Below are 72,089 nucleotides of genomic sequence, written 5' to 3'. Positions count from 1 at the left end.
CGGGTATATATTAATATATTATTCAATAGATCTTTTATAAGCTTCATATATATAAATCACAACTTTTTTGTTCTAAAATTTTATAAATCTCAATGTAATTTCAAATCTATGCTTGTAGTTGAAGGAATATTAAACTGAATTAATACTCGATTTACCCGAAGATCGTTTCTTGGATTATTATTAATTTATCATACAACAATTAATCCCTAACATGCCCCTATGAATTTAAGTGCTGCACGTTGGAGTTCAGAAATACGTGAAGAATTCAGAAGAATTCGTCAAACTCGCAGCTGAACAGACCAGTCAGCTTCAAGCCTTCGTTTGAAGCCTCAAACGTCCTCAAATCGTATTTCGCCTAGAAATAAGACTTCTTCGTCTTCGAGAGAGCTTTCCGTGGCCGCCTGTTTCGCTTGAATCGGAGTTCTGTGGAGGAAGTTATGGCTGTTCTCCCGAAACTGCCAGAACTTGATTTCCTGCGAAAATCTGACTCCAGCTCAGATCTTCTGAACTGTATCCCGCTCAGCTTTCACCGTTGGATGGACAACGAGCTGTGAAAGTCCCAAGAGAGAATTCTGCCTATCACGCTGCGCCTATCTCTGCTCTCTCAAAACCCTAATTAATTAGTGTGTATTTCCTGAGAGCAGACAGCTGTATTTAAATAAATTAAATACGTGTGAGGCGCCACTTTTTCTATGCTAGGCGTGTTTCTCCCTTGCTAGGGCAAGGAGACTTTGGGCCAGTCCAGGGACCCGATACAAGGAATTCTCCATGGTCAGCCTAGACCATAATTAATTTATAAATATTAGTTCATTCCACTAGAGAACCAATACTGACTTACCCCTTTATTGTCGGTGATGAGTCGGGGCTTGTATTTAGACTTATTAAATCCCCGTATTTAAAATATCCGACATCCACTAATTAATTACAGCTCTGATAGCTTAAATTAATTAATCTGTTTGTAATCCTTAAGTAGTACCACTCAAAATTTATTATTGCGCCTGAACTTAATCAACCTGCAGGGTTTGACGCAATAAACCTTATTGAGTTCCTTAAGGGGATGTCATTATCCTATACCGGATACGGGTACTAATACAGATAACCAAATATCATATATTGACCGCTATCACCCAAGATACAGAGTACTCAAGTTACTATATAACTCTCACCCATAGTAAATCAAAGTGATATACGAATCAACATATATATTTGAAACCTTATTAGTATTAAGATCTTATAAGTCACCGAGATCTTTGATTCTTCACTTAAGTCAGATAGAAGAATACATCTCACTGTGGTCCTATCAATACGTTATGACGTACCAGTATAGACAAGTAGTCAAGACAAACTACTTCCATCTATACCGCAGCCTAAACCAATGACTCGTCCTGAAGTCATCTCGGCTGCGATCATTTTTATATCTCTTAAGGTTATTCCAATTATATGATCTTCTGTGATCTACAACACACCATATAATCTACTTATAAAGAGATAAGAGACATACATGTGCAATCATGAACACAATCAGATAGGAGATTGGATAGTGGTAACAGGAAACATTGTATACAAGCATAAAACGTTCTTGATTTCAGTATACAAATCCAACAATAGTCATTAACAATAGGAATGCGTATACAACCCGAGCTAAGTGAGATGCACGCATACGACCAGAGAAGATAGGAACTCCTAAATAAGTGACCGGCAATGATCCCATTGCAAAACCAAGATCACGAATCACATTATGCTTCATGACACTCGAGACGCCACTCCCAAAGAAAACATGAGACTTAGCAGGATTACAAATCTGTCCCGAAAGATCACCATAGAGATCCAAAATCTCTTTAATTTTGCGAGCATTCTTCACCGACGCCTTACAAAAAATCAAGATGTCATCAGCATAAAGCAGATGAGAAGGAAAACGAGCCTCTCTACTGAAGTCCATGGGAGTGAGATGACGAGAGGTAACACAATTGAGAAATAAGTGACTCAAAACATCCTCAGCAATGCCAAAAAGAATCGGAGATAGAGGGTCACCCTGTCGAACCCCTCTGGAGCAAGCAAAATAACCACTCAACTGCCCATTATAAAGAATGGAAATGTGAGCAGAGCTGAAAATAATAGAAATCCACTCTATGAATCTGTCGTGAAACCCATTAACACGAAGCACATGCAGAATAAATTCCGAACGCATAGTATCAAAGGCCTTGCGAATATCAATTTTGCACACCATATTCGAACGTTTGCCCGTGCGATTCATGCAACTAAAGCCCTCAGATCCCAGCATGATACAATCATGAATCGAACGACCTCCAATAAAACCAAATTGGTTTTGAGACACCCCAACTGCCGCCACTCCACCCAATCTGGTGGCTAAAATTTTTGAAATAATTTTGAAGAAAAAGTTCGACAAAATGATAGGTCTCAAGTCAGTCACCGTCTCCACCACATCTTTTTTAGGGAGCAAAATTAAGGTGCTAGCATTGCATCCAGCAGGCAGATAAGAATGGAGAAAAAAAGCACGAACCGCAGTGAGAATATCCAAACGAATCACACTCCAACAGCTCTGATAGAACTTCCCAGAAAAAACCCATCCGAACTCGGCGAACTGTTCGCATCCATACTGAAAACCGCGGCCATGATCTCCTCATCATCCGGAATACGAGTAAGATTCACATTTTGATCCTCAGATCAATAATCCCTTCAAGCAAATCACAATTCCACTCTGCTGGGACCTTTTTCCTTAAAAAGAGAAGAAAAGAAATCAATAATATGCTATTGAATATTCCCCCGATCATAAGAGACAGCGCATCACCAATCTTCAAATGCTCAATCCTGTGATTCTGTTTTCGAAAACGAATAACACGATGGAAAAAGGTAGAGTTACGATCACCGTCCGTAAGCCAGTGCGCACGACTCTTTTGCTGCAAAAGGCTATTCTTCCTTGCCAAGAAAGAATTCAAACGAGCCTGGTGAGCCACCTCCTCATAAAAAAGAGCGTCAGTGTAACCCAGATCAGAGATCCTGTTCTGAACATCAAGCAAGGAACTCTGCTCATTCTGAATCTGCATATCCACCTGCCCAAACACATCTTTATTCCAAATCCGAAGATCACTTCTAAGCCGACGAAGCTTAAACATGACTTTATAAATAGGACATCGAACATTCATTGCCGCGTCCCAAGAAGAAGCAACCCGCTCTTGAAAATTAGGATGAGAAATCCACATATTTAAAAACATGAAACGCCTCACATTAACCATCTCGGCACTGCATTGGAAGACCAAAGGAGAATGATCAGAGGTGAGTCTTGGAAGCGCATGAGTGTTAATAGAGACCCACAAATTCGCGAAACCAGTGGAAAAGAAAGCCATGTCCAATCGAGATTCCACATGCTGAGGAAGGAATCTCCGACCAGACCACGTAAACCGAATACCAGAAGAAGGTGATTCAATCATATCCGAAGCCTCAATAAAATCACAAAACTCACGGCAAGCACTTCTCAGAGGCGACACCGAACTACGACGCTCATCCGCGCCCTTCACGGCATTGAAATTCCCGATAAAAACAGTGTTTCTAGCAACAAAAGATAGAAGATCAATCCACAAGGCACGCCTAGAAACGTGATCATTAGCACCATGCACAATAGCAACTCTAAAACTGTAAGTTTGCCAAACACAATCAGCAATAATAACTTGATCCGAAGATAGCAAAATAACCGTCTGAACGGAAGGATTAGCAAGCAACCAAATATTCGACCTCCGAGGCTGCCGATAATTCTGATGGCGGGGAATCATATTAATCGACCTCCAATAGCTCTGGCGAACTTTATGAAGGCTTTTCTTGGGCTCAATAATGCCCACAACTAAAGGCAAGAAGGAGGGACAATGCTCCTTAAGAAGAGATTTAGATTCGTCCGACAAACCGCGAACGTTCCAAACTAAAAAATTCATGAGAATTACATGTTGATTCTGGACTGAGAAGACCCCTAGTTCCGCTTCCTTATCCCAACATTGATTAGCCACGTTGTCCATAGCCTGCAAGCTATCCGACTCCTGATAATCAACAATGTAATCACGTGGCTGATGCCCTGCATCAACTGCCTTCCGAAGTCGATTCTTAATACTCTCTTGCTGAAGAAGAAGAAGAGCCTTGTTGTGGTTGCGTGCATTCTGGTCATTTTTAGAAGGCCGCCCCCTGCCACGTTTAGGTATATTCGAGCCCGAGACATCCTGCTTAAACCTTTACGCCTTCATATCATTTTCCATTGCTAAAATTTTCCGCTTATTTTCCTTTTGTGCAGCCAAAGAAAAAGCATCAGTATCCAACGTTTCTCCCCTAGTAGCATGTTGAGGCAAACGCTCATGATCTCTCCCTTGTAACTCCTCAGAGTTAGAAACTTGATCCGGACCTTCTGCCAGCTTATCCGTAGCGTCCCCTAACTGTTTGCTGCATTGCTCCACAGAAACAGGCAGCTTTGCTGGACCTTCTGCCAGCTTATTCGTAGCGTCCCCCAACTGTTTGCTGCATTGCTCCACCGAAATAGACAGCTTTGTGGGACCTTCTTCCAGCTTATCAGCAGCGTCCCCCAACTGTTTGCTGCATTGCTCCATAGAAACAAGCAGCTTAGCTGCAACGTCCACCCCATGTTCGTTTACATGTTTCAACAGAGATCTCTTCTCATGATTTAGTTCAGCCTCATCCGAAGCTATATTCACCACAATATCCTCACTTATATCATTCCCCTTGGAAGAATCCCGCCTATTATTCTCCATATCATCATGGGTCGAACAATCATCAAGGATAGCAAATCTGTTGCCATCCGGCAACACCGAATGTTTATGTTTTTTCCCCGAGCTCCGATTACACCAGGCCTCCAAAAGATCAGGCCCTGATATCTCCTTATGCTGACCATCACTCGCATGTTGACCATCAGCCCCAGCCTCTGACTCCGAATCTGAAGCCACCACTCCCTCCATAGCAGCAAGATGTTTGTCCCTGGTAGCTTTTATCCCGATAGCCTGCCATGCCGGTTCTTTTGATTTTGCCACTTCAGGCTCCATTTTTTTCCTGCTTTCCCTCGCCGACACTTGTCCGGCGAGTGACCAATTATCTTACATTTAGTGCAAAATAGAGGAATATATTCATAACTGAATTCAATGTTAAAAGAATACTCACCTCCATCGATCGTCATGGATTTAGGAAGGGTTTGAGAAAGGTCAATCTCCACTAATATACGAGCAAAGTGAGCCACTTCATCGTCAATAGAAGCACCATCAATCTTCAAAGGCTGTCCCAGCCAACGACCAATACCCGATAGAACCTTCGGATGCCAGAACTCCACCGGTAAGTAGTAGATTCTCACCCAAACTTGTGCTAAGGAGGACGATTCTTTATAAGGATTAAAGTATCGAACCCAATCGCGAAGACGTATCGAACCAGCAGGAAGATCCCATTTCACATGGTGTTTAGCAGTAGCCTTATCTTCCTTGTTGAGGAACTTTAAAGTATAGTACCCTCTTCCCATCGGCATGAGATACCACGGGGATTTAATCGCCCATAGCGATTGTAACTCAGCTTTAAGTTCTCTGGTAGTCCTAGGCTTTTCGCCCTTATTCATCATGAAGCGACCAATAAGCGCATGCTGGAATTTCGTAGCTTGAAAAAGCTGGATATCTCTTGGAACTTTCAGCACACCGTTCCCTTCTTGAGCAAACGGTCGAAGAGCGTGAAATTTATGAGCCGGCAGATCCGGCTTCTTTGCCTTTTGCGGAGCCGCAACTTGGGCATAAGAGACCACCGGGTCAGCCCCTTTCGCAGCAGTAGGAGAAGTACCGGGGAGCAACTTCTGATTCATAGGCGCAGACGCACCAACCAAACTAGGGTTAGCATTAGGGTTTTTCGAAAAAGTACCAACAGCATCGGGGTTTACGGGGTTTACGGGTTTGTTGAAATTGTTTGACACCGAGGGTAAGTTTATGCCACCCCTATCGAGCAGAGGCTGAGGAGTTTCACCGGAAGGCAATTAACAGTAGCAAACTAGGGTTAGGGCACGCTTGAGAGAGAGAGACGACATCTGCCTTTTTTTTTTTTTTAATTTTATATCTCATCTTCTATCATCGTTACCAACTAGAAACATAAAACTTCGCTTTATTAGTGTTCCTATTTTGCTCGTATATAGTAAAAGGAAATAATATACTACAGTTTAATGAAAAAATAATTTAAAGACTTACCAGTTTCGAAAAAAATCTCTGACTTCACGAAGAGGAAAAAAATTAAAAAGAAGAAACATGTACCGGTTTCTGGCTTTGAGTTCTGCGTGTGTGTGTGATTTAGGGTTTGAAAATAGATCTCATATTTATACTAGTCTTTATAGAGTTTGATAAATATAAAATATATTTTATATATCTATCTCCTAATAAAATAAGATGATAAAAAGAGTTCTAATTCTAATAATAATAATAATAATAATAATAATAATAATAATAATAATAATAATAATAATCTTATATAAAATTAATGGCGCATATATATATGTATCATGGAAAAATTTAAAAATAATAAGCTATAATAAAAAAATACTAATAATTAAACCTATATAATAAATCTAAATATTCGGGGTGTTACACTACCCTTGCATTTTGTTGAGGTGTAGAGACACATGAATGATGTATTAAAGTCCCAAACTTAGAATATAACTCCCCAAGATGAAATTCTGGCCCATTATCACACCTAAAAACATTAATACATTTCCCAAATTGAATTTTGGCAATATGGAAAAACTGAGTAAGGATTTCTCTAACATGTGACTTGAACTTCATTAAGAAAGTCCAAACAAATCTAGAGTGATCATCAACTATAGTGAAGAAATAACTATAACCTTGTGTAGTGGGATGTTGATATGGTCCCCACATATCACAATGAATAAAATCAAATATATCAGTGGAAACATGTTGTGAATCAGGAAATGACAATCTCTTTTGCTTGGCCAACAGGCAAATTTCACAGATAGAGTGTTTACAGTTTGAAAGAGAAAGATCTCTAGACAACAACAGCAACTTATTGAAAGATAGATGACCTAATCTATTATGCTATAGGTCAGCAGAGACACTAGAGATCAGAGGTGTTGTTGAGTTGATGGAGAGAGCAGGAGCCACTTCTAAGACATAAAGATTTCCAACTTCATTACCCTTCCCAATCACAGTCTCCTGAAAAATTTTCTGGATGACAAAAGAATTTTGTGTAAAAAGCACAGAACAATTTGATGAAGTAGTCAATGAGCTGACTGAGATCAAATTATATGAAAAAGAGGGAACACAAAGAACAGATTCAAGCTGAAGGGAAGCTGATAAATGGTACCAATACACGTAACTTCTGTACAGCTACCATTGGGAAGATTCACATGAGTGTTTGTGGCCTTAGAAGAATGAGTGAAAAATTGTGGATTATTACATACATGGTGAGTAGCACCAGTATCTAATAACCACATAGATGAAGAAAAAGTAGAGCAAATGAGAGGAGTGTAGGTAATAGTACCACTGAATGGAGGAGACACACTAGCAGGAGCAGGAGCATCTCCAAACACTTGACCACCCGTGTTGGAATTAGAACAGATATGAGAATTTGTGGTAGGAGATAGGACTAACATCTGACTCTATAAGAAGGAAATCATGCGAGCCATATCTGCAGAAGACAGAGAGGAAATAGATCCCTGAGTCTGAGCAGCAATCACAGCATTACCGGATTCAAACTGATTAGCAGCAGTCCTTGATGAATTATCTGCAGAAAAACTTTGAGGCTTTCCTCTTCCCCTACCAAAACCTGGTGGATATCCAATAATTTCGAAACATTTGTCAATTGTATGACTGGTTTTACCACAATGAGTGCAGAGAAATTTTCCTCTGCCACCTCTACCTCGAGCCATTCCTGTGGCATTGATAAGAGATCCTTGAATTTCAGTATTAGTCGAAGAAGAGTGTGGAAGAGTAGACTCAATGGAACGTTGCCTCTCTTCCTGTAACACAAGAGAGAAGATCTTTGACAGTGATCGACGAGGAGTAGTTGATATGATTTGCGATCGGATCTGAGAAAAAGTAGAGTTCAATCCTATTAAGAACTGCATTGAACATTCCTGCATCTGAAATTCGTTCCACCTACGCGAACTATGACATCGGCAGTGATCACAGGTACACCAGCGAGACAGTTGAAAATCCTTGTATTCATCCCATAGAATACGAAGTTTAGTGAAATAGGTGCTCACATCCTCTGTGCCTTGCTTTAGATTGAGCAACTGTTGTTTCAATTGGCATATACGAGCCAGATTTCCTTGGGAAAAACGCTCCCGAAGATCATTCCAAATATGATGAGCATCATCAATGTACATAATACTTGAGCTAATTTCAGGAATTACCGAATTGCGAAGCCAGGAAACGACCATGCTATTACACCTCATCCATTGTGTGAATAGCATATCAGAGTGGTGAGGCCGCTCGAGAGATCCATCGACAAAAGCTAGCTTATTCTTCGCTATGAGCGCCGTCGTCATAGATCGGTGCCAATTCGAGTAGTTGGAACCATTGAGCTGCTGTGTGACGAGCTGCACACCAGGACTGTCGCTGTGTGGCAGAAAATAAGGACTGCATACATCCTCATAAACAGATTGATGTTGTTGTTGCTTGAGTAGAGGCGTTGGAGGCGCCATTGAAGATTATTGAGTTGATCAGCAGAAAGACGTTGCTCTGGATACCATATTCGAGAGAAAGAGATGAAAAAACATGAGAAGAGAATTTTATTATTTGACTGAATGTTCTAGTACAAACTGAGCATAGATCACTATTTATAGCTAACACTCATCACACGCTATACACACTCATGAAGAGGGCGTGACCAACAAGAAAAGCTAAAGGAAAGAGAAAATACAGCTCAGCAAGATAACAAACTAATATTAGGAGCTAACTCCCGCAGCAGCATGCATGCAAAGCATGCATGTCATCTCTTATTGTAATCTCAATAATCTTTGTAGTTATAAGAATTGAATAGTAGTAAACTAAAAAACTACTCAATCATACACCCGTAAAAGTAAATTATCAACACCAAGATTTTGTGATCATGATTTCCCAAACCCAACAGCTTTCTTCCTTATTTCTCTTGCTTCAATCTTCTCGGGGCTCGTCAATCCGGTTCTTTTCTCGTATTCCTTTTCTAATGCCTGCAAACCCACACCACAAATCACCCCATTTTTAATAACTTGCCATAAATGTTTTCCATGCTACCACAGTATCTCTATCACATTTCCTACATGTGTGGAATATAATCCTTTCAAACTTATAGGAATTTTTTTGGGCGTCTGTCTATTTAGCAAATAACAACCCCCTGAAAATCTAATCTAATATTTGAAGCATAACTTGCCTGTAACTGTGGACGAATAGTGTCAAGAACTTCATCGCTCATCCTTTCGAAGAAAAGGACTCCCTGCAATTTAACGAGGTCAATTCCAACGCTGGACTAGTGATTAGGAATCCAGGATAGGCTAGGCTTGGTTTCTACATGAAGAGTATCACAGTTCCGAGTATATGAACCTGCAAATGATCGTATTCGTGCTGAAACACTCGGGCAACAAGTCCGGTTAAGTTCATTTCAAACCTTGCACCCTTAACATCCTGTGCATCAACCTTCAACGAGTCTGGTCTCTGTAAAGCAACGAGTATAGGATGATTAATAAGACCATCACAAGGAATCAAAGCCATGAATTAGCATCGGATGAAGTCCAATGCTAAACTATCTCGTACTGGATAACAGCAGCAAAAACAGTTTGATGATAATGGCAGATTAAGGAGAATGCCAATACATATTACTATAAGTTCAGAAGTAGTGCAACAGACAGGTTACCTTGACATCAGCATAAATATTAGGGAATGATAGACAACCCTCTTCAAAAGGTACTATCTTTCTTGAGTATCTCTTGATTTGTGGATTTACGAGAACAATCTCTTCTCCTGTACCACGCTCACCAGCTGGATTAAACACCATGAGCTGAACATTAATCCCAACTTGAGGCGCTGAGAGCCCCATGCCATCAGTTCTGTGGAAAAGCAAGCCAACAACTATTGTTCACATTCCTGTAATTACCAACAATCTCCAATTAAGGGGGTGTTTGGCTGAGCTTATAAGCAATTTAGGAGCTTATAAGCGATTTAGGAGCTTATAAGCTCTTGAAAAATGTTTGGCAAAATAAGTTCATAAACAACTTATAAGTTGCAAAAATAAGCTCCCAAAACATAAGTTTCTCAACCCAACTTATTTTTTCATAATCTTATAAGCAATAATCCATTTTACAAAAGTAATCGTACCACGGTTTGCTATATACATCATATACCCATCCAAATCTATTTTCTCTTTTAATTCTCTCTCTCCAACTAAGATTTGCTCTCTTTAACTCACAATCTCTAACTTATAAACTCAATTACCAAACACTTTGACAACTTATAAGCTCCCGAGACATTACATCTTATAAGCCCTTGAAACGTCTTATAAGCTATTGGAGCTTATAAGCTCTCTAAAATAAGCTTAGCCAAACACACTATAAGACTAACATGGCAACTCCGCTATACAACAAGGACAAGATTCTTACCATTTCTTCATTTAGTTTTCAGAATCTTGAAATCAATAAACCATCCCATCAAATTTTAATTTCTTTTGCGAAGATTTTATGGATTTTATTTATTTATTTATTAAGAAGTCATCACAAAATTGTTATCAGGATTTGCAAACATTCCCTATAATTCTGGCTAAAGAAACTAAAATTACATGATTTAAAAAAAAAAAAATTAAGACTTCAATTATGATTAATATCACATTTAAATATCAAATTCAACATCAAAATACTTAAGAAACTCAACACTATCACCAAGGAGCTCGAGGTTTATTTGTTCAATATTTTGATGATCTTGGAGGATCAGAAACCACAAATCAATGTGCATAAGCTCAGTCATAATTTCCCCCCCAAATTTTAGAATCTGAAAGTTATATCTGTGCATTGTTAGTTTCCCCGAACTGATCCAGTAATCAATTTCAGAGTTTCAATTATCATCTCGTGATCCAGTAATCAATTTCAGAGTTTCAATTATCATCTCGTGATTGCTCTGTTATGAGCAAGCAGTAATCATAAATAAAATTCGATTGAAGCAAAAATGAAAATTTTAATTTAAAAAAAAAACTTACATGTACATTATGTCGAACATCTCGTCAACAAGCCTCTTCAAGTTCTCATCAAACGAGGTAACTCTCTTGTTCTTCGCTCTCAAAATCGGGTCCGGATACTTAATTATTTCAAGAGGTCCCTTAAATAGCAAATCAGAGGCTGTTCCAAAATAAGAAAAATTATACGAATTTCAATCCAATAATTCCTCAGGTAAATTAGCAGTAATGAAGTGCATAATCCACATAATTATAAATATCCTCAGGATCGTGTTCTTGTTACTTACGGGAAGCTACTGGTTCAACTTTAGCTACGGAAGAAGAGCTCCGCCGTGCCTGCGCAAGTACGGGTCGGACCGCAAGCTTGTGGCCGCGAGAAGATGGGGTGAAGGAACCAGCACGGCGGAGTAAGGGGAGGAGTGTGTGAGTGAGGGCGGTGGAGTGGAGGCATGTCGAAGCAGCCATTACGGCAGTTATTTGGGATTAGAAAAACTGAATTTTTCAGCCAAATCTTTATTTGGGATTAGAAAAACTGATTAAGGAAAGCTGCTCTTGGCTCCTCAAAAAAAGACGCAGAGAGAAGATGAAGGAAAAAAAAATAGAGATTAGAGAAAACATAGAAGCGGCGGTAAGCTGATTGAGAAATGAAATCAGGGCTCCGTTAGTTATACTGGAATATCTTTTTATTATTCTCATTTATATTATTTTTAGTTATTTTTATTCACCTACTATTTACTTATGCAAGAAAGGAACGAAAAGAAAGATAACGTGTATATTTGTTTGTTATCCTGGTAAAATGGAGTTTTATTTTTAATATGAGAGGTGCTTTAGCACTTCAGCAGTAGTTTGAGCTTTTGCATAAGACACAAATAATTTGAAAGTTATTATCCAATGATTTATCTTCACTTACTTACAATAAAACTAAATAAATAAATTTGATTAGTACAAATAAGAAAAATTATCTAATTAAAAAAAATGAATTAAATAAGGTGCATGATAACACCATAAGATTTTTAAAATTTTAAGACTTAATTTTTTATTAACCGAAAGGGAGAGATCATAATTTAAAAAAGAAACAAATAATTTATAAATTAAATCAATTATTCAAGTAGGGATGTCAATCGTGTCAGCCCTAACGGGTTGTCGAGTTAAGCGGGTGTGGGTTAATCGGGCTGAAAAATTTTCGGGTTGAAAATTTTCAACTCTAACTCTAAACGTTCGGATTTCGAGCTAGCCCATCGGGCTAATCGGGTCAAAAACTTAAAAATAAAATTATATTTTATATATTTTTTTGTTCTTAGTGATCTTATATTTATAATAAATAAATATAAACAAAAATTAAAAGTATGAATTATATGACAATGATAAAATGCAAAATTTAAAAGATTGAAAAACTACGACATGACCATAAATTGAAACAAAGAAAAGGACTACAAAAAAAAAACAAACAAAAAAGCAAAAAAAAAAAACAAAAAAGACAAGCAAGATAAAGGCAACCATTTTCAAATCGAGGCAATTCACATTTTGTTAGAGCACCTCGAATGGTGGTGTCTTAGAGGGGTGTCTTAGGAGTGGGCCCCACTTAAGACACACCCCTCTCCAATGCATTGTGTCTTAGGTGGGTGCTTAAATCCTCATTTCCACAAAATTCATATTTCTACACTTTTATTTTAAAATTTCTAATTTCATTAAAAATAAAATTAAACATTATAATAATTTAAAGACATAATTTAAATACAATAAAAAAAATAAAAATTACAATAATTTTCTAGGACTCAATTGGACCAAAACGAGACCAAATGTGTTCTTTCAAGTCCAAAGTGAGGCGAGCATGCATCTCCGCGTCTCGCAGATGCTTGTTGAGCAACAGATACACAAAAATCCGGCGGAGCACCGGCACGAGGTTGAGATGCGGCGCTACTCGACGCTTCGTCGCGTCTTCTTCCCACTGGGTTGCTTACTCGCCTTCGTCTTCGATGATCATGTTGTGCAAAATGATGCACGTGAACATGATGTCGCTCATCGCCTCCTTGCTCCAAAGATGCGATGGGCCTTTGACGATTACCCAACGAGCTTGAAGGACGCCGAAGGCTCGTTCAATATCCTTGCGAGCCGCTTCCTGCATCACTTTGAACCTCTTCCCCTTCGGATCCGTCGGATGTGTAGGACTCTTCACGAATACAGGCCAATTGGGATAGATGTCGTCAGTCAAGTAGTACCCACTTGTGTAGTAGGCGTTGTTGACTTGATATATGACCGGCACCCCCATTCCTTGCAGCCGATTGTTGAACAACGTCGAGTTGTTGAGCACGTTGATGTCGTTGTTCGAACTAGGAGTCCTAAAAAAAGCATGCCAGATCTATAGATCTTGCGAGGCGACGGCTTCGAGGATGATGGTCGGTTCCCCCTGATCGCCGCGAGTGTATGCGCCTTGCCATACCGTTGGACAATTCTTCCACGCCCAATGCATGTAATCAAGGCTTCCTAGCATTCCCGGGGAGCTGTGTTTCGCTTCGTGCATTGCTAGAAGCCGTTGGCAGTCAGCGGAAGTCGGCCTCCTCAAGTACTCCGCGCCGAAGAGTTGAATAATGGCTCGACTGAATCTGCGCAAGCACTCCAACGCGGTGGACTCTGCAATCCGGAGATACTCGTCGTATTGGTCCGCTGCCCCACCGTTAGCCAGCATACGAACAGCGACAGTGCATTTTTGCAATGGCGTGAAGCCGGGCCTCCCAAGTGCATCCGTGCGTTGTTGGAAGTATGGATCGGATGCGACGGCATTAACGATACGCAAAAACAACGCACGACGCATCCGAAAACGGCGGCGGAAGATGTTGTCGGGGTAGACCGAATTTTCATCAAAGTAATCCGCGTGCAAACGTACAGCGCCGGCTTCACGGTCCCGACGAATGAAAGCCTTCTTCCGCTCGCTTCGTCGCCGACGACGAGGTTGCTCTTCTGGATCACCAATATCTTGAACAATTTGGTTAAATTGTTGCACAAGATTGGAAAATTCTTCAGCACGTCGCTCGTCCTCGTGGCTTGATGAGGAGGAAGACATTTTTTGTAGAGAATTTTTTGATGTGGAGATGATTTTTAGATAATGAAATGAATGGAGAAGAGTTGTGATATATATACATAAAAGGGGGAAAAAAAGCTGAATTCGGCCGTTGGGAAGCAACGGTCAATTTAAAAAATATATATATATATATATATATATATATATATATATATATAAATAACAAACGGTCATTTTTTTAAAAAAACTATCGAATTTCTATATATTTTTTTTTAAATAGGCGCGTCCGCCGGATGCGCCATACCCTTCTTCCGCTCGCCCCGGGTCTCCGCCTCGCCACACCTTCGCACCTGGCCGAGTCGCCAGTGCGCCGCCCGCCTCCTCGCCACGCCTCAATCCAGCGCTCGCAACGAGCGCTGGAGGTGCTCTTAAAATAATGAAACTGACACACAATCAATTAATTTGTATTTTCAATAATCACCTGAAACTAATAAATAAAAAATGGATGCAACTTGCAATAGTAAAAGAATCCACATTTAACTCACACAAATCTCACATCCACATATTTCCAGAAACACGCATACACTATGCAAATTCTTTGAATTTTAACATTAAGGGTGCGTTCTCTTTGCTTATAAATTTATCATGGGAAAATGAAAGATAAACAAAATTTCACCCTTTAAATTATTCATTTCTTATCCCACATTTACTAGTTGACTCTTACTCATTCCTCAGTTACACTATAAAGGAGGAATAATATTATCCCTCCAAAAATGGTGTGATAATATTATCCCTCCTTTGTAGTGTAAATGAGGAATGAGTAAGGGTCAAATAGGAAATGTAGGAAAAGAAATGAAGGATTTAAATGGTGAAATTTTGTTTATCCTTTTTTTTCCTATGATAAATTTACAACCAAAGAGAATGCAACCTAAATCAAATTTGCTCTGAATTCAGTGATCTACAAGGAATAATACCATCTTCCAATTCTTTTCCTCTCATAAACATTTAATATACGAAATTCGGGGGAAGATCAAATTTGGTTTTGCACAATCTCATGAGTATTTTTTTCTTGCTTTTATGCTAAAACAGGCTAAAAAACAATTCACCAGAAAAATGAAATAGGAACAACCGCGAAACATATAAGGGTGTGTTCTTTTTTATGGATAAATTTATCATGCGAAAATGGGGAATAACAAAAAATTATACATTTAGATAATTCCTTTCTTTTCCCTCATTTTTTTTTTACAAAAGAGAAGTTCACTATTTTTCATTCATTATTTTCACTTCAAAGATTATCTCTCCTTAATGTAAAAAGAATGAAAAAAAAATGGTGAACTTGAGGGGAAAAATGAAGGTATTTAAAGACATAAATTTTTAACATCCCTCATTTTACCATGATAAATTTATCTATCAAATATAACACACTTTTAATGTACATAGAGAAACTTTTTATTTGTAGAGAAACATATTTTTTTTCTTCTCAGAAACATTAATGTATGAAAATAATATTAGCAATTTGCATCATACAATTACAATGAATAGATTTATAATTCACCTAATACACAAAAAAATAAAATAATAATAAGTTATAACATACGAAAACTACAATAGGAACAGTAGGCGGCGGCTATCGGCAAAGGCGGGGGTGAGGCAGAAGGCGAGAGGTGGAGGCCACTAGAGAAATCGGTGAAGGCTGAGGTGGCAACTCAAACTATCTATTCCACGTGGCGGCTAATGCAGTGCAGAGCCTGAGCAGCCCAAGCGTCACGGTGGTGGCGCGAGTGGAGGCGGGGCAACCAACGGTGGTGGCGAATGGGACGACGGTGGCACAATGAAACGTCTTATAAGCTATTGGAGCTTATAAGCTCTCTAAAATAACCTTAGCCAAACACACTATAAGACTAACATGGCAACTCCGCTGTACAACAAGGACAAGATTCTTACAATTTCTTCATTTAGCTTTTAGAATCTTGAAATCAATAAACCATCCCATCAAATTTTAATTTCTTATGCGAAGATTTTATGGATTTTATTTATTTATTAAGAAGTCATCACAAAATTGTTATAAGGATTTGCAAGCATTCCCTAAAATTCTGGCCAAAGAAACTAAAATTACATTATTTAAAAAAAAATAAGACTTCAATTATGATAAATATCACATTTAAATATCAGATTCAACATCAAAATACTTAAGAAACTCAACACTATCACCAAGGAGCTCGAGGTTTATTTGTTCAATATTTTGATGATCATGGAGGATCAGAAACCACAAATCAATGTGCATAAGCTCAGTCATAATTCCCCCCCCCCCAATTTTAGAATCTGAAAGTTATATATGTGCATTGTTAGTTTCTCCGAACTGATCCAGTAATTAATTTCAGAGTTTCAATTATCATCTCGTGATTGCTCTGTTATGAGCAACCAGTAACCATAAATAAAATTCGATTGAAGCAAAAATGAAAATTTTAATTTAAAAAAAAAACTTACATGTACATTATGTCGAACATCTCATCAACAAGCCTCTTCAAGTTCTCATCAAACGAGGCAACTCTCTTGTTCTTCGCTCTCAAAATCGGGTCCGGTTACTTAATTATTTCAAGAGGTCCCTTAAATAGCAAATCAGAGGCTGTTCCAAAATAAGAAAAAAATATACGAGTTTCAATCCAATAATTTCTCAGGTAAATTAGCAGTAATGAGTGCATAATCCATAGAAAATATCCTCGGGATCGTGTTCTTGTTACTTACGGGAAGCTACTGGTTCAACTTTAGCTGCGGAAGAAGAGCTCCGCCGTGCCTGCGCAAGTACTGGTCGGACCGCTAGCTTGTGGCCGCGAGAAGATGGGGTGAAGGAACCAACACGGTGGAGGAAGGGGAGGAGTGTGTGAGTGAGGGCGGTGGAGTGGAGGCATGTCAGAGCAGCCATTACGACAGTTATTTGGGATTAGAAAAACTGAATTTTGCAGCAAAGGCTAAAATTTAAATTTGAAAGTTTATACTCCCTTCCGTTTACACGAAAAAAAAAAATCATTTATCCATAAAAAATAAATTTACTCCACATTTTGACCGCACTCTTTATTGGGTTTTAATAAAAAAAATGGGGCAAAATGAAAAATACCCATTTTCGAAGACAAAAACAAAAATATACCCACCCTTTTTAAAACATATAAAATCTGCCCATTTGAGACAATTTTGTCCTTATGCACATTCTGGTGCATTGCTCGCTGCCAAGTGTTGAGTATGTCGAGCGTGTCGAGCATTATGCAATTTTACCCTTATTTTGTGATTCTCTATAGTTCATTATGAATACAACTTTATTGGAAATAGTCGGTGAAGACTTTATCAGGCCCAATATGCTTCCGTAACAATTCAAAATTATTCTAAACATAAATCAACATTATACCTTTCGTCGAATGGTCTTCTTCAGGAGTCAGTTCTCGTTGCGTTTTACGGACCGTCTGCCGCCCCCAGGTTCCGTCCAACCACACACTCGCAAGAGATGGTTGCAACCTTCCTCCTTCACTAAGTTCCGACGTTGAATACTTTGTTGATAAATGAAAGAAAAATTTTACTAAACCGGAAAGTTGAGCGAAAACAAAGTGTTTAAAGAGGAATTATAAAATACTTAATTTATTTCATAATATCTCCCTAAGGGAGGAGACAAACTTGTTTAGCTACTCATTCGTAGCTAATACTTGTGTACATAAATTAAAAGAAACTAAAACTACAATGAAAAAAAAACTTTAAAAAACAGAAATTTAAAAATTATAAAGATAATTTCTAGAGAGAGTGTGTTTTGTGAAGGTGTTGTGAATTTTCGGATGATCCTCTTCTCTCTAGAGCTTGCCCTTTTATAGAGATCTGATGCCCTCTATAATTCTTGGTGGTTGGCCTCTGTTGAAAGTAAGCTAAGAGATGATGAAGAAGAGATTTAGAGTTAGAAGCAGAGAGAATTTTAGAGTTAGAAATTGTGTTTTCATTAATTAGCAAAGCTGATAAAGAAAGGTATATATACACGAGTGAGAAGCTTCCTAAAGCTTCTGTAACCATCTAACAAACTAATCAAACTGCTTCTAACTAATCTTGTTGACTCATAGTTGCTGACTCAGCAAACGTTTACAAATATATATTCAAACATGCACCAAAAAAGATTTTATCAGTTCTTCAACCAGGATTATGCAGAGGCATGAGATGAAGCTTATCTCGCAGAAGATAGAACCGTGGTTCAGCAAGAGGCTTGGTGAACAAGTCCGCAACTTGATCAAGGGCTGGGACGTGACCGATTTCAACAAACTTATCTTGCACTTTTTCCCGAACATAATGGATGTCAACCTCGATGTGTTTGGTGCGGGCATGAAAAACCGGATTTGAGGATAGGGCAATCGCACTGGAGTTGTCGCACCACAAATGATGAGGAGAAGAAAGAGGAATATTGAGCTCATGACATAACGCATCCATCCAGGCTAACTCTGTTGTAGCAGTTGCTAAGGAACGATACTCAGATTCCGTGCTGCTGCGCGAGACTACAGACTGCTTTTTAGAGCTCCAATTAATAAGATTGTTTCCATAGTAAATGCAGTACCCTCCAGTTGAACGTCTATCATCGACACAACTGGCATAATCAGCGTCTGCAAAACCAACAAGTTGTGTGGAGGAAGAAGGTTGAAAGTGAAGAGCCAGAGTAGTGGTGCCTTTAAGGTATCGGAGCACACGTTTACATGCTGTCCAGTGTAAAGTAGTGGGATTGTGCAAGAACTAGCTCAGTTTGTTGACGGCAAACGCGATATCAGACCGTGTGTGAGTGAGGTACTGGAGAGCGCCGATAGTGCTTCGGTAGAGAGATGGATCAGAGAAAGGCAAGCCATCATATTTGGAGAGCTTGGTGGCTGGAGTCATGGGTGTTGAGCATGGATGACAAGACTCCATTTTTGTTTTCTTCAATAGCTCATTCAAGTACTTTGTTTGACATAGAGAATAGGTAGATTCAGCCTTTGTTACTTCGATGCCCAGAAAGTAATGAACTTCACCGAGTGAGGTAAGAGCAAATTGTTGATGAAGAATAGCAATGATGTCTAAAACTTCAGCGTTGCTATCTCTTGTGATTAATATATCATCAACATATATCAAAATAAGAATGCGAGCACCATTATTATTTTTGTAAAACAATGAGAAGTCACACACAGAGCGGTGAAATCCAAGAGAGTATAAGCAGCTGCGTAACTTGTCATACCACGCCCTTGGGGCCTGCCTTAGCCCATAGAGGGACTTCTGCAATTTACAGACATACTCAGGATGAGCTGAATCTGCAAAACCAAGAGGTTGCGACATATATATGTTATCCTCTAGATCGCCATTCAAAAATACGTTGTTAACATCGATTTGGTGTATCGACCATCCACGCGAAGCAGCTAAGGCAAAGATAAGGCGAATGATGGAAGACTTTATTATTGGACTGAAAACTTCAAGAAAATCCACACCGGCTAATTGTTCAAAGCCACGGGCTACTAAACGAGCTTTGAGCTTGTCCAAGTCACCATTTGATAGAGTTTTAACTCGGAAGACCCATTTATTGCTGATAATTTTGTTTAAAGGCGAAGGAGGCACACGAATCCATGTACCTTTAATATTTAATGCCTCAAGCTCTTTGGCCATCGCATCACACCATTCTGGACGGGCCAGAGCATCATCAATAGAAGTGGGAAGAGAAGGAAGCTTGTTGCCAGAGACCGAGGCAGCAGATGTAACATGCTGCATAATATACACCTCATTGTTTTGAATGGCAAAGCATCCTGGTATATCAGTAGAACCTGCAGAAGAAGACTGTTGCACATGATAACTCTTGGGCTTGAATATCCCTTGTTTGGATCTGGTAATCATGGTGTGGGAGCTAGAGGGTGGTGGTGGTGGAGGTGGTGGTGATGGAGATGGTGGTGGGGATGATGAAGGTGTTGATATTGGAGATGGAGTGGGGAATGGTGACTGCACATGAGAGGATAGAGTAGGAGCAGGTGAGTGAGGAGGGGTAGTCGAGGAAAATGAGGATGACGAGGGAGAGGAGGATGAGGAGGAGGAAGATGAGTGGGGAATTGCATCAGGTAAAGGCAGTATGGGTAGAGGATTTTGAGCATATGGAGTGGGAGTAGAGAGAGGAAATGAGGAGAAGATAGAAGCATATGGAAATTCACACTCATTAAAGTGAACCGTGTCTGCTATGTAGATACGTTTGGAAGAACTAAGACATTTATACCTTTTATGACACTCACTATACCCAAGAAATACACACTTGGAAGAGCGGTACTGCAGCTTATGTTGGTTGTAAGGTTTAAGATAGGGAAAACACGCACACCCAAAGACCTTAAGCCACTTATAGTTAGGTATAGTGTGAAACAAGGCTTGAAATGGTGATATATCTTTAAGGGATGGGGTGGGCAGCCGATTGATGAGATAGGTGGCAGCCTGAAATGCATCCCACCAATACTCAAAAGGAATGGAAGACTGAGCAAGCAAGGTTAACCCAGTATCAACAACATGTTGATGCTTCTTTTCTACTCTACCATTTTGAGGGTGGATATATGGGCAAGGGTGTTGGAAGTGTATGCCATGTGTAGTGAGATAGTCAGTAAGTGGGCGAAACTCTTCCCCCCCCCAGTCAGATTGAAAAGCTTTAATGGTGGCCGAAAATTGACATTTGATCATGGAGATGAAGTTGGTGACAGCAGTGGTGGTTTGAGATTTGAGGGTGAGTGGGTAAATCCATGTGTATCGAGTAAAATCATCAACAAATATGATGTAATACTTGTACCCTGTAGTAGATGGTGTGTGTGCTGGGCCCCATAAGTCAGAGTGTATAAGTTCAAAAGCATGTGTGGTGTGAACAGGTTGGGAAACATGTGGTTGTTGGTGCATTTTGCCAAGTTTGCATGCCTCACAGAAACTTAGTTCACTAGATTTATAAGGAATATTGAGATGTTTATAGATTTTGGCTATTACATTTAGTCCAGGGTGACCAAGAGATCTATGAAGAACATCTAGAGCAGTACATATACCAACAGATTTTGAGATAACTATAGCAGCAGTTGAGCTAGATGTAGGAACAGACCTTTTATTACAAGTAAAACTGGAAGAACTATTCTTAGATGGTGTAGACTCGCGATAGAATGAGGAGAGATCCAGTTGATAAAGGCCTTTAGAAAGAGTTCCCTTCAACAGAATCTTGTGTGTCTTGAGGTCCTTAACAAAACAAGAGTTATGGTTAAATTCTATGGCAACTTGATTATCATTTGTAAACTGTGAAATGCTGAGGAGGTTCTTGGTGATATGTGGCACATATAGAATATTATTGAGAAGTAAGGAATGACTATTTGATATGGAAATGCAGTTTGAACCAACAGAAGAGATAGGTAAGGTATTACCATTTCCAACCATTAGAGAATCAGTGCCACAGTAGTCATCATGCACAGCCAAATTCTGAAGATCATTTGTGATATGTGTGGTAGCTCCACTATCCGCATACCATGCTGGATCTGCATTAGGAGAGTTCTGAGAGAGAGCAACATCAGTAGTATGAGAAGTATCCGAGATAAAAGCCTGTGGAGTGGCAGTGGTGATAGTGTTATCAGTAAAATGAACATCGAAGCGTTTGAAACATTTAATGGCAACATGACCAGCTTTGCCACAAAGTTGGCAGATGATTCCTTTAGATTGAGGTGCTGAGCGATTGAATCCTCCACGATTTCCAATGTTAGAGCTTCGAACAAGAAAGGTTCATCTGCCATTGCCGCGGTAAGCTACATGTGCAGCAGGATCAAAGAGAGACGAGTGCTGCCGCTGAAGATGCAGCTCATAGGCTTGAAATGCATACTGAATCTCTTGCAGATTTTGTGTATCACTCCGATGCATGATATTAACCACCAAAGCTTCATATTCAGAGCCAAATCCAGAGAGGATATACATGACTAACTCATCATCGTTGATAATTTGTCCAACGGCTGACAATTGATCCGCATATCCTCGCATTTTGAGGAAAAATTCCTCAACAAAGAGAGAGTCTTTTTTGTGGTTTGAAGGAGAAGACGAAGTTGCATGATGTGTGCTTTAGACTGAGACATAAACAGTCGTTCAAGGACTGACCAGAGCTCACGAGAGGAGGTGCAGCGAACAATGTGACCAAGCATGGACTCAGTAACCGACAACAGCATCCAGCTGAGAAGATACTGATCACGGCGAATCCATTGTGCAGATGTTGGAATTGGTAGTTGACCGCCATTTGAAGGAGCTGGCAGATATGGTGGTGGTGACATCGCCGTGGGAGAGATGAAATTGTGGAAACTGTGTGCACGAATAGCAGAGAGCGCCTGTGCTCTCCAGAAAGCATAATTGGACCGATCGAGTTTGAGAATTTAGGGAAAATGTGGAAAGAAGCAGTGGAAGTTGAATTCTCCATTGAAAGGAGCTAAATCGAGATCTATTGGTTTGAGGAGAAAAAGAGGATCGAGATTATGCTAAAAACCTTGCGATTGATACCATGTTGAAAGTAAGCTAAGAGAGGATGAAGAAGAGATTTAGAGTTAGAAGCAGAGAGAATTTTAGAGTGAGAAATTGTGTTTTCATTAATTAGCAAAGCTGATAAAGAAAGGTATATATACACGAGTGAGAAGCTTCCTAAAGCTTCTGTAACCATCTAACATGTTGGAATTGTGTTAAAATGAAAGTGGGGATTTTGTCCCACATTGGTTTTGCTATCAAAGTAGGTGGAGACCCTTAGGCTATTTAAGGAGTTCCAAGGTCTTTGATACAAATGCACCAATCACTACCTTTAGTCTTGTGATTACTTCTAGTTTGAAATTCCTTGCTCTTTGTTTTAGAGGGGTGAGAGGTTTTCAAAGGCTTGTAAGAGTGTAGTGGTTGTGAGTCGAGAGGGTGAGAAATACTGTGTGATTGTAGAAATTTATCATATAGTAATTTTTCAGTGGGTCGTGGTTTTTTCTCCGGATTTGGAGTTTCCACGTTAAATTCTTGTGTTGTTAAATTGTGTCTAGTTTTTTTTCTTATTTCTTGCTTCTACCAAGTTTGGATGGGGAACTGATTTCCCAACAATTGGTATCAGAGCCTGGCTGAGGTCTCTTGATATTCCAAGTATGCTCTGTGGTTGCAGCATTGTCTGATCTTCCACATCAGAAAGGATTTCTTGAGAAAGATCCGGGCGGGGTGTCTCTTGCGAGACGGCTGTTCATTTTGGTGGAGAAGCGGTACGTCAAATCAACTTCAAGTCCAAATGAAGTTCGACGTGGAGAAATTCGATGGAATAATTAATTTTGGCTTGTGGCAAGTGCAAGTCAAGGATGTGCTGATACAATCTGGGTTACACAAGGCCCTGAAAGGAAGTCCGGGTGCAGTCAAAAAGCCCGGTGCAGATGATGACGCAAACAACAAGTCCGGTATGAGTGATGAAGATTGGGAGGATCTGGATCTGAAGGCGGCAAGCACAATTCGTCTCTGCTTGGCCAAGAATGTACTTGCAAATGTACATGGGATTTCGAGTGCGAAGGAGCTTTGGGAAAAGCTGGAAGCTCTGTACCAAGCAAAAGGCATCTCGAATCGGTTGTATTTGAAGGAACAATTTCATACCTTACGGATGGATGAAGGTGTGAAGATTTCAGATCACTTGAGTATTCTCAATGGCATTATCTCTGAACTGGAGAGTATTGGAGCGAAAATTGAAGATGAGGATAAGGCGTTGAGACTCATCTTGTCTCTTCCACGTTCCTATGAACACATGAAGCCAATATTAGTTTATGGGAAGGAAACTCTGGTCTTTGCTGAAGTCACGGGCAAACTTCTTTTGGAAGAAAGAAGGCTGATGAGTGAAGGACGTCCTTCATCGGAAAATTCAGCAATGGTGGCCTTTAGCAGAGGGAGGAAGAAAGACTCCAAGGGCGTTGTTTGTTGGAGGTGCGGAAAACCCGGCCATACGAAGCGAAACTGTCCAGGTGGAGCTCGTCAAGGTGGAGCGGATTCGGCAGAAAGCTCCGAACAAGCAGCTAACATCGTGTTTGATGATGTCCTTTGAGGACATGAATATCCTTATGGCATGTCCAATGGCCATGATAGAGGATGTGACGATGTTAGTTGGACCACATGTGCATGGTTTTTTGGCATGGATGCAGGTGTGTGGTGAAAAGTATGTCGATGGCTGATGACTTCTAGGAGGGCCAAAAGCTAGAAGGTTGCACCAAAATTTCAGCAAGGTTTTTTCGACATGTGCCGAAGTAAAATTCTTAGAATGGTTTATTCTAAGTGTTCTACTCATTTGGTGGAGTAGGTTTATTCTCTTTTGAGGATGATGGTTCTTTGTGATAAGAATCATAATTGTCGGTGAAGACAATGGTGTTTTTCTTTCATTTTTAACAAGGTGGAGATTGTTGGAATTGTGTTAAAATGAAAGTGGGGATTTTGTCCCACATTGGTTTTGCTATCAAAGTAGGTGGAGACCCTTAGGCTATTTAAGGAGTTCCAAGGTCTTTGATACAAATGCACCAATCACTACCTTTAGTCTTGTGATTACTTCTAGTTTGAAATTCCTTGCTCTTTGTTTTAGAGGGGTGAGAGGTTTTCAAAGGCTTGTAAGAGTGTAGTGGTTGTGAGTCGAGAGGGTGAGAAATACTGTGTGATTGTAGAAATTTATCATATAGTAATTTTTCAGTGGGTCGTGGTTTTTTCTCCGGATTTGGAGTTTCCACGTTAAATTCTTGTGTTGTTAAATTGTGTCTAGTTTTTTTTCTTATTTCTTGCTTCTACCAAGTTTGGATGGGGAACTGATTTCCCAACATAACAAACTAATCAAACTGCTTCTAACTAATCTTGTTGACTCATAGTTGCTGACTCAGCAAACGTTTACAAATATATATTCAAACAGCCTCGGATTCTTCTTCATCGAAGCCAGCTCATGGATTGTGACTGCCACCTTCTTTTGTCGGCCATGATTGCCGACACTAGTTAGTGCCTTCACATGGAGCTGAACCTTCCTTTTATTATTTTGTAATAATTGTTGGTAGGGGCCAGCTGCTTTTCCTTCCACTCAGCCTTGTTTTCTTCCTTTTGGTGAGTGGATCTTCTGTAGGATTACCCACTTTTCCCCTTTAGTGGGTAATTAGTCTGCATCCACCCACTTTTGTTGTTTTTCTTTTAGTGGGTGGTCCTCCTGTCTCGAGTCACATGACTCCCTTTTCCTTGTCGGGCATCTTACTTTTTTGGTGCCCGAGGTAATCGTCCTCGTGGAGTCCTGTGCTCCTCATACTCATCGGACCGAAATTTCTTCTTGCTAGGCTTCGGGAGAAAACCCTTTCCGAACTCCGGTTCCTTCTGCGTAGGACACTCTGCGCAGATGTGATCAACCCAATGGCCTAGATGAGCCATATTGCAAAACTTGCAATAGGTCTCTTTACTCCCCACAATCTTGTTGCACCAGAGTGTTTGCCTTTTCTCTTCAAAAGCCTTCTCGGCGAAGCTTGTGGTTGTTCCTGTCATGGTGTTTAACAAGAACGATCCAAGTCACAAATCATTATAGCAATCTAGAACAAAATGTCTTAAAAAAACTTACATCCACAGTCTTAAAAATAACACAAACAAGACCATATCCAAACTAGAGTAGTCTTAAAAATAGCATACATCCAAAGTCTTAGACAAATTGACATAAATCATTCAAGATGTCACAGATTTTTTACATCTTCGACGATTATGCCCAACTTCACCACATATGCAACAACATTTGCGCCTACGAGACCCAACAACTTCTGACTCATTACTAGCAATGTGTTCATCTTGTGATATTGGAATGGCCTCTTTGCATTTGGAACGGTAATGACCGCTTTGGTTGCATCTCGAACAAGCTCTAGATAATCGCCTACAAGATTCGATTCTACTTGTCCGTGGACGTCCTGCCTGTGTAGGCTAGGTGGTGTCAACATTTGTCTTGATTTCACTTCTACAGGCACAGACCACTCATCTGGATGCAAGATTGCTCTGTTGTGTAGTAGCTAGACACATATGAAAATAAACTCTATTTTGATTTACTGCATTAAATGTTGGAACCATTAATACCAAATATACAAATAACAAGTGGTAGACAAATTGATATATAAATGTAGAAGTACCTTATTGTCGCGGCAGCATGAGCGCAAGGAATCAAATCAAGATTAAATTCCCGACACAAGCAAATCTTAGCATTCAGATCAACCACATATGTCTTTGTTCCACATAAAACCTTATATTCATTGATGTAATTGGCTGCACATCCATGGTCCGTCCATCTTCAATGGAATTCTCTACCTTTTTTGCTGCATATTCAGTTAAAATATGGGTTCTCACCGAAGCTTTATTACGTCACTCAACAAACCACTGTACAATCAATGTCCGTACACATTCCAAAAGAGTGCATACTGGCAATCTACGAGCCCATCTAAGATGACCATTCAAGCATTATGCACAATTAGAAGTAAGAAACTCATACCACCGTACTGGACATTTACTACGGGACCATCGTATTGGATCAACATCCATCAATTTCTTAAATGCATTTTGCTCAGAATTCATTGCAATTTTTGACATTTGCTTATCAAAGTCCTGACTTCGGTAACATTTGGATGCTTTTTGATACATAGCAACCACATGAGCACCCCATCTTGATATCTTTTGCTGCAAATGATATGTACAAACACCATGAGGAACCCCGGGATACACAGTATCAATAGCATTCTTGATGCTTCGGTGTTGGTCAGAAACAAACATTAAATCATCAGGGCAACCAAAAGTTCTTTTCAATTGGTTGAAAAACCAAATCCATGAACTATCATTCTCCTTATCACCAATTCCCACAGCCAATAGGAACACTTGTTCATTTCCATCTTTTGTAGCAGCAACAAACATAATACCTCTATATTTTCCTTTCAAATGTGTACCATCCACAACTATGACAGGACGATAAGAAGACTTAAATCCATTTACACAAGCACCAATAGCCATAAAAGCATATTGAAAACGATCAACAGAGTCAGTTTGTAATGCAACAATAGAACCGGGGTTAGATTCTTGCAACATGTACAAATATGAAGGTAATAATTGAAAAGACTTATCTGTATCTCCATATATCATACTGATAGCATGATTCATCCCAATCAGTGCCATCTAATAATCAACTACAAATCCTTAGGCTTCAAAACAACACCTTCATTCATCAACGTTGGAGCAAAAAATGCTCCTATCGTCCTCGCTAACACTATTCTAGGACCGTGATTTCTCAAGTCAATCTGACAACTGTGCGGAGCAACCCATTTGATAACCTTCCAAATAGTCCCATGCGCTATAGCACGTAGTAAGAATGGGCATTGTTCACTATACTTGCAAACAACTGAGAATCTACACTTATCAGATCGCTCGGCAACAAATTCTACACGATTTACCAAATGATATAGCCCCAATGCAGTCTTCAAGCTTTCTTTATCCATAAATTTAGATCCTTCTGATAGTGTATCACGGTTGAACCCTTTGGTTATTCCTAATTCATCACAAAGAAGTGACGCTTGATATAGAGCACCGAGAATGATCCATTGTTGACCATGCCCAATCTGTCTATCCCAAATGTCATCTTCTACATCCACATCCACAAATGAGCTGCTTAAGGAAGGTACATTATGCCTATTTCTACTATCATCATCACCATCATCATCATCATAATCATCATCATCATCATCATCATCATCATCATCGTCATCAAAATCATCACCTAAACTATCCAAATTGTCAACATTCTCATTATAACCCCAATCAACACCATGTTCATCATCAACAACATTATTGGCAATGCGCTCAAAATAATTGGCAGCAACATTTTCAGTTTGAACGTTATGTCTAGGCACAATAAGTTGATCCATGTTTCTTTGAGGATTTTGTAGCGTTTCAAAGATTGGCTGTTTCATATTCACATTTGTGACTTGAGAGTTCAACATATTCACAAAACTAGAAGAATGAACATTTATCTTTTGAAGAACTGAAACAAAGATCTTCGGCACTTGAAAAGAATCAATTACTAATTTTAAATCATCATCATCTAGTATCTTGATTCTCAAAGTTTCATCTTCCGGAGTTTTCATATATGAATATATCCAATACTCATAAATATTTGTATCTAAACAAACAATCCCTTGAATCCGACTTACGAATGTGTTGAATGTCATGCCCGATGATGGAAAACGGAGATATTCACGATGCCCCCCTCATACTTGTCGTTATTCCATGAACCACCATATGATACAACCATACATAATTGGCTCATCTGAAAATACGAACGAAACATAAGAAATATCAAAATGAGATTTGAATAAAAAAAATGAGGTATAACATCTACTGTTGCTCGATATGCTCGGCATGCTCGATTCGCGAACCTCACTCGCAATGCTCGATAAGGCAAGCTTGTCGAGCAACATTACTAAATGCTTAATGCTCGCCATGCTCGACTCCATATGGTCGAGCATGTCGAGTATTTGTTCATATCTCATGTATGCTCGACATGCTTGACTTGTCGAGCATGCCGAGTGAAGTTCACGAATTGAGCACTATAGACCAAAAATGGGAATATTCAAAATATATCAACTGAATTGAAAATTGTTCTTCATAAACCATAAAATAGTTTTGAATAACAGTAACTCATGTATAGAAGACTTCAATATACCTTTCAAACCACCAGATTATGATCGAATTGAAGAAACCCACAATTGAAGAAGTTTTAGGGGTTTTGAAGATGAATATTTCAAAAGTGTTTGGTTTTTTGTTTGATGTTGAAGTTGCAGCTACCAATTTTCGTTTTACTCAGCCTTCAAATGTGAAAAATGAAAATTAAAAGAAAAAGAAAAATAATGGCATTAAATAAAGAGGCAAAATTGGATATACCCTTTTTGAAAGATGAAACATAAAATGTACCCACTTTTTTTAAAACTAATAAAATCTACCCACTTAGGACATTTTTACCCCTATGTGTAATTCGCGCATTGCTCACATTGCTCGACACTGAAGCGTCGAGCATTGAACTGTCGAGCATCGAGCATGTCGAGCAATAGTTCAATTTGAACTATTGCTCGACGCTTCGACGCCTCGAGCATCGAGTGTCGAGCAATTAGAACTGTCGAGCATGTCGAGCAATAGTTCATATGTCGAGCAAGACGAATTGAACTATTGCTCGACATTAAGTGGAGTGTCGAGCAATGTGAACTGTCGAGCACTGAACATTTTTGGCACAAATTCAAAAATCAAACTTCAGATCTTGGCACAATTTCAAAAATCAAACTTCAGATCGGAAATCGTGCGACTTCAGATCGAAAATCGTGCAGGTGGGGGAATCGGTGGAGAGTGAGAAGAAGAAGAAGGAGGAGGAGGAGGTTGCGCCTGCGATTTGAGGAGGAGTCGCGGCGAGGCACGGCGAGGCTGCGGCGGAGGCGTGCGTGGGCGTGCTGGAGAGAAACGGTGGCGCGCGACGGAGGCAGATCTGGGCGGCCACGACGATGGGATCTGTGGCTACGGCGACGGCGCCAGCGCGGCGGAGGCGGAGACACCCTGGAGGGCGGCGGAGGCGCTTTGAGAGAGAGATGGGGAGAGGCTGCAAGTTTTTTTGGGGGGAGAGGCTGCGATTTTTTATTTTTTTTTGGGAGAGATGATTTGTTTGGTATTTTCTTTTTGTTTTAAGGGTATCTTAGTCATTTCAACTTCAAAATGGGTACATTTTATATGTTTAATTTTGGGTGGGTACATTTTATGTTTCATTTTTTAAATAGGGTAAAAAACACCATTAACCCTTAAATAAATGTGAAAAACATAAATAAAACAAAAAGAAAAATAAGGGCATGTTAGTCTTTTCAACACTCAATTGGGTACATTTTATATGTTTATTTTTGGGTGGGTATATTTTATGTTTCCTTTTTCAAATAGGGTAAAAAACACCATTAACCCTTTGGTAATTTCACATGGTGATTTTACATGTAAATATCACCTATAAATAGGTGAACTATCACCTATGGTAAATAGGTGATAAGTTCACATGGTAAATACCTAATACCATTAGGTATTTACCTAATAAATAGGTAATAATATGTAAATAGGTAGGACATATGTAAATACCTAATAAATATGTAAATAGGTGATAAGTTCACATGGTAAATACCTAATAACTATGTAGGACATATTTACATGTAAATATCACCTATAACTATATGCCATATGCCTTATTAATAGGCATATTAATATGCATGCCCTATGCATACATGTGGCATATTAATGTATACATTTATACATGAGGTAAAATGTGATATACCCTTTTTGAAAGATGAAACATAAAATATACCCACTTTTTTTAAAACAATAAAATCTACCCACTTAGGACATTTTTACCCTTATGTGTAATTCGCGCATTGCTCGCATTGCTCGACACTGAAGCGTCGAGCATTGAACTGTCGAGCATCGAGCATGTCGAGCAATAGTTTAAATTGAACTATTGCTCGACGCCTCGAACATCGAGTGTCGAGCAATTAAGAACTGTCGAGCATGTCGAGCAATTAAGAACTGTCGAGCATGTCGAGCAATAGTTCAATGTCGAGCAAGACGAGCAATAGTTCAAATTGAACTATTGCTCGATATTAAGTGTCGAGCATTAAGTGTCGAGCAATGTGAACCGTCGAGCACTGAACATTTTTGGCACAAATTCAAAAATCAAACTTCAGATCTTGGCACAATTTCAAAAATCAAACTTCAGATCAGAAATCGTGCGACATCAGATCGGAAATCATGCGACATCAGATCGGAAATCGTCAAATCGTGCAGGTGGGGGAATCGGTAGAGAGAGAGAAGAAGAAGAAGAAGAAGAAGAAGAAGAAGGCTGCGGTGGATCTGTGGCCACGGCGACGGGATCTGTGGCTGCGGTGACGGCGCTAGGGCGGCGGAGGCGGAGGCACGCTGGAGGGCGGCTGAGGCGCGCTGAGAGAGAGATGGGAGAGAGAAGAAGAAGAAGAAGAAGAAGAAGAAGAAGAAGGTTGCGCCTGTGATTTGGAGAGGAGTCGCGGCGAGGCAGAGGAGAAGGAGAGGCTGGACGGCTGAGACGGGAGGCTGCGGCGGAGGCGTGCGTGGAGGCGCCGGAGGCGCGCCGGAAGCGTGCTGGAGAGAAAAACGGCGGCGCGCCACGGAGGCAGATCTGGGCGGCCACGACGACGAGATCTGTGGCTGCGGCGACGACGCCAGGGCGGCGGCGGCGGAGGCGGAGGCGCGCTGAGAGAAAGAGAGATGGGGAGAGGCTGCAATTTTTTTTGGGGGTGGGGGGAAGAGGTTGCGATTTTTGGTGTTTTTTTTGGAGAGGAGATTTGTTTGGTATTTTCTTTTTGTTTTAAGGGCATCTTAGTCCTTTCAACCTCAAAATGGGTACATTTTATATGTTTAATTTTGGGTGGGTATATTTTATGTTTCCTTTTTCAAATAGGGTAAAAAACACCATTAACCCTTTATACATTTATGTATAAATGTATACATGTGCTATCTTACACATGTTATACATTTATGCGCATGTATACATGTGCCCTATAATAAGATAGCGTAGTATATACATGCCTTATTAATAGGGCACATGTGAACTCATAACAAAAAGTTCGGTGCACATAAATTATTAATAACATGTATACATGTGCCCTATTAATAACATGTGAACTTTTTGTTATGAGTTATGGTGAACTTTTTGTTATGACATGTCATAGGGCACATGTATACATGTAATCTTTTTGTTATGAGTTCATAACAAATGACATGTATTAATAATGCATGTGTTAATAAATTTGAACTGACATGTGAGTTATAACAACGATAGGGTCGTGCCCTATGTCATGTATTAATAGGGCACATGTGAACTCACATGTGAGTTCATATCTATACGGCACTTTTAGTTTCAACGATAAATGTGAGTTCTACTTTTTAGGGGCTATGTCATAACAAATGTATTAATACATGCATACGGCACTTTTAGTTTCAACGAATGTGAGTTCTACTTTTTAGGGGCTATGTCATATCTATACGGCACTTTTAGTATACGGCACATGCGAGTTCATATCTATACGGCACTTTTAGTTTCAACGATAAATGTCTCTACTTTTTAGGGGCTATGTCATAACAAATGTATTAATAAATATGAGCTCACTATCGTCATTTATCTAGCCGTATACGGAACTATGAAACTATCGTGCCCCTGGAATACATTTATTCCAGCGGCACTCACATTTCAGTTTAGAAATAATTAGAAATGGCACCTATGAAACTAATAGAAATACTTTACTATCAATTTCTGGAACCGTGCCGCTGCTTCTATTCTTGTCGCGCGATGCCGTCTTTGCTTTGCTCGCCACTTGGTTTTCTTCAAAGCAATCTCTGCACCGCCGCCGCGCATATCACCGCCCTCTGGCCGCCGGAATAGGGTTGTCACCACTGGATTCAGACCGTCGGACTTTTATTCTCGAGCTATTTCGGGAAAAGCTCAGATAACCATTATGCAACCTAGTTTGAGGGGGAAGGCTTTCATCTCTCAAAATAAAAATAATAAAAATAAAAATAATAAAAATAGTTAACGGTGTTAACTCTCCGTTAAGGCGGAGGGCTTAATTGGAGGAAAATAGGTACTTCAGGGGCTTAGTTGACACACCCCTGCCCATAAGGTGCTAAACGTTCCAAGGGCTTCCACGTTAAGGGTGAAATTGATACTTAACCCAAAAATCTATAGGTAATACTCATTTTGTTGTTAATTGTTAACATCCATTAATGATTTTATGAATTAAATTGTATATGAAGTCCACTTATATACATAAATTGTATATCCATTAATGATCTTATTTATTGTTATAATTGGGATTTTATTTTTCATTTATATATAAAATTAAATTGTAATATATGAATTTCATATTGACAAATTTTTGTTATTTTGATTGTAAATTTATTTTTATAATTACAGTAATTCACACTGCTAGATTTAAATTAATCTAAAATATTCACTTTAAAGAAATTATAGGAAAAGAAAAAATGCTTATTGCATGAATTGTATTCAATGCAATTTATGAGATATCTCAATGAACTAAATAACTTATTCATTTACAAAATTTATACGAATTATAATTGTAATCAATTGATCTTATATTTTAGTTTGTCTAAGCGTACATTATAATTAAAATATAATATATAAATATTTTTTAGAGGTATAAATTCATTTCTATAATTGAATAGATATTAATATTAGAGTGAAGGAAATATTCGTCAATACTTATTATTTTAAAATGTTTAAATATTTATTTGTCAATAATATATATTAATTTTCATCTATTTTAGATTTTTGACATAAACTTCGAGACGTCAAGATAATGTCAATCACCCTTCAATTTGTTACAAAAATAAAATCTCCATACGTTTTGTTACTGAAAAGTTGACATATCAAACGTATTACTAAGTGAATCCAAAATACCAAAGTCGTGCAACCGCAATATGACAACATTAACTTTATTGAAGCATGTTATGTAAACTTTTCAACGATTGAAAATATTTGAAAATGTTAAGTTTTCAACCAATTAAAAAATGATGACATAATTACAATATTTCAAGGACAATACTAAAATTGTAAACTAAAGTGAATACTCCTAATATAATTATATAATTATGTGTACTTATAGGTCCACTTAAATTGTTTTATTATTAATTATCCTTTTAGAAGATAAACCATTATATATACACACACACATACACGAAATTATTTTTTTTTTACTTAATATTTGTGTTTAATTTTTTTGTCATAATATAATATATTAGATTTATTAATTATTATATTACTTAATGTTAGATTATACTGTATATTTCATTGAACTTTATTCCGTGCATCGCACGGGTACAATACTAGTTGATCTCATATTGAAGATAGATGACATTTAAAGAGGGTATGTTGAAAATAATAAATCAAAGTAGGATTAGTTTATAAATTGATTGCTACTTATAATATTATGAAAAAAGAAATTGGGATTGATGAAATTATTTTTTTAAAGAGCTTATAAGCTAGGTATTTATGTTGGCAAATACTTAAGTAACTTGTACTACGATCAACTAAGCATCCTCTAATTGACATTGGTCTTCCTGTCCTTACATAGATGATGCCACTCCTGCAAAACGGCTGATTGCAGAGCTCGATGCTCCACCTCTTCTGCAGTCAAGTTAAATAAGGTGGTGCTCTTTTTGTCCTCGTCTTGTTTCTCAGGAGACCTTCTCCGGGGCCGTGCCGCCTTCAACAACGCTATATGTTCCATTGACATCTTCAGCCTCTCTGCAGCAGGCTTCCTTAACTTCTTCCTCAGGCATGTACTCGATGCTGCCATCAGTCAGGTCGTCCATCCACCCTTGCACATCCGACCCGATCTCCTTTGCGATGTTTGCATCCGAAGCTCGAACCACAAACTTGCACACCATTGTTGTCGTTTCATCACCAAGGTCAACATTTCTGCTCACTTCACTCGACCCAAATATCATCATCCCCACAAACCCTCCAATCCAAGTTTTAGCAGCATAGCACATCTGTTAATTGGAATGGAAAATTCATAAAATAAGAATCCAAGATTCTTATTCAATATAAATAGGAGGCATAGTCTGAGTGTACCTGGAATCCAGCAACTGTACGAATAATATGCGAGCAAACTTTGTGGAAAGGCTTAGACAACAGAGATTTCAAGCCACTGAGGAAAGGAGACTCCCCATACTGTTGTGCTGCTGTTGCTTTGAAACCACTTCCTTCGTATGTATACGTGCCCGTGCACTCCGACTATAGCAGGCAAACTAGGCCACAACCGGAAAAACTCAACTGGTGATATTTTATGTGGCAAAAGAAGTTCAGTTAGAGAAATTTTATATGGCTGGCATCTTAATATCACAGGCTCTCCAATTGCAGGCCTTAGACTTCTCCTGTATCTCACCATTTCTGGATCTTCCTCAGTGTAACCTCCTCCGTACTCCGTTGCAGCATCTCTACCTTGAAAAGGGTAGTACAGGACTTCAACCCAGAACGCACATCGCTCAAAGTGGGAAACACCAACTGTCACACTGCAGTGCACCGGTTCCTGGATAAATTTTAAGGGAACGTTTATGAGTTATAGAATATATTAGTGAAACGTAGGATTCAGTATTTGAAGGATAAAATGGTCAAACAAGTTCAAAATTAATCAATTCATATACAATAGCTTGAATTATTTTCATCTATCCATCCTATGACAAACTCGATCCCTAAAAGTATTAACTTCTTAGTACTAGAAAAAATTTTAGTTTCATAAAATAGCAGAGTTAAATGAAAAAAGTGGTGTTTCTTAGATTGATTAGTTCGTTCACCTGATGCATAAAGTAATTCAGAGTTTGAGGAAGAACATGAGCAAAGTTTAGTTAGAATATGGTAGAGCAAAGTTCATTAATCTGTAACTTGTCTCCTGCTCAACTGACAAAGAGTTGCCTACAATTTTTAGTCTTATCCATGTGGTAGAGCATTTGAGTGCAATATCTTATACATGTCACAGTGCTTATCTGTTGGATTTGGGTCAATATGTTTTGCAAGTGTAAAAAATCTATATGAAATCGAAAAAACAGAAGAAATAACAACTTTTAACATAATTAACCGATTATATTATAGTAAAACTGCACCAAGGTCCAAGATAAATATGCCAAATGTGGTTACTTGTGAATTAAGATAATTCAACTGCCGCACTGCTTGAGGAGATCTGTCCATGAAGTATAGCCCCCCGGATAGACCAATTCGTATGTCTACGCGATTTATTTCAATCTCTGTAAGATTCAGAACCTGCAATATTTAATCTGTATGATCAAATGAAAACAACTGGGCTTTTGGAGTTAAATGGTGAAGCTGGGGTTTTACTTGATTACAGTTGTACTTATAGGGTGTGTTCTCTTTGATTGATAAATTTATAATGGAAAAATGAGGGGATAACAAAAATTTATGTCTGCCTCCTTTCTTTTCCTTTAAATGCCTTATTTCTTTTCCTTCATATTCTATAAAAGAGAAGTTCATCATTTTTCATTCCTTTTTTTCACTTCAAGGTGTGATAATATTATCCCTCTTTTAAGTGAAAAAAAAGAACGAAAAATTGTGAAATTCTCTTCTCTAGAAAATGAAGAAAAAGAAATGAGACATTTAAATGCATAAACTTTTGTTATCCCATTTTCCCATGATAAATTTATCAATCAAAGAAAACACACCCATAACGTAAAGAGAATCTGTCTGAGAAATTACTCGTTTAACGTACCACGAATTTAGTGCCATATATTACCTTCAAATGCAGACTAATCCTTCCATCACTCGGATCTGTCAAGTGATATCCTTCAACATAGCAAGGATCACTACTAGCAGACAAAGTAAATGCTCGTGGAGGAATCTTGATTAAACTCGAGTGAATATCTTTTGCCAGCAATCGAGTTAAATCATTGGGATCAGGTCTCCAAAGTTCTAAAATAGCCTTATGAATCAATCCCTCTAGTTTCCTGTCCTGAGCTGCAGAAGCTTCATAGAACTGAACAGTTAGCTTGTGGTGGGTAAAAGGGTAATCACCGCTGGTCTCACCAACCCCACTCCATCTGAAAACAAAAAGGAAAAAAATTATTAGGCAACTAAAGAAGATTATATGCAAAATCAATTAAGAATGTTCTAATTCTACGATTAAAACTGTGCCTACAGTGTTCCCGAGAACAGGTAAGCTTTTCCAAAATCCATAAGTAGTAAGAGCAGCATCTGAACAGGATTGGCTTCATTTACTTATTGAATTTCTTGTTCAAATATCATGTTTCAAGCTCCAATCTTGCATTGTAGGCACCCTTGGGTTGCTCTAAATTACTATATTGCATCATTGGGCTTAGATGCATCACGCACAACCTTCTTATTATTAGTGCAAAAACAGATTTTGAATAAATCATAACGGGAAAACTAGAATGCAGACATGTTATCAAATGAAATTAAGATCACCTGATGTGTAAGTAGTGCTTGCACATCACAGACATGCAGTAGAAATACTATATTTTTCTCTATGTAAGCACATACGAATTAATCTAGGAGAAATGCTTACCTATCACCTGAATGGCTTAATGCATATTTAATTCGTTGAAGTTCTAAACGGCATTGATGCTTAGTGACTGAATCAGAAGAGGGACTGCTCCTAAATTCTTCAAGTTCCTGAGTCAGCAATTGGCCAGCCCTAGGATGACGTGATCCCACGCGCTGTGCACATAGAAGAGCTACTTGAACATCTTGAAGTCGATTCATTGTGCTTGGAGACGAGTCTGTGTTGTGTAGGATCTTGTGGATATTTGAAACAATGATGTTTAACGGGTCATTAGGGTCATCAGCCAGAAGGGGGTCCAATCCATCCAAATTAATGTGCTCTGCAATTGCCCACAGAAGACGAGCACTGATTCTAGGAGTGTTTACCTGCCAAATAAGGTTCTCAGTTATGTAATGAGATAGTTAACAATACTATAGATTTGTTATACCACAACAATCAGAAAAAGCAAAGTGTGAGATATTTTAACCATTGCTTCTAATTTGTCTCCTTGTCTTCTAATAGAGCGAAGCAAAAGGCAATACTCATGAAGTTACAATATCTAAAATGATAGAGACAACCAGTGTAATGTGTAGATAAGATTTCAGTCGGTGCTGCAGTATTAGAGTATTACTAACCTCTAGGAGATCCTTGATAAGCTCTCGCTGCAAATTTTGCAACCGTGTTTCATTGAGTATCTGATCTTGAGAAGCCCCGTCTTTGACTCTTTTAACACCGCCTCGTGTATCATAAATGTGACAGAGTCTAACAAGCAACTTGAGATAGCAATCAATGGCATACGTACGGCCATCACAATCCCATCTAACACATGGCCTGCAGACTTCCACCACTTCCAGAGCTGGTTCTGTCCAATTCAAGTGCACCATAACCAGTTCCATAGGCTAAGGCTCCAATCACCCTGCTCTCCATACCAGAGTTCCTTTGCTCAGGTAAAGGTATTGACAACTGGAAGCAGCTCTCCACCAGCATCGCAACTAATTCTTCTCTAAACAAGTTCTTGGTAGTCACACTGTTGAGATCAGCCTTAACAGCCGCATCCTCAAACAAGGAAACAATATCTGTTCCTGCAACAGGTTTTTGACCTCGGCGAATGCTCTCTTTTGCAAAAAGATCAACGCAGAGAGCAGTTCGACAGATGCATGCCAAAGCATGCATTCTATCTGACTCTGCCCTCAAGTTCCTCACCATGTGAAGCAGCTTTTTAAACAGTGAAACCTATGACAGTTAAATATCTCAGACCAATGACAGATTTGATCATGAATCTAGTTCCATAAAGCACAAGCATATTCAAGAGACAATCCCTGAATACTTTCTTTTAAGTACCATTTAAAAAAATCTAATAGAAATTTACTGTCCAAAAGAAAAATGAGCAGAGCATTAAAGCAATTAGTTTCAAAGAAATTAAGAAGCATAAGTATTAAATGTCCAACAGCCAGAAGTCTCTCACGAAGTGGCTGGCTGCCTCCCATATGAATCTAAAGTTAACTCTAATCCCTCTTCTATTTGCTACAATGTCAATCTATTTATCAATAAAATAATGTTACACAAGGCAACTTTTCTGATAAACAAGCCTTGCCCAATACTTCACAAGCATAATATTTTTACCAAGACATCAACTAAGTAAGAAATCTGATGTGCATTTTAACACAATGGGCAGATGATAATATTGTATGCATCAAACAAGAAACAAATAACAAATACCTGCATGCTAAGGTCAAGGAGATGCAAATTATTAACGACGGCTCTAACAATGGTCTCGCGTCCGGATGAATACTCTTGTCTGTCCCAGAGTGTGAGAATTGCAATAATGGAGGCAGATGCCCACTCAGGCTTCCCGCCTGGAACATCAGCCAAATATAACATATTAATCCCCACCTCAAATATCAAAGCAGGATCCAATGATGACTCCAGAAATGGAGCCAAATGTGACACCACATCCGACACTCCTACAAACCTCTCTACTTTCCCTGAATCTGAAGCCATGACGTTCCTGCTCGATAGCTTCTTGATTACCTCAATGGAACCTGATGCGACAGCCTTTACTGCATAAACCAGTGGATAAATCGTAGCTCTAAAGCTCTCTATAGGTAGAAGTAGTGATCGGCGCATCAATGTGCTTCTTCTCTTCCACACGAAATCAACCATTGAAGCAACCCATTTTGACCTAATTGCTACAGAGTTTTCAGTATCGACTAATTTGTCTCCCGCGAGTCGGCTCATCCTCTTCGTCTCGAATTCCTGGAACAGTTTACCGATGGACTCGAACGCAACCTTGGAGACATTATCTGATTTGTCGAGCATGTTTTGAGCGATGCGATTCCACCAATTCGAGACGCGATCGAGCAACTTCATGTTATTCTCACATAATGTCACGAGATCGTCGCGCGCGAGAACGCACCCTAAGGTCTCGGTTATCGAGAAACGGAGATTATCACTGGCCGAGTTGAAGCAAGCCGAGATTTGCTTGTTGCAGTCGTGAATTAGTTTGCTGAGCCGGTACGACGGAATGGCCGCCAGAATTGATATTGCCGCCGCGGTGACGTCAGGATCGGGGAAATCGATATCGTTGCGGATGCCGGTGCATACGGTTTCCCACAAATCGGCGGTAAGGCGAGTGTTGCGGATGAGGTCGAACGCGAGTTTTTTGGAGATGGCGGAGGCCGGGGAGGCGACGATCTCTTCCACGGCGAATTTTGCGATGACGGAGATGTCCCGCCCCGCCGCGGATTGTTGAAGCGCTTGGAGCAACGCGCTGGACTGCCGGAGTGAGTCGTTGGAGTGGAGGTCGGCTTGAATCTGAGAAAACAGGATGTCCATTTTTTAGCTCTACAATTCAAGCTGCAAACTGAAATTTCATGGCTTCAATTCATAGAAACTCAATCGCAAATTTGAAAACTGAAGCAGCAGACATCAGCTCAACATTTCAACAACTAATTGTGGCAACGACTGATGATTATACGTCCAAATTGTTTCATCACGGACTTGTGAAAATAGCGAATCGAGCGCCGCTTCCATGATTGATCCGGCAAAGAAAAGATGGCAGAGTGGCTGTTTTGGAACGGCGATAATGATGGAATGTGGATGGAAAAATGGTTTGGTTTCCATCATGGAAGATCCGTTGTTTACTCTAGAGTTAGAGAGCGAGTATTTTGGAGTGGGAGGAGCTTGCATGATAAATTCAGCAAATTATAGGTTACGACATTGTCTTTGGACTAATCTATCTATATATATACTAGTGTGTAACCCATCGAAATTCGACGGGAAACCACTTTACATTATAATATTATATTATTTATAATAATAGTATATAAAATAATTTTTATGTAAATTATTTTTTATTTAATTTTATTTTACCAAAATAAATTGGTGCTACAGTTAAAACTATAATAATCTTAACCAACTTTATCAGATATATATTAATTTTTTGTTAAGAGCTAAATTGTCTTTATATATAAGCTTTTCTTTACTGATATTTCATAAAAAATTGATGTGAGGTTGGAGATTTTAGAGAAATAAGAAGAAAAAGAATTAGGTATATTTGATATAGGAGATGATGAAGGATTGATACATTCTATTTCTTGTTAAGCGTATATATGAAATATTTACTAATATTATAGGAGTACAATTTTTTTTAAATTGATAGATAAAATTTAAGACGGCATCACATCATCTCATTCGAACCTTACAAGACTTTTGAGCTAGATTGCCTTTACTTCTCGTTTTTTCTTTGATGAAATTTCATAACAAGTTGATGTGAGGATGGAGATTTTAGACTAAATAAGAAGAAAATGATTTATGTATATTTAATATAGGATATGATGAAGGATTGATACATTCTATTTCTTGTTCATCGTATATATGAAAGATTTACTAATGTATAATTTTTTTAAATTGATAGGTAAAATTTAAGATCCGCATCACATCATCTCATCTGAATCTTACAAGACTTTTGAGCATAATCTTATATGTAGCTCAAAATATCACATTTGACTTTTGTACGTCAAAACTTCTAATCATCATCTTATATGAAGCTTGTTATATGAGATTTGACTTATGAGTATCATCCCATCTACAGTTTTAAAGATAAAAACTGACTTGTGATCAGTTGTTCTCATCTGGAGCTCGTACGACCATAACTGACTTGTGAGCATCATTTCGTGTGGAGCTTGAAAGATCTCAACTGACTTGTGTGCATCATCTTGTGCATAATTTGATAGACCAGAGCTGATATCTAAGCATCACTCATTTGGAACTTAAAAGACCGAAGATGAGTGCTACGCATTATCTCATTTGGAGCTTAAAAACTCGGAATTAAGTTATGAGCATCATATCACTTTTGGAGCTTGACAAACCACTTCTAACTTGTGAACATCATATTGTTTGGAGTCAAAATTGAGTTATGAATACATCTCGTATGAAGTTTGATAAACCACTTCTGACTTTTTAACATTATATCGTCTGGAGTTTGGAAGACCAAAAGTGAATTTTTAGAATCATCTCGTCTAGAGCTATAAATAAGCATATATCTCGCATCATTTTTTGTCATTCTATTAAGATATAACATGGTATATTAGTTTGTAAAATAAATCAATTTTTGTAAACGTATTCTATCAATGATAAGCGTATTAAAATCTATACATAAAAAAAAGTTATTAGTTTATTGTTTTAATATATGGACTTCTATTATTTGACAAACTTAGTTATTGACTGAATTATTATTAGTCAAAATAAATTAAAATTTTGATGGAAAATACAACTATTTATTTGGCCAATTAATTAATTAATTAGCCAAATTAAATTCAAGGTGAAAAACATATATAGGATGAGATACTACACATAATTATTTATATAGGCTTTATTCAAGGTGGAGTATGGTTATAAAATAAATGTGGGACAAGAGTTGTGAGGAAAATAAGAATTAAGGATATTTAAAAAAAGCAGAATTAAGGAGAATTGAAAAAAATATAAATGAAGATAATTTGTATTTCTTTTTCTAATTTTAAATTTTATTTTTATTTTCTTTTATAACTTTTCATAATATCAATTTTTATTACTGTAAATTCTTCTTTATTTTTTTTAAATATTCAGTTTAAAATATATTTAATTAAAATTAATTCAAACATATAAATATTATTTTATTTAAATTTATAATCGATGAAATCTCATGATTGATGCCAAATCATTGTAAGCTTTTCCGCTGTCATCCATCAATCTAGCAGTCCTAAATACTAAAGGATCTCACAGATGACAAAAAATTCCACACAAGATAGATTATTAGTTCATTTATTTTTTAATTTTATTTTTTACATCGTTATTTATTATGTGGTGTTCATATCACATCATTAATTTAATTTATGATTCAATGTTACATGATGCTTATCAATATATATAGATCATTGGGTGGCAAGCATTATTTTTAAATATATAATTGAATATATTTGAAGAAAGTGAAACAAAAATTCTAATAAAAGGAGAATGCGACCATTTTTTGTGGAATATAAGCATAAAAGTTTTTGCTAGAAAAATAGAGATGAGAATGTAAGCAAGAAACTAAGTTTTCTACAAGTCCAGTCATAGCTTAAGAGCACTTTTTTCCCATAACATGTGTACAGCTGAGTCTAAAAAAAAAGGTTGTGCACTTGCAACAATCAATACTATATTAAAAAAAAAATCAATTTAAAATTAATTTTAAATAATTTTAAAATTGAGTGAAAATTTTATAGTTATAATAAAATTGAAGGTTTATTTGTAAATTATATTCTTTCATTTTATTTCTTTTTTCTTTATCTTCTTATTTTTATTTATTTTATTTCTTTCTAAAATTTGTGAAATTTGACTAATTATAAAATATATAATATGCATATCAATTAAAGATTACGACAAGAGCTTTAATTTGATACTGTAAATATTTGATTTAAAGTGTAAAAGTTATATTATTTAAAGATTAATATTTAAAAAAATCTCTCTCCTCTCTCAAATTTTTTTTTGAATAAATCTATGTTTATTTTTTTATTTTTATTTTTATTTTTCATTATTTTAACTTTTTTACTTTTCCTAATATCAAATTTTATTATTGTGAATTCTTCTTTATTTTTTCTATATTCAACTCAAATACATTCAGTCAAAATCAATATTTTATTATATTTATAAATTTGTTAATTGAGTTAATATTCATTTTATATAAATATAGATATATAGAATTATTTCTCTTGAATTAAAACAAATCAAATATTTGCATTGAATTTCAATTACACGCCCCATTTAAAGAGAGATAATTGTTATTGAAATCTGAAAAATCTGAAATGCAATCTCTAAACAAAACAAAATGGGTGACATGGGCTAAAATGGACGCCCCATTTTAAGAGAGATAATTGCTATTGAGAAAATAAATTGAAACTACTCAAAATGAAAATATAGCTATAAAACTAAGCACCAATTTATTTTGAAGTACAAAACCAAAAGGCTAATATTAAGACATCATAAATAAGTTCAAGATCCGCAACAAACTCTTTAACACACAAAGATGATAAATAAAAACTGCCTTACAAAATATCAAATATATGAAATTTAAAAATATGAGATTTTTGGATGGACAACATGAGCCAATTCTATGTTAAATTGAATCTCTAGAATAACATCTTAAAGAAGATGAATGAAATTTCTAACCTCAAATATATGCATAAAGTCTTGTGTTGTCAAAAATTTTCATTGACAACAAAATACAGAAACATAAACCTCAAATTTGAATCTTGATGAACTGCACCGTGTTCTGACTTCGCTTGAGCTGGGCACGTTTGGGAAATGATAAAAAAAAAAACTTATCAGTCTACTTTATAGCGTTAATAGTTGGTATTAATCAGACATAATATTAAGGTCTCTGATTATATGGAGAAACTTATTGAATTAATCTTGTGCAGGAAAATAATTAATGGAATTATAAAAGGGATTATGAGATAATTAAGGAGTAATTGGATTTTAAAAAGGGAAGAATGTAACGGTAATTGGAATAGGAAGATAATTAATTACCATTGAAATAATATGGAATTAAAAATAAATAAAATAACATTAAAAATGAATAAAAAGTAGAATTTAGATAAATAAGAATGGGAGGACATGAGAATGCCACCTAGGAGTGAGAATTAGTGAGAGCTCTCAAATATGTATCCCTATATATAATAGATAGATAGTTAGATTTAACAATCTTAATAAGAGAGAACTATTGGGAGGAATATTACTATTCAAAAAATAGTACCCAGGGTATTCTGGTAATTTTGGTTTCATTTGTGGTTTTTTTGCCAAAAACAGAATTATGCTTTATCTTTGTCTCCACAAATATTTTTTTTCACTTCCACTTTTTAATTCCTGCGTTTGCAGCTTCGCAACAAAAAATAAAAGCGATTTCCTATCAGAACAGAATCTTTGCCGGTGAAAGTGCGAAATCTGATCATAAGCCAACAAAAAATCACACTAGACAAATCCATTGCACCAACAAAACAAGGAGGTGAGTTTTATAACCCTAGAAATTTTTACAAGAAATTGAGCTCAGAATAACACAATCGAATTAGTTTGTTGTTTGCTTTGAGGGTGCAGGTCGGGAACATTGAGTCTTGGCTGAGTTTTAGCTAAGTTGTAGCTCAGTTTCTTGTGTCGTTGTCTGTGTTGAGAGAACTAGCCGGCGTCGGTATCGGAATCAACAGCGGCTTTATTAGCTGCTGATAGTCGGGCCGAGGTGAGGAGAGTGGATCGACGATGGGGAACAGCGGTGAGGTCTAGGAGAGAACAAATTGTTCTGGTTATTCGTTGAAAAAGTAAGAAAAGGGAAGAAGATAAAAAGAAGAAGAAGAAGAGGGATTTGGGGTTGAGATTTACTCTAGCTTTTTTGCAAATGTGAAACGTACAGAGAGATATGGAGGTGTGAGAGAGGGTAGAGAGAGAAAGAGAGTTACAGGGTAGAGAGAGGAAATTGTGGGTGCAAGTGTGCAGAAGAGAAAATGCAAATGAAGTATATTGTGTGGATTTTGATTAGGACTCTATTTTTAATTCATAATAATAATGTATGGTTGGGCTTGATCATGGGTGCTGGTGATGGTAATTAATAGGGCTGGGAATCGGGATCGGGTACCCTACCCGAAAAAATCGGGTACCCGACCCCGAATAAGGTCGGAAACTGATACCCGACCCCAAACCCGATTTCTTAATCGGGTACCCTAATACCCGACTCGGGTACCCGAGTCGGGTATTAGGGTACCCGAAATTACCCGAATACATAGAGGAAATGAAGCAGAGGGCATGGCAACAAATTCAAACCAGGGCAGTGGTGAATTATGAACCAACACCTAAACTATAAGATGTAAAGTATGGACTATACCTAGTGGAGCGAGTGGAGTAAAGTGATCGGAAACTTTGCACGAAGGAGAAAATAACTGTTATATTCGAAAAAATGAGATAACGTGCCGGTAATACATGAGCTGAGGTCTATTTATAGATTACAATTGAGGGTAAAAATGTAAAATCATTATCCACGCATGCTCCTTGCGTGGTCGGAGGGTACAACAGTAACTTCGTCTTTACGCGGGATTTCTTCCCGCGCCTTCTAGCATTCCTCTGGCGAAGAGTGACTTCTCTAGCGAAGAGTGACTCCTCTGGCGAAGACGGCCTCTCTGGCGAAGGTGGCTTCTCTGGCGAAGGTGGCTCCTCTGGCGAAGGTGATTCCTCTGACGAGGGCGACCTCTCTGACGAACACGATTCCTCTGGCAAGAGCCATTCCTCTGGTGGATGAGTTGTCTCTGGTGGATGAAATCCCTCTGGTGAGGATGATTCTTCTGACCAGTATGACTCCTCTGATGAGGATGATTCCTCTGATTTGTATCCTTTCTCTACTCTGCACATATCACTCCTCATCAACCACTCCCCCCTCTAGTCTGGTTGAACCGGGTAGTCTTCGCGTTCAACCAGTGGAGTTTTGTGAAGATCAGCACTATGCTGGTTTTCCCTGATCCCTGCAAATCATGAAGATATAAACATTCTAATATTACACGAAAATAAAGGTAGGTCCTGTAAGTTGCTCTCTGGTATTTTTGTTACTCCCACCCCCTGGTCTGGCTAGTTCACTTCTGGAATAGCGCAACTAGTCAGAGGATCCGCCCGCATGGATGACGTCACCTGCATTAAATGCCTGCCCGATCTACAGTGCTTTTTCCCGTACCCCGAGGTTACTTTTTAACCTTTGCGTCTTTTCGCCTTTCCGTAGGGATTCTTGGCCGTTGATTCATTTCCGTATGCCACGTGTCGGGCATCCCGCATATTGGTAGTTGCCCGCGTACATTTTACTTAGTCGATTCGAACTTCCATTTTTCACTATTCTTTTTCTCCAAGTTTCCGAACTCCTTTTCCTGCATTTTCCGGCAATTCTCTTCCTGTTCCGGCGTACTCTCCTGCGACCCTTCCGCTTCAGGTTTTGTCATCAATCTTTCTCTGGCCTAGGTAATTCGCGCATCTTCTTCTCCTGCAGTTTTTGTGCTTGGTACAAGTAGTTTTGAAATTTGTTGGTGCTCTGATTGAGCGTGCTTAGAAATCCTAGGTGCTCTGATTGGTACAATGGCCTCCACTTCCGCTCCTCAGCCCTCGCGGTCGCCTTCCCCATCTTCCCGAGCCTCTTCGTCTTCTTCACCCCAACTCCAGGATCTCGAGAATTTCCCTTCCCCCTCTACTTCTTGTGACTCTCAAACTGTCCCCGATCCCTCACCGCCTAAGAAGAGGGGTAAGAAGACACCCCAACCTCCCAAGCGTGTCCCTGCCTCCCGTCTTGGTGTCGCGGAGGTGGAAAAATTGAAGAGCAAGTGTCGACACCCTGAAAGTTTACAATTCGTAGCCTTTTCTAAAGACTCGACGCCCCCCGAGAGCCTTCGTCACCACAAAGTGATAGTCATCTGGCAAGCCCAGATAAATGCTGGTCTAAGGCTTCCTCCCCCTGCCCTTTTGGTCAGTGTTTGTAACCACTATCGCATCCCCTTTTACCAAGTTACTCCTTCCGCCATCCGGCGGTTATACGCTTTCCATATTCTCTGCCGCGCCCACGGTGTTGGAGACACCGGTAAATTATTTTGTCAAACCCAGACTCTCCGCATGCAGGGCAGTCCCCTATATAGCTTCGCCGCTCATCCGAAACATCCCACCACTTTCCTTTCATCCTTGAATTCCTTTGATAAAGGCTTTCTATACAATTACTGCTATGTGCGCACCCTTGTCGGCAATTGGCATGATTACCATGTTTTGGAACTAGAATGGCATGGCTCCCGGACTACCTATAGGCCTGCCTCCCTAGAAGCTCCCTCCAATTTTGACTTAGGGGTTATAGCCCATTTGAACGCTATGAACGAAGCCCAGCCTTTAGACTGTAGATACCTTGCTGAGAACAATTCGGCTCTGGCATACAATGGCCTATTTCCCCCGGATGCTAAATGATGTAGTGTTTTAAATTGCAGACATGTCTTGGAGAAAGAAATGTGGGGACAATTTGCCTGTCGTTGCTTCTCCCACTCGCAGCGGGGAGCATGGTACCGGGGGTTCTGCTTCTGGGACAGGCCCTTCCGAACAGCCAATTGGGGTCGAGCCGGTCGCCCTCCCTCCTGTGGTAGAAATCCCAGGGGAAAATGTGGAAGCCTCCCGCCCCTTTGATGTAGAGGAGGTTGATGCGGGCGCCCTTGTTCATAGGAGCAGACGTCCCAGTACTGATGGTGCATCTGGCACCTGTGAAGAGGATATCCAGATTGTGGATATTACTGATGAAGTTCCTTCACCTGACTCGGTCCCCGGTGTCACCCTGACTGAACTTTCGAAGAAAAGAAAGAGGGGTTCCCTGATCTCCGTGGGGGAGAAGGAGAAACAGGAGGGCCTGAAGAAGGCCAGCAAGTCTTCAGAGCCAGTGAAGAAGTCTGCTGGTGGTTCGAAGGTCCTCTCGTCAGCAGTGGAGAAGGGCAAGGGGCCGGTGAAGAAGTCTGCTGGTGTTTCTAAGGTTCCCTCTTCTGCCGGGGGAAAGGGCAAGGGTAAAGCTGTGGTGCCCTCTGCTGAGGAGCCAGAAGATGTTGTCCCTGGGCCGATTTTGAGTTTATCGGGGCAGGAGTTAATTGATGCCTTGATAGCTCGTGTCCACTCCAAGGACCAGGAGAAAGTGGAGAAGCTGACCCGGGGGGTTTTAGTTACTCAGCTATGCCAGTTGGCTCTTCAGGTACCTTGTCTCTTATACCTTTATCATAAAAAGAAAAACAAAGTTACTAACCTTTTTGTTGTTCTGGCGGAACCCATTTTGTTTTCTTGCAGGTGGAGGCCCGGATGTGGGGAGCTGTTAAATGTATCCATGACTATGACATGTCAGAGAAAGAGAGAAAGAAGGAGCAGGCGGACATTGCCAAGCGTGATGATGATGTCGCTGGGGTGGTGGAACGTCTGAGTAAGGCTGAGGCAGAGATTGCCGAGTTGAAGGCTCAGCTGGCTCAAGCAGAAGTGGAGAAGTCTTCCCTGGTTTCTGAACTAACTAGGACAACCAAGGAAGGTCATGAGACCCTGGCTAGGTTCAAGGCGGGATATGAAGAAGCCTACAAGGCGACCCGGCGTAATTGGAAGAAGACGCTCGTGGAAGCGCAGAATCGTGCCTATATCCTGGGGGCGCGAGATCAACGCCTGGAGTATTTCTTGTCTCCGCAGGGTCAACACTTTCTGGGGTTGATGCTGGAAGGCACATTGGCGGCCTTCAAGCGGACTCAAGAGTACTTGGAGGATTTCGGACCCCTATTTGCCTATGTGATACAGCAGTCTGCTTCAAAGGCGTTAGAGATGGCTGGAGCGACCTCGGAACAGCTTGCTACCCTGGACTTGCATGCCTTAATGGATAACCTCAAGGATGAGGAAATAAATAAGCTGATGGGGATCCCTGCGAATTCTCCGAAGAAACCAGAATGGTGGTATCCAGTGCTGGAGAGGGCCATTCCCTATTTCGCCTTTGGGATTGGGTCTGCTTCAGTGCCCTCTGCTCCATTGTACGCGCCTGCTTTCTCTGCTTCCCTGGCGGGCTTTGTGAATCGGCTGCGGGATCCCACCAACAAAAGTACCCGAAGATTTTCTCAGTATGGTGTGGTGCCTCCTCTGCCCTCTGATTTGCCGGCCTCCGCTTCTGAAGATTCTGCTTCCTCCTCCTCTGCAATGGATCAGCTTTTTACCTTGTATCGAGATGAGAAGACGTTTGTGCAAGAAGCTGTAAAATTGCTGGACTTGGGAGTCCGTCTCCCCGAGGTGAAGGAAGCTGGCATACTGCCAGTGTTTGCAGAGGGAGCCGCTTCTGGCCAAGTCTCTGCGAGTGGTGTTCCTCCCCTGGTTTCTTCTGCCTCTGCTCCTGCCCCTTCTGCTATTGATCAAGATGCTTCCGCTCCTCCTGCCTGAGTTAAAAGAATTTTTGTAACTTTTTGACCTGTACAAACTTAATACTTACTTCCCGTTTTTGATGTGCAATTGTGCCTTCTTGGCGTTTTTATATGAAATTTCTTCCCTGCTTGTATTGCATTTTCCCTTTCATTACTTGTGTTGTTTTTGTTGCTTTCACGTTCATGTTGAATCTGTACTAGGCTTGGTTTAGCTCATCGTGCTTGTTGTCGGTGTTTCTTTGATTTTCTCATTCGAAATTTCTCTGATTTCCGCTGTGGGTGTTTTGTTGATTCTTCTGACAAGAGCTTCGGTTGATCCTTTTGGAAAGGATTTCACTGCCTCCTCTGACGAGGATTTGGTTGATTCCTTTGGAAAGGATTTGGACGGCTCCTCTGGCGAGGATTTTGGTTGGCTCTTCTGGCAGGAATTTGGCGGACTCCTCTGACGAGGATTTCGCAGACTCCTCTGGTGAGGATTTTGATGACACTTCTGATAAAAGCTTCACCGCCTCCTCTTACGAGGATTTGGTTGACCTTTATGATAGGGATTTCACCGCCTCCTCTTCCGAGGATTTGGTTAATTTCTTTGTCAATGATTTCGCGCTTCCCATCCAAGCTGCTTCCCATCCCAGCTGCTTCCCATCCAAGCTTGAGCACTCTGCGCGGAGCATGGAGGACCCGGGGGGGTGCAACCAACTTTCGCGGCTTACGATTAAATAGTAACCCTCTGCGTGGAGCATGGAAGGCCCGGGTGGCACGACCAACTTTCACGGCTTACGATTAAATAGTAACCCTCTGCGTGGAGCATGGAAGGCCCGGGTGGCACGACCAACTTTCACGGCTTACGATTAAATAGTAACCCTCTGCGTGGAGCATGGAAGGCCCGGGTGGCACGACCAACTTTCACGGCTTACGATTAAATAGTAACCCTCTGCGTGGAGCATGGAAGGCTCGGGTGGCACGACCAACTTTCACGGCTTACGATTAAATAGTAACCCTCTGCGTGGAGCATGGAAGGCCCGGGTGGCACGACCAACTTTCACGGCTTACGATTAAATAGTAACCCTCTGCGTGGAGCATGGAAGGCCCGGGTGGCACGACCAACTTTCACGGCTTACGATTAAATAGTAACCCTCTGCGTGGAGCATGGAAGGCCCGGGTGGCACGACCAACTTTCACGGCTTACGATTAAATAGTAACCCCCTGCACAGAGCATGGAAAACCCGGGGGGTGCGACCAACTTCCGTGGCTTACGGTTAAGTGCAACCTCTGCACGGAGCATGGAGGACCCAGGAGGGGTGCAACCAATTTTCGTGGCTTACGATTATGTGCAACCTCTGCGCGGAGCATGGAAGGCCCGGATGGCACGACCAACTTTCGCGGCTTACGATTGAAAGAACACCCTGCACGGAGCGTGGAAAACCCGGGGGGTGCGACCAGCTTTCGTGACTTACGGTTAAGGACAACCTCTGCGCGGAGCATGGAGGACCCGGGGGGTGTAACCAACTTTCGCGGCTTACGATTATGTGCCACCTCTGCGCGGAGCATGGAAGGCCCGGTTGGCACGACCAACTTTCGCGGCTTACGATTGAAATAACACCCTGCACGGAGCGTGGAAAACCCGGGGGGTGCGACCAGCTTTCGTGACTTACGGTTAAGGACAACCTCTGCGCGGAGCATGGAGGACCCGGGGGGTGTAACCAACTTTCGCGGCTTACGATTATGTGCCACCTCTGCGCGGAGCATGGAAGGCCCGGTTGGCACGACCAAATTTCGCGGCTTACGATTGAAAGAACACCCTGCACGGAGTGTGGAAAACCCGGGGGGTGCGACCAGCTTTCGTGACTTACGGTTAAGGATAACCTCTGCGCGGAGCATGGAGGACCCGGGGGGTGTAACCAACTTTCGCGGCTTACGATTATGTGCCACCTCTGCGCGGAGCATGGAAGGCCCGGTTGGCACGACCAACTTTCGCGGCTTACGATTAAGTAGTATCCCTCCCTCTGCGCGGAGCATGGAAGGCCCGGATGGCACAACCAACTTTCGCGGCTTACGAGCGCTTCCCTCTGTTCTGGTGGAGCGTGCTCCCTCTGCTCTGTTGGAGCGTGATCCCTCTGCTTTTCCCTTTACTTGTTGAGAAGTCATTTTTGAATTTGAAAATTGGGGATTACGGGTATACACCCTACTCCCCCCTCTGGTGACATGTGCAATGCTCTGCATGAACATGTTAGCTAGCATATGTAATGTAAGAAAGCAATAATTGAAATAAACAAACACAACACCAGGGAATTCCCTAGAACCACATATCTGTTTTATTGATATCATGGCCCCGGACCTCGTTAAAACCCCTGTGGGGAAAAAGAGTATCCGGTCTACAAGTGATTATTCCTGCTAAGAAGCAGTTATACATAGAACTTTTTGAGTGTATTTATATTCCATGGCCTGGGGAGAGTTCTGCCGTCTGAATCCGACAATGTGTACTCTCCGCCACCCAAGACCTCTGTTACGATGAATGGTCCTTCCCAATTTGCTTCAAACTTGCCCACTGCCTTTAATGCGTCTGCTCTTTTCAATACCAGATCGCCCTTGACCAGCTTCCTTGCTCTGACCCTTTTGTCGTACCCTGCTTTGATGACACTTTTATACTTTGCTGCTCTGATTTGAGCTTCCTCCCGCTGTGCTTCCGCAAGATCGAGCTCTGTTCTCCGGAGATCGGCGTTACGCTCTGTATCATAGGTAATGATACGGTATGACTCCAATCTGGCCTCTGCTGGTATTACTGCATTGGATCCGTATACCAGCGTGAAAGGGGCCTCCCCTGTTGCTGTCTTCGGGCTAGTTCGGTAGGCCCAGAGAACAGTGTCTAACTCCTCCACCCATTTCCCTCTGCTCTGGTTCAATCTCTTCTTAATCCCTTCGCAGATTGTTCTATTGGCTAATTCTACCTGACCATTTGCTTGTGGGTGCGCCACTGAGACGAAGCGCTGAGTAATATCCATTCGATCACAGAAATCTGCTATCCTCTGCCCTGTGAACTGAGTCCCATTGTCGGACACAATGATTCTCGGTACTCCGAATCTGCAACAAATGTTCCTCCAAATAAAGCGTTCCACTGTAACTTCATCAATCTTGCCCACAGCCTCGGCCTCGACCCATTTAGAAAAATAATCTACTGCCACGATGAGAAAGCATTTCCCTCCCGGTGCTGTGGGCAACTTCCCGACTATATCAATGCCCCATTTGTCAAACGGACATGCCGCGTACATGACACCCATAGGCTCCCCTGGTACATTGATTCGCCCTGCATGTCTCTGGCAAGCTTCGCACTTGCGGACGAACTCTCTGGCCTCCTTGTTGATGTGAGGCCAATAGAACCCGGCCCGGATAATTTTGCGCACAAGATCCCGAAATCCTGTATGCCCACCACAGCAACCTGCATGAATTTCTTGCAAAGCAAAATTAGCTTCCTCTGGAGATAAACATTTGAGCAAAGGTTGAGTGAAAGATCGCTTGAAGAGTTGATCGTTGATTAAGCAATAATTCTCATAGCGAGCCCTCTGATTGGACTCTCTGTTCAGCCGCTCCCCTGTCTTCAAAAAGTGTATAATCGGAGCCCGCCAATCGTCCCTGATCTCTACCGAGAAAACTTGCGAAGTTTCCATCTCTCTGGTATCACAGAGTAAAATAATCTCGTCGCTCCAAGTTTGCTCTACTGCGCTAGCCATGCGCGCCAGTAAGTCTGCTTTTGTATTTTCCTCTCTGGCAATTTGTTCGATCCTGAATTCCATGAACTTTTCTTTTATTTCACTGATTTTGGAATGGTACGCCTTCATCCGCTGATCCTTGATGCTATAAGTCCCTGAAAACTGTTGGGCCACCAATTGAGAGTCTGTCTTTATGACGACACACTCGGCTTTGAGTTCTGACAAGATATGAGCCCCTCTGACCATGGCCTCATACTCCGCTTCATTATTAGATAGCCGACAAGTGAATTTGATGGCGAACTGGTATGTTCCATACCCTGGTGAAGTGATATAAACCCCGATCCCACATCCTTCTTTCGTTACGGATCCATCCACAAAAGCCACCCAAAACTCTGGTACAGGACGACGAGTTGTTTCTTGTATGAAGTCTGCCAACGCTTGTGCCTTGATCGCCGTTCTTGGCTCATACTCTACATCATACTCCCCTAACTCCACAGCCCATTTAACCATTCTTCCCGACAAATCTGGGCGCCCCAAAACTTGTTTGAAGGGAAGAGATGTGCGTACTATCACTCGGTGTGAGAGGAAATAAGGCCTCAACTTTCTGGCCGTGACCATGACTGCCAGAGCAGCCTTCTCAATCTCTGTGTAATTCTGTTCAGACCCTTGTATGATTCTGCTGACAAAATAGATGGGCTTCTGGTGGCTTCCCTCTTCTCTGATAAGTACAGAGCTGATCGCATCCTCCCCCACCGCTATATACAGATATAAGGTCTCCCCCGGCACCGGCTTAGTCAGAGTCGGTAACTTGGCTAGATAGATTTTAAGATCCTCAAACGCCGCTCTGCATTCTTCTGTCCACAAAAACTTAGTTCCCTTCCTCAGTACTTTGAAAAACGACATGCTACGTTCTGCCGAGCGTGATATAAATCTGCTCAGAGCAGTGATGCGCCCATTCAGAGTCTGCACCTCTTTAATTCCTCTGGGTGGCGTCATGTCCATAATAGCTTTGACCTTTTCTGCGTTAACCTCAATCCCTGCAGGTGTGACCTTATATCCCAAAAACTTCCCTGTTGTGATCCAAAAACTTATATCCCAAAGGTGCATTTCGCTGGGTTCAACATAAGCCGATGATCTCTGACCACCGTGAAGATTTCTTCCAGATCAGAAACATGATCCTCTGCCCTGATACTCCGCACAAGCATATCATCCACGTATACCGAAATGTTTTTTGCCAATTGCTCTTTGAAAATTTTCTCCATCATCCGCTGATATGTAGCTCCCGCATTTTTTAAGCCGAAAGGCATACTTTTCCATCCATATACTCCGCAACAGACGGCAAATGCTGTTTTGGCGATGTCTCCCTTATTCATCCTGACCTGATGGTATCCCTGGTATGCATCCATCATGGACAATAAAGCACACCCTGAAGTGGTATCCACCAGCTGATCGATCCTCGGCAGAGGATAGTGGTCCTTTGGGCAGGCAGCATTTAGATCTCTGAAATCCACACACATCCTCCAGGTATTGGTTTTCTTGGGTACCATCACTGCGTTTGAAATCCATTCCGGGTATTGCACTTCCACAATATGCCCTGCTTCCAACAATCCGTGGACCTGTTCCCTTATTGCCGCGTCCTTTTCTGCCCCAAAATTTCTTGTTCTCTGCTTTACCGGCTTTACCTTAGGGTCCACGTTGAGACAATGTTCTGCCAACTTTCTGTCAATCCCTTTTAAGTCGGTGGTGCTGAATGCAAATACGTCTGCATTTCTTCGAAGACAACCAATGAGTTCCTCTCTGATCTGATCACTCATGGCAGACCCAATCTTCGTCTGGAAACCCTCTCTTCCTGGAAACAATTCTATCATGTTGCAGACATCACTGGTGGACACCAGCGCGGTTTTTTCTGTGCTATCTCTGTCTTTTAATAAATCTGCCAACTTTTGGCGTTCCTCTGCTAAAGCATGCACCTCGCCCACCTTTCCCCTCTTCCGTGTATCTGATCCCTCTGTCATTCTTTCCCTCTTCTGGCCCGATGAGTGTGCAAGCATTTGGACGTGACATGCTTTTGACGCTGTTTGATCCCCACAAACTTCTCCTACTCTTCCCCCCTCGACAGGGAATTTCATTTTCAAATGGAACATAGAGATTACTGCTCTGAATGCCGTCAAGGCAGGTCGTCCGAGTATGACATTGTACGCAGGTTTGGGCATGTCCACAACTAAAAATCGTACCATCCTTGCTCTGCTGCTGTTGGTTGTACTACCGAGGATCAACGGCAGCTCCACATACCCTAACGGCATAACCATCTCTCCCCCGAATCCAAACAAGGGAGCGTTTGTGGGCTCAATGTGCACTTCTATTCCCATGTTTTGGAGGCATTCCTTGTATAAAATATTCACGGCGCTCCCTGAATCAACGAAGACCCGGTGGACCATGCAGCCTGCTATATCCGCCGTGATGACCAGCGCATCATCATGCGGGTACATTAATGTACGTATATCCTCTGCCCCAAAAGTAATCGCCGGCTCCTCTGCCGCACCTGTGATTTCCATGACCCTTTTATGATAGTACCCTGTTTTTACTGCTCTGATAACTTGCTTTTTAGCCCGATTTGATGTGGGCATCCCGCTCTCTCCGCAAATCATGTGCACTTCTCTTCTGTATGGTGGAGGAGGGACTTGCCTCTCTGCCCCTTCTCTGCGATTATCCCGGTTGTCATCAGGCCTGCGATCTCTGTTGTTCCCCTGCTCTTGTCGTTGATCCCGGTTATTTCTTTGATCCCTCTGATCTCGTTGATCCCTCTGATCCCTCTGATCTCTCTGATCCCTCTGATCAGTCCGCCTCTGACCCTCATTTCCTCTATCAATAAACTGGTCGAGATATCCTTGGCGCACCAACAACTCCAGTTGGTGCTTGAGGTGTCCGCAATATTTTGTAAGGTGACCGAAGGCATTGTGGTACTCACATAACTTGTTATTGGTCCCTTCCTGTGGTGGCCCATTCCGGTAGGTTCCCGGTGCCCGAAAGAACGGTTGGTCTTTTATCAAATGGAAAATTTCATCTTGTGGCTTATTCAAGGGTGTGTACTCTGTAAACCTCGTAACCTCATTTACAGTGCGTTGTTGAGATGGCATTCCTCCCTGGGGTGGCAATACCCTCGGAGGCAACCCTCTGAAAGGGGCCCTATCCTGCTGCCTCTGTCTCTCCGGCGCTTCCTCGGCTTTCTTGACCCTATGCTTATCGTTTTCCACCTTTCTCGCCATCTTGGCATCCTCCAACTGCAGATAACCTGGCAATCTTGCCATAATGTCATCAAAATCCCTTGCTGGTCGAATTTGCAATTCATCAAAAAAGATCCCTGGCTTGAGTCCTCTGACATAAGCGCAATTTTTTATTTGTGACTCTGCTTCTGGCACCTCCAGAGCAGCGAGGTTAAATCTTGCTGTATACTCCCGCAACGTTTCACCTTGATCTTGCTTGATATCCATCAGCGAAAGAGCTGACTTTCCTACCTTCCGCGAACTCGCAAACTGTCGCAGGAAGCGAGTCTGTAAATCTTCAAAAGAGTAGATGGAATTCGGCGGAAGCGTTCCAAACCACAATTGAGCTGGTCCAGTCAAAGTGGTTGAGAAAATTCGGCATTTGATGCCCTCCGTGTACATGTGCAGCGTAACCAACCCTTCAAACCGATTGAGGTGTACCTCCGGATCGGTAGTGCCATCGTAATCCAGTGAGATGGGCTTGTAGCTTCTAGGTAAGGTGTCTGCCAAGATATCGTCCGAGAAAGGACTGCGGTTGTTGATCGGGTGGAACCTTGATGTCTTAGCTCTCTTGTCTTCTTTATATCTGCCCTGTTCCCTTCTGTCTCTTGGCATATCTCGATCATGACGTTTGTGAGCCCGATGCTCTGGCCTGCCAGAGGAAAACTCCAGCTCCCTTTCTTCTCCCTTTTCAGTGTACCGCGATTTTTCCAAGCGATGAGACTTCTCTACTCTGTAGGACCTTTCAGATCTCTGTTCCTTGTCTTCCCTCCGGGATTTCTCCCTTAGTGATTCTTCCAGATTTTCAAGCTGATGTTTCAATTGCGATACTTGCTTTTTCAGCCGTGCTTTCTCCTTTGGTCTCTCCTCCTCAAACACCAGGGAGACGGATTGACTGTCAGACTCGTCAACCCGCTCTCTTCTGACCACACTATTGAGCCTAACACGGCTCCCTTCTGGTATGACTAACTCCCGGTCAACAGCATCCCCCTGTCCTTCTCCAGGCATCACGGCCTGTTTGTTGATCGTCAGCATATTTGCCTCCTGAACAGCGGGAGGTGGGGCCTCAGTGCCCTGCAGGTTGGCTGCTCCCACTGGGGTAGCCGCAGTAGGGATGACGGACATCATGGGAGTTCCCAACGCCTGCCGCATGTTGGCGTAGCTGAGCAAAGCCATCATCTGCTCTGCCAGCCCAAAGTTGATCGATCCTCCTCCAGACGCGGGAGCCAGATTCGGCAGATCAGAACCCGGAGTAACCAGAGCGAACCTTTGTGCGCTGACATTCAGCCCTGTTGTCGGCGTGGCTGAGATAGCCTGGAATCCCGGGGGCACTGTGAAAGTAGGATTGCCCTGAAGGCCGGTGAACAACGAGGTGGGCACCTCAGTAGTGACAGCAGCGGAGTCGAACTCCTTCTCCAAGTTCCGGTGCGCATCCGAGGATCCCATGGTACCTGCATATAAACAGAATGAGAGAAAAATTCCAGCGACGAAAGCATGAATCCCCCATTTACGGATTGAAGTCCCGATATAAGAAATCCAATAAGAAATCCCCGATACCGGTACAGAGACCGTTAAGAAATTCCCCTCAAAGTAACGTTTATGCACTGGGAAATAAAGCCAGGGCATAAATCTAAAGAACATAACCCGCGTAACAGAGTTCTTCCCCGGCGAACCCGTATGAAGAACCGACAGAAGAAACAGAGCACCACGAAAACCAAAATAACCATCAAAAAGGCTTGTCAGCGCAATTCGTTAGAAATAGTAGATAAGCAAGAGCTATGTAAGGAAACGAGCAGGATTAACACGGCAATCAACCCAGGATTAACACGATCCTGTTCTATAATGATCACAAAGCCTATAAACAACAGGATTATCGCGACCATCACCCAAATTATTAGCACAAGGCAATATTCGACGCATAGGACGAAAATTAGTCTAAGCAAGCATGAAGGACATCCATAATTATTCTTTTAAACGCAAATTATCCACCCATCAGCAACACAAACCTCATGATAACAACACCAAAACACTAATCGACGTATTAATCGATGCGAAACCCGTAAATTAACAGTAAAGAAGTTCATGAAACAAGAGACAAAGTGCGAAGTAATCTTTCATCAGTTCAAAGCCCCTAATTAACAACAAACCCTCACATCCTCCCAAAAACAGAATAATACTCAACAGCCCACAAGCACAATTCAAAGATTATCGGAGAAAACATGAAGATCACCCACAATTATCCCATTTATTCGTAAAACACCCGTATACTAACAGCATGAATCCAAGATACCGGCGATACGAGGTCAATCCACAGTTCATCGACGCAAAACACTAGATCCGTAAGAAAAAAACACCCAACATAATCAAAACAGAGCCTCACACCATATAAAACATTAGATCAGTGAAGAAAGCACCAATTCTACCAGGAAACCCTTCGTGCGTAAACAATTAACCCAAATAAACGGTGAATAAACGTAGAATTCCCCGATTCATGATTTGTGCCCGTCGCCACCTTTCCCCATGCACCAGAAACATAAATCAACGCACATCACAGCAGATTATCAGTATATTAAACCAGAAGACGCAATTAACCGATTAAAAACAGCTGGGTGTCCGAATTATCGGCTCGATTGGTGCCAACGCCCGCAAATCCGATTGGAATTTCAGATCTGCGTACGCCGGCGACCGTGATCTCACGTCCTAGCCCAGTAACCTTCCCACAGACGGCGCCAGTTGGTGAATTATGAACCAACACCTAAACTATAAGATGTAAAGTATGGACTATACCTAGTGGAGCGAGTGGAGTAAAGTGATCGGAAACTTTGCACGAAGGAGAAAATAACTGTTATATTCGAAAAAATGAGATAACGTGCCGGTAATACATGAGCTAAGGTCTATTTATAGATTACAATTGAGGGTAAAAATGTAAAATCATTATCCACGCATGCTCCTTGCGTGGTCGGAGGGTACAACAGTAACTTCGTCTTTACGCGGGATTTCTTCCCGCGCCTTCTAGCATTCCTCTGGCGAAGAGTGACTCCTCTGGCGAAGAGTGACTCCTCTGGCGAAGACGGCCTCTCTGGCGAAGGTGGCTTCTCTGGCGAAGGTGGTTCCTCTGGCGAAGGTGATTCCTCTGACGAGGGCGACCTCTCTGACGAACACGATTCCTCTGGCAAGAGCCATTCCTCTGGTGGATGAGTTGTCTCTGGTGGATGAAATCCCTCTGGTGAGGATGATTCTTCTGACCAGTATGACTCCTCTGATGAGGATGATTCCTCTGATTTGTATCCTTTCTCTACTCTGCACATATCACTCCTCATCAGGCAGCAAATTCAAATCAGCAAATTCAGCCGAAATTCAACATTGACATAGTGAAATTCAAGGACCAAATTCAATTATTCAAAGCAACAAATTCAATTATTCAACATTGACATAGGAAATTTGTATTAAAGAAGAAGAAGAAGAAGAAGAAGAAGAAGAAGAAGAAGAAGAAGAACGTTGTTGGAGCTCGGAGGCGGCACGGCTACTGTAGGGCGACAAGCTCGGCGCGGCGGCGGCGGCGGAATGACGGGAACGACAGGGCGCCTGGACGAGGGTCGCGGTGGAACTGCGGCCTGCAGGGGCTGGGAGCGAGTGGGCGACTGCGGGCGGACGAGGCGAGGAGAACGGCGATGGCGGGCGGGCGGGCGAGGCGAGGAGAACGGCGACGACGGGCGGAGAGGGGCACCGGATTTCTGGATTGAGAGGGGCTGCTCGTGGAGTCCTAGGGCTGGGAGCCCAATTGGGCCAATTCAATTTAAACAGAACATCACATAAAGTGTTACTTAATCTTTTACTTTAATATTTTTATTTAATTATATTTAACTAAATAATTTAAAATATATTAAATAAAAAATCGGGTATTTCGGGTATACCCGATACCCGATCGGGTATACCCGATACCCGATTTTTTTGCACCCTAAATACCCGAACCCGATTTTTCGGGTCGGGTAATAGGGTACCCGATTACCCGAACCCTATCTTCCCAGCCCTAGTAATTAAATATGATTGGGGAATGGACCTAGAGTTTGAATTTAAACTTATTTTACTTGATTAATTGAATGTAATTGATTTAATATAATTATGTATAGTCAGTATTAATTGTTCTATTCTATATGTAAGTTATGTTAGTTTTATTTTCTTTTGAGACCTCTACATATATTGATATTTCACTAATCTTGTTGTACATCATTGTCACTGATGAATATATAATGCAACAACTTCAAAATATGAAAAATATATAAAAAAAGAGAAATTTTATGAGATGGTTTGGTTTAGCTTTATTTTTTTTACGATGCCTTATATTTAGAATAACATTATGATATATATATATATATATTATAAGTAACTTATAATTTCATTTTTATAATTATGTTGCATTTTAATTTTCTTATTTATTGAGCTCCACAAAATATAATCCAAGCTCTGTTATAACCATGTATACATGTATTTAGGTTAAATTATGAATAAAATTATGTGTCCAAATTGTCATGCCTTAGTTATTTAACTGTAACTGATAATCTATAAATTTAGACAAGTTTCAATCCATTTTTCTTTCAAACTAATTTGTATTTGGGTTTATATTTTAGAATTAAATAAATATAGAACTATAGTTCTTGAGAAGTAAATGTATACTATCAAGACCTTCATCGTTAAATAAGGAGTACGGTAATTGATTCCTATTAGGTGACTTGCTCATATATTTTGTTTGGTTTTTTGCTTTATTATGATCTCCAACATTTTGGGATCTGCACGCAGCGATCTTCACGCTGCGATCTTCACTCTGCCGATCTTCACCCTGCGACCTTTAACCGCTTAAGGGGATCTGCATGCAGCCGCTGGGTTCTGCACGCTGCGATCTTCACCCTGCGATCTGGATCTGGCGATCTGCACGCAGCCGCGAAAGGGGATCTGGCGAGTCCCTAAACTGTCGTTCTCCTGCCGGTGATGGATTCGAGTTCGCCGGAAGTCCATCGTGACAAGGGCTGCCTCAATCTTCCCCTGGTCTCTTCTAATTTTGACAGGTCTCGATCTAAGTCCCCTGCCAATGTTCCGTCTCAGCACCCGCCTCTCGTAAAGCCGAGTTATTCTTCCGGCGCAATGGCTTTTGGGCAGCGCTCGTCGGGTTTTTCATCGGCGCAGAGTTTGATCGGTGATCCTAACCAGGCCATCCCTGGTTTGATACAGCCGCTGCCGTCTGTTGTTACTTCAGTAGCGCAGGTGCCGGGTTATGCTTCGGCTGTTTCTTTCGCTGCGAAAGTAGCTGATAAAGTTCAACCCAAATCCCTTAAGAAGCCGGATGTTGCAGCGTATGGCTTCCGAGGCCTTCCAATACAGCGAGAAGGAGAGGTTGTCACCCTCTCAGTGCCCAAATCGGAATATCAAACAAAGTTGGAAGAGTTTCAATTTGCACTAATCGGTAGACTTATCCAACGTAAAGGGGACAAGCCACGCACGTTCGCCGACCTCTCTCATGAACTTCGAACCATATGGCAGTGCGCCGACTGTCAACTGGTGCCCATGGCTAAGGGATTCTTCGTTGTTAAATTTTTGACGATGGAAGCGAAAAAGAAAGCTAAGGGGAGTTCTTTTCTCCAACTGTCAATCGGCCACGTACGCTTCCGTGAATGGACTAGGTATTTCGATCCGTATAAGGAAGTGTCGTCTCTGGCTCAGGTCTGGGTTCGGATATATTATCTCCCTGTGGAGTTATGGACTCCGGTGATTATTGCTGGTATAGGTCGTGTGCTTGGTAATCCTCTGCGAATTGATAATGCCTCCGCAACTGGTCATGTGGGACACTTTGCGCGGGTTCTGGTGGAACTTGACATGGCTTTGCCTATTCTCAACTCGATGTACATTGATGACGGCGATAGATCGTTCTACATTGAGTTTAGTTTTGAATCTATGCCCCTTTTTTGCTCACGTTGTAAACTTACAGGTCATTCAACGGATAAATGCCGAAGAGCTGATAGGGCCACGAGCAAGCAAAAGATAACTGAGCCTCCTGCTGTGGTTGTGAAGAATCTTGATAAGGGAGAGGGTCCGACTCCTGCATGGCAGCCCAAAGTTGATATTCTTAAACCTCTATTAGGTTCTGATCTTCTAGACGCGGCTACAGTGCCGGTTAAGAAAAATGATCTCCCTCTGGCGGGGGATGCTAACCGATATCAAGCGCTTGATGAGGATGAGGAAGAGAAAGTGGAGGAGACTATCATTGCGGACTCCAATTATGAAGCAGAGGCTTTAAATGAGGAAGAAAATGATGGGTCGCTGATGCGTCTTCGACTTTTGGGCCATTTGGCCCTATTTTTCTCTTTCTTTTGTTTTGTTTGAGTCCTCTAGGGGAGTGAAGGAATATTAAACTGAATTAACGTTCCGCTTTGCCCGATGATCGTTTCTTGGATTATTATTAATTTATCATACAACGATTAATCCTAACATGCTCCTATGAATTTAACAGCTGCACGTTGGAGTTCAGAAATACCTGAAGAATTCAGAAGAATTCGCAGATTCGCATCTGAACAGACCAGTCAGCTTCAAGCCTTCGTTTGAAGCCTCAAACGTCCTCAAATCGTATTTCGCCCAGAAATACGACTTCTTCGTCTTGGAGAGAGCTTTCCGTGGCCGCCTGATTCGTCTGAATCGGAGTTCTGTGGAGGAAGTTATGGCCGTTTTACGGAGACTGCCAGAACTTGGTTTCCTGCGAAAATCTGACTCCAGCTCTGATCTTCTCGACTGTATCCCGCTCAGCTTTCACCGTTGGATGGACAACGATCTATGAAAGTCCCAAGAGAGAAATAAGCCCCACACGTTTTTCTTCCCCTGCGCCCCACAGCTCTCAAAACCCTAATATTTTATCAGTGTGTTTTCCTGAGAGCTGACAGCTGTATTTAATTAAAATTAAATACGTGTGGGCACAGAATTAGTGTAGGAGGCGTTTTTCTCTCCTTCTAGGGCTAGGAGACATTGGGCCAGTCCAGGGACCAGATACAAGGAATAAAGATGGGCCTCAAATAAATTAATTTATCTATGGTCAGCCCAGACCATAATTAATTTATAAATATCAGTTCATTCCACTAGAGAACCGATACTGACTTACCCCTTTATTGCCGGTGATGAGTCGGGGGCTTGTATTTAGACTTATTAAATCTCCGTATTTAAAATATCCGACATCCATTAATTAATTAGAGCTCTGACAGCTTAAATTAATTAATCTCTTTATAAATCCTTAAGCAGTACCACTCAAACTTTATTATTACGCCTGAACTTAATCAACCTGCAGGGTTTAGCGTAATAAACCTTATTGAGCTCCTTAAGGGGATGTCATTATCCTATACCGGATACGGGTACTAATACAGATAATCAAATATCATATATTAACCGCTATCACCCAAGATACAGAGTACTCGAGTTAGTATATAACTTTCACCCATAGTAAGTCAAAGTGATATACGAATTAACATATATATCTGAATACTTATTAGTATTAAGATCTTATAAGTCACCGAGATCTTGATTCTTCACTTAAGTCAGATAGAAGAATACATCTCAACTGTGGTCCTATCAATACGTAATGACGTATCAGTATAGACAAGTAGCCAAGACAAACTACTTCCATCTATACTGCAGCCTAAACCAATAACTTGTCCTAGAGTTATTTCGGCTGTGATCATATTATATCTCTTAAGGTTATTCCAATTATATGGTCTTCTGTGATCTACAACACACCATATAATCTACTTATATAGAGATAAAGAACATACATATGCAATCATGAACACAATCAGATAGGAGATTAGATAGTGAACTTAGGAAACATTGTATACAAGCATAAAACGTTCTTGCTTTCAGTATACAAATCCAACAGGGAGAAAACAGGTATTCAGGAGGAAGAAGGCTCAGTCAAGGGCATATGCACGAAATGTGGTCAGAATGGGCATTACCGGAACAAAACTATCCAAACTTCCAGAAGTGAAACTTATCAGGAAGAGAGCTCGGCGAAGTACCCCTCAGAACCATTCGAGGCGCGGGAATCTCCGAAGTGTACCACCTGGTGTGAGGCTAACCGAAAGAAGCAGTTGGTAAGGCCATAACAGTAGTCGCAGTCAGCACAGATGAGCTACATATGAACCAGGAAGAGAGCTCGATGAAGTACCCCTCAGAACCATTCGAGGCGCGGGAACGTTCGAAGTGTACCACCTGGTATGAGGCCAACCGAAGAAAGAAGCTAGTATGACCATTCCCGTCTACAACAGTCAACAGCTGGAGCTATATATGGAAAGACGTGTGGAGGAGATTGCCCGGAAGATTCTGGCGAATTCTAGCAATGGAAGGATCTGGAATAATGTGGAGTCAACCCCAAATCCGCTGGAGATCCATTATCTATCAAATCAAATCAAAGATCAAGCTAAATATGGAAGGAAATAATCTGCCAGATTTGATCTGCCGGCTAGGGTTTACCGAACTGCTATATAAACCTCAGCATGTGTGGCTGGCAGAGGGCAGTTTTGAGAGGAGAGTGATCCACGAGTTTTTCATTACTTACATAGTATTTTTAGTGCTCTTCTAGACTTAGATTTTAGTTAGTTCACCAAGAAAACAATTTACTTTTAGTTCTTTTATATTTTTCGCACCAAACAATTTAGTTGTTTTTCGTATTTCAATTCCGTTGTGACGAACAAAGCCAAGGTTGTTTCCTTAGGTATTTTTATATCAAGTATTTCGAATTTCTTTTCATTCATGTGTTCATTCTATTTTGCATTTACATTTTTCAATATGTGTGAGTAGTCCCCTTGGTAAGGTTTAAGGGGTGGAAATAATTGTTGTCAATATGTAAACATTCGTGAGGCATTTGTTCTTTCGGTTGAGTCTCGTGGTTCCGGAAGGATCTGTTCGAAACCATGGGCAGTAGGGGCCTAACGGGTGATCTCCGTTCGGTAAAATTCTGTCCGTGTCAAGCAAAGGTCAGGGTATACCAGGGCGTGACAACCAGTATACCCAAGACCGAGTAGCTGAGCAGCGTCAACAAAAGGCGTTGTAGATCCGGAAGGTGGGGAAAGGATTGATGGGATACACTGTCCTTCCTCAGTCTTGGGCTTCTCTAGAGACTATCCATCAACTGTTACGAGGCATAAAGCCATGGTTATCAAACGAGGAAAGCAATCTCGGCGCCGTAGCATGTCTATGACTGGTCGGCTGACAAAGCCGGAAATAGTTGAGTCCAGGAGGCATGTGTCACTAAAAGCGTGGAGTTGGGGACCTCGGGAGAGAAGGTTGGTGAGGGTCATACTTGGTGAGTAACGGGTATGACTACTATCTAAGGAGGAGTGAAGCACTGCCTTGTGACCGGGGAATGTGTGACCTTCGGACCAGGTGACTACAATGGACTCAACCATCCTAAGTGTGAAGTATAGCCTCTTGAAACGCCCCAATGTCTTTGGGCCACGCCTTGAGTCTATACGGATCATGGACGGATCATCAGTATGCCTATGACCGAAATAAATATTGACAACAGTTATGACCTAACCGTAAACCTTACCCCTTGTTATATTTGATCTTTGTCTAAGTTTACTTGTGCAGATAAACAGGTTGAGACCGTGACAACTCAATTTGTGCACCCGAGGAGTAAAGTAGTTCCTCACTCTCCGTGGGATCGACCCTATACTTGCTGCTAAGACTGTTCTTTGGTTGCGAGCAATAGGAGCGTGTAATGTCCGTCTAGGGCATACACAATTATTTTGATACCGCGCGCCGGGCGACGGGCGTGCGCGTCCCATCAAATTGGCGATGGGACGCGCGCGCCCGTCGCCTGGCGCGCGGTATCAAAATAATTTGTGGTTCTTGGATTCCTTAGAGTTCGCAACTGCACTTGAGGTATCACGAAGGTGATGCTCCCACGCAAACTAGGAATTACCCTTAGATCCTGGAGGTAGTGGTCAAACCAAAAGGTTTTACCTCCCAAGAAAAAACACATAGCTCGAGGTAATTATTCTTTGTTCCGGTCAGCCTGGAAATCCGAAACCGTATAATCCAAAAAGGGAACTAAACTGTCTAACTGGTAAACTATCCTTATTCTCTAGTCATGGACTTGAGAATATAATTTACCACAGTTCAGTGTCTTAACTAGGACTATACTGATATCTTACAACCATGCTAATTGCATAGCAAATATAAGATCTCGTACATAGTAATCCATACATGAAGCTATCTACTGCGGAAACATAGAATACTGTCTTCATTTCCTCAACCTCAACAGGCATCTTAAGACATAGTCTTTAGATAAAGGAACGCCATATCTAAAAGGTAGCAATCCTTTCTTGGCGGTATTCATACTACAACGAGTATTCGCAGTATCAATGTAAGACACTTGAGATAAGCCCAACATCCTTTTTAAGTGATCCCTTATTACTTTGATCACAAAGATGTATACTGTACCTCCTTAGTCTTTCATATGAGACTGTTCGGATAACCATTACTTTATGTCTTAACAATAGCTCCATATTGTCGCCAATTAGGAGAATATTGTTTACATAAAATGCAAGATTAACCACATCACCGATGACACGAGAGCGATTGACACGAGATGTTTCTCTCCCTCCCTCACGTAACCTCGATGGTTTAAGTGAGCTGCTATGGGTAAAATGATCCGAATGTTCTGAGCATGGCACTGGCGAAAATATCATCATAACCTATACCCTTACACTGGGCATAACCTTTCGCCACCAGTCTAGCTTCGGAAGCTACGACCTTGCTCATTCGGGCCTGTCATTATCTTGTATACTCACTTACAACCTAAGGCATGACTGCCTCCTGGTAGCAAGATTTTCTAGTATACACCCATATTCTTAATGGATTGCTCCATTGAGGTGTGCCAAGAATCTACATTCTCGTCTTCCACTAATTCCAAGTAGATATCTGGGTCGATTATCTTATATTCACCACCAGGGACTGAATCCAAAGATTCTCCCAAGAATATAAATCGATCGGGTTGTCCCCAACCCTCCCACTACAATGGATCTGTGGTGGCACATGTGTGTCAACAGTGCGTGCAGTGTCTTGTGGTACAAAAACTCTTGCACACTTGGCTTGGGTGATGAAATCGCCTGTCTAATGTCTTCAATTTCTTGAAGCACACTACCTGACTTGGATTAGTGATTATTCCCATAGCCCACTTCTAAGAATCGTGTGTCATTGCTAATAACCACCTTCTGATTCTTTAGGACTAATTGCAAAGATGCATAACTCATCATCAGACATATTTTTTTCAAGAGTGACCTATTTCTTCTCTCCACCACACCATCTTATATAGGGATTACATGGTGTAGTAAACTGGGTTGGAATCCCAAACACTGACAATGAATCAGAAAAGATCATTCCTAACACATTATTGGCCCTTTATCCCCTTTGTCATGAATGACCTGGTCTCCATCTTTTCCTCTACACAGGATTCGCAGGTTCGAAATAGTACAACCTGGATTGAATCCAATGTACTTATTTAGACACGAGCCTTTGGATCCTATTAAGATAGATGTGACCTATTTCTAGGGTATCAATATATGTGTAAGATCCTCATGAGAGATTAGCCTTAACTTTTCTCTTTCTTTTGTTCGATGATGTAAATGCAATATAAAGGTATTTTGTAGACAAGTTATAGTATGAAGAGAGATGTTCAAAATACCAGAATAGACAACTTTGTCATTTCTTATGATAGAAACACCACTATCAAAAATGACATAAGATCCATCTATTCAAAATTTTGGAACATGATAAGGAACTCTAAAAAACTAAACTATGTCTTTAGAACTTAAAGACAAGGCTTCAATTGCAACAACTGCGACTCTAGTCACGTTGCCTATGAAGACAATCATCTCATCACTTCTCAGCTTCCTTGTCAGCTTAAAAAGCCATGCAAGGTGTAACAATCATTATCAGTTTCTCTCGTTATCCACTACTCACAACTGAGTAGAAAATGAGCTGATATGTCTCAGTTACTGTAGCAAGTGAAGTACCTTAACCCTTTGCCTTGAGTATTGAAAAGTAATCTCCAATACTCAATCTTATCACACCACTACTCCCACTATTTCCCTTGTCTTTCTTGCCCCTTAGACCCTTCTTCTTCCCGTCATTCGACGAAGAAGATGGCTCTCCTTTGGCAATAACAAGTGCTTGCACATCTCTTTCCCACAACTTCCTTAGCCGTAACTAGAGCATTCAACAACTCAAAAAGAGCATTATCTTTCTTGCTCATAACAGCATTGAGGCGGAAGTTCTTAATTAAAAGACTTGGGAAGAGAGTTCAGGATAATATCGACTTTTACCTCACCGTCGATACTCCCACTGAGCAAGTCAAGTCCGTCAAAAAATGCATGACATGCTCGTGCACTGAGCTGTGCTCACTCATAAAAATAACAAGATTACTCTCATCAAATTTAAATGAGCAGCTCAGTCTGACTCTCCGAACACTTTCTTGAGATTCAGCATGATGCTAATAGCATCGTCCATGCCCTGATGTTGGAGCTACAAGGTTTGTGACATTATACTCATAATATAGCATATAGCCACATTATTCGTCTCATGCCACCTTTTATGTAATTCCTTTTTCTCATCAGTTAACTCATTGTTCGGACCATAAGAACGTGGAGTAGTAAGCAACACAAAAAATGTGTTAGTTTGTGATAAAGATAGAAATCCAAAAACTGCGTTTCCATTTTATATATGTGGACCGGTTAAAAGACTTTGTGCAAGAATAAATAAACAAGAGACATAGACATATCTGAAAGTCAACAAAATTAAACATGAACGCATATAGTTCGTAACAATAATATTGTAACCTTTTGATAAAACAATATTAATGAAACCTCCAACTGCCCAAGAAATCTCACGAGTAAGCCACGTTAGGGTGGTCGTTTACACATGAATTCCTCAACCAGACTATTTACCTAGTCGTTTAATTCCCATCCATGTCAACTTGACCTTTTGACAAAGGAAATTAATTGTTGGACTTAAACCAGACCATATCATATTCAAGAAGGGACTCCGTTGGGGAGTTGTACATTGTACTTGAAATGATATCTAAACAATAACCACAATTTAACCTTGATGATTAAATTCTTGAAATTAGCATACTCACTAGGACCATACCGCTTTCAATTTAATCTCTTGGCTATCTTATTTAAAATCCATCCTCTAAAGTACTTATGAAAATCATACGAGTAAGCCACGTTAGGGTGGTCGTTTACCGCATAACTCCCACTACTTAAATGGATTTAAATATTTTTAATAGAAATCTCAACTTAACAAACTTGTGAAATCAAATATGAAGTAAGCCACGTTAGGGTGGTCGTTTACTCATATTCTCAATCACTTTATCTTGAGACCGCATGTGGAGGTCTGCATAATTTTAAGAATAAAAATTATTTAGTAATAACCACAATCTAACTTTGAAATTAAATTCTCGAATTTGACATACTCACTAGGACCATGCCGCATTCAATTTAATTTCTTAGTTATCTTATTTAAAATCCATCCTCTAAAGTACTTATGAAAATCATACGAGTAAGCCACGTTAGGGTGGTCGTTTACCGCATAACTCCCACTACTTAAATGGATTTAAATATTTTTAATAGAAATCTCAACTTAACAAACTTGTGAAATCAAATATGAAGTAAGCCACGTTAGGGTGGTCGTTTACTCATATTCTCAATCACTTTGTCTTGAGACCGTTTGTGGAAATTTAAATAATTTTTAATCATCCATAAAATTATCAACAGCTTAGTCTTTTTCTTTCAAAAGGTTTGATCATGCTCAACACATAATCCTAAACATGCTCATCTAGAACGCAACATGTAAAACATGCTCGCAGAATTCTAAAACATGCTTAAGAAAACGATAAACCTACTAGCATGCTTGTCTAAGCGCAGTTAATAAACACATATTAACAAGCAAAGACAAAGACAGCAGATAAAGAGCATAAAGGATTAACACCACGACATGCAAAGAACAAAATTAAAACAATAAAGTTCTTCGTGACCCATTCGTGGAACCCCAAAACTAAACTATTACATTTTGTAAACAAAAGTAAAACTGGCCCGAACATCTCCATCAAGCCCGTGTAGGAAAATAGGGTTTGGGCCCCCTAGGGTTTGAGTAATGCACGCCAGCTAGGGTTTGGAAACCCTAGCAGCCGCCGCCCCTTGCCACGACTACAGCTCGGACGGCGCCGCTGCAGCCTGGCGCGGCAGCAACTTTCCCAGCGTGAGCAGCATCCTTCTCGTGCTCGGCTCTGGCAGCAGCAGCAGTAGCCTCGGCGCGCACAGCACGTCGGCAGCGGGCGGACGACCGCGCAGTGCAGCGCTGGGCGCGCGGCACGCAGCGCGTAGGCATGCGCGCGCACGTCGCCCCAGCACGCCCGGTCCTCACGCCCCAGCCTGACTCCAGCAAACACGCAGCCTCGGCAGCACCAGCGCGAGCAGCAGCCAGCCCGGCGTGCAGCAGCACCAGCCCGGCGCGCACAGCAGCCAGCCCGGCGCACAGCCCCGGCGTGCATCCTCAGCTCCTGGTCCCGGCAACCTCGGCAGATCCAGCACGAGAACAGCAGCAACGGCAGCAGCGGCCGCGCGACTCCAGCCGGGCACGCAGCAGCGCAAAGCACGCACGCGCAGCCCATGGCGCGCCCAGCCCCTGCTCGCCAGCCATGCTCCTCGGCCCTACCTTTGCCCGACCAGTCTCGCCCCTTGGCACCTCGCTGCCCTCTTTACTCTCCAACTCCGTTCTTCGATGTTGATTCGTCGTCGTCATCGTTCCGTTTTCCAACAATTACAGATTACAAAGGAAAACAAATACAATTTGAAACCCTAATCTAACCACGGATTTATCTCGTGGTGAAAAACGAATACAACGTCAAACGACGTATCCCACGAATCAACAAACCACGAAGAACAACAGCAGTAAAAACAAACGCACATTATTAATCGTACATAAATTAATAATAGAGCCAAGAAATTAATCCTGGGCTCTGATACCAATTGAAGGAATATTAAACTGAATTAACGTTCCGCTTTGCCCGATGATCGTTTCTTGGATTATTATTAATTTATCATACAACGATTAATCCTAACATGCTCCTATGAATTTAACAGCTGCACGTTGGAGTTCAGAAATACCTGAAGAATTCAGAAGAATTCGCAGATTCGCATCTGAACAGACCAGTCAGCTTCAAGCCTTCGTTTGAAGCCTCAAACGTCCTCAAATCGTATTTCGCCCAGAAATACGACTTCTTCGTCTTGGAGAGAGCTTTCCGTGGC

At 40.9% G+C, this 72,089-nt stretch overlaps 4 protein-coding genes and 1 long non-coding RNA gene across 6 annotated transcripts; 1 reads left to right on the top strand and 4 right to left on the bottom strand.

Annotated features, from left to right (window-relative positions):
* Positions 1-6,947: 6,947 nt before the first annotated feature.
* On the bottom strand, positions 6,948-8,692 carry LOC130992765 (uncharacterized). Its single transcript, XM_057917504.1, has 2 exons — positions 7,528-8,692; positions 6,948-7,211 (listed from the first exon to the last, which is right to left on the bottom strand). Exon 1 carries the CDS (start codon positions 8,690-8,692, stop codon positions 7,646-7,648), a length of 1,047 nt encoding a protein of 348 aa, XP_057773487.1. The 3' UTR covers positions 6,948-7,211; positions 7,528-7,645.
* A 64-nt stretch (positions 8,693-8,756) lies between these two features.
* Positions 8,757-17,144, bottom strand: LOC130992766 (peptide deformylase 1B, chloroplastic-like). 2 transcript variants are annotated; one of them, XM_057917507.1, is made up of 6 exons: positions 16,952-17,144; positions 11,212-11,350; positions 9,880-10,072; positions 9,570-9,680; positions 9,400-9,462; positions 8,757-9,199 (listed from the first exon to the last, which is right to left on the bottom strand). In XM_057917507.1, exons 1-6 carry the CDS (start codon positions 17,127-17,129, stop codon positions 9,098-9,100), a joined length of 786 nt encoding a protein of 261 aa, XP_057773490.1. In that variant the 5' UTR covers positions 17,130-17,144; the 3' UTR covers positions 8,757-9,097. The 2 variants fall into 2 exon arrangements, with proteins under 2 accessions (XP_057773490.1, XP_057773488.1); XM_057917505.1 differs by lacking the exon at positions 16,952-17,144 and adding an exon at positions 11,475-11,833.
* Positions 17,145-21,124: 3,980 nt separating this feature from the next.
* Positions 21,125-22,875, bottom strand: LOC130992764 (uncharacterized). Its single transcript, XR_009091389.1, has 2 exons — positions 21,616-22,875; positions 21,125-21,433 (listed from the first exon to the last, which is right to left on the bottom strand). It is a non-coding gene; the product is annotated as an uncharacterized LOC130992764 (long non-coding RNA).
* Positions 22,876-34,279: 11,404 nt separating this feature from the next.
* On the bottom strand, positions 34,280-40,545 carry LOC130992762 (protein TPLATE-like). Its single transcript, XM_057917503.1, is given in 10 exon segments — positions 34,280-34,584; positions 34,586-34,825; positions 34,908-35,066; positions 35,068-35,364; positions 35,970-36,092; positions 36,580-36,883; positions 37,369-37,730; positions 37,980-38,219; positions 38,221-38,577; positions 39,064-40,545. Coding segments are annotated over 10 exon segments (3,411 nt in total). The 5' UTR covers positions 40,180-40,545; the 3' UTR covers positions 34,280-34,371.
* A 21,186-nt stretch (positions 40,546-61,731) lies between these two features.
* On the top strand, positions 61,732-63,153 carry LOC130994279 (uncharacterized). The gene is made up of 2 exons (XM_057919324.1): positions 61,732-62,910; positions 63,130-63,153. Exons 1-2 carry the CDS (start codon positions 61,732-61,734, stop codon positions 63,151-63,153), a joined length of 1,203 nt encoding a protein of 400 aa, XP_057775307.1.
* The last annotated feature ends 8,936 nt before the right edge of the window (positions 63,154-72,089 follow it).

Source organism: Salvia miltiorrhiza, chromosome 7 (genome assembly GCF_028751815.1).
Source record: "Salvia miltiorrhiza cultivar Shanhuang (shh) chromosome 7, IMPLAD_Smil_shh, whole genome shotgun sequence".
NCBI classification, from domain to species: domain Eukaryota; kingdom Viridiplantae; phylum Streptophyta; class Magnoliopsida; order Lamiales; family Lamiaceae; genus Salvia; species Salvia miltiorrhiza.
This window is presented reverse-complemented; position numbering and strand designations above follow the sequence as displayed.

What these genes read in the sequence shown, in the direction of transcription:
- LOC130992765 (XM_057917504.1), bottom strand. Translation starts at nt 8,692, where the DNA reads ATGGCGCCTCCAACGCCTCTACTCAAGCAACAACAACATCAATCTGTT.
- LOC130992766 (XM_057917507.1), bottom strand. Translation starts at nt 17,129, where the DNA reads ATGGCTGCTCTGACATGCCTCCACTCCACCGCCCTCACTCACACACTC. An exon ending in AGTTGAACCAGTAGCTTCCC is followed by an intron (nt 11,351 to 16,951) that starts GTAAGTAACAAG and finishes ATTTTGGAACAG; the next exon opens with CCTCTGATTTGCTATTTAAG. An exon ending in CTATTCGTCCACAGTTACAG is followed by an intron (nt 9,200 to 9,399) that starts GCAAGTTATGCT and finishes GTGGGTTTGCAG; the next exon opens with GCATTAGAAAAGGAATACGA.
- LOC130994279 (XM_057919324.1), top strand. Translation starts at nt 61,732, where the DNA reads ATGGATTCGAGTTCGCCGGAAGTCCATCGTGACAAGGGCTGCCTCAAT. An exon ending in TAGACGCGGCTACAGTGCCG is followed by an intron (nt 62,911 to 63,129) that starts GTTAAGAAAAAT and finishes TGAGTCCTCTAG; the next exon opens with GGGAGTGAAGGAATATTAAA.